Consider the following 72,089-nt stretch of genomic DNA (forward strand, 5'->3'; position numbering starts at 1 on the left):
AGAGAGAGAGAGAGAGAGAGAGAGAGAGAGAGAGAGAGAGAGAGAGAGAGAGAGAGAGAGAGAGAGAGAGAGAGACAGACAGACAGACAGACAGACAGACAGACAGACAGACAGACAGACAGAGAGAGAGAGAGAGAGAGGAGTTATTAGAATGAAGTTAAAGCTGCTATATAGGCTACCATGTTATAACATAATAAGTCGAGAGCCCGAGATAATAAGTCAGAGCTCGAGATAATAAGTCAGAGCTCGAGATAATAAGTCGAGAGCCCGAGATAATAAGTCAGAGCTCGAGATAATAAGTCGAGAGCCCGAGATAATAAGTCAGAGCTCGAGATAATAAGTTGAGTTCGAGGTCTTTAAATGTAAGAGAAAAATAAGTGTCTATCCTAAAATATCACCGTGATGTCATTATTATTTTTCAGATTGTAAGAAAAGAATATTTTGACGAAGTCTTGTTGTATTTTAAAGTATGGTTATTTTGGGGTATAACTTAATTATAGTTATTATGACACTTACTTTGTACAGGAAAATTCCTTTTTCTCGCATCTGCCACTACACAAGTTACTCCACACTAGTGCGTAAAACTGGTCTCCCAACAAATAACGTGTAATTCATGTAAACGTATTACACATTAAAAATGAAAACAAGTAGTACCCAAACTAATATCTAGGAAATATGTTCGTCTGCCGTTCGAATGATCGAGTCGCGGCCAAGGGGACCGCCCTATAGTCCGAAGGTTCAATGGTCCGAAGGTTCAACAGTCCGAAACTTCAGTAGTCCGAAGGTTCAGTGATCCGAAACACTGTACTCTGTTTATTGAAATCCAACAGTTAAAGCTGCTATATAGGTTACTATGTTATAACATAGATTACTAAATCAAAATGCAGGCATAACTGCACTTTTATGACTTGTGAATTGAATAGTAGGTTTTTGACGATATCCGTTGAAAGCGAAGACGGATGAGTGTAATGAAGGTGCAGTGTAGTGTCCGCTATTTTGCATTAGTATTCGACATTATAACATGGAAACCGGATATAGGAGCTTTAACTGTTAGATTTCAATAAAGTTATTTAATTAAATACCGACATTTCCTTTTTGTTAATTCATGTATTATACTACTGACCTATCCAGGTGTGGCATGTATTATATTACTGGCCTATCCAGGTGTGGCTTATGTTTTCAAATATTCACTCTTAAAAGAGGCATTCTTTTTGTTATATTATTTATATAATTATTAATTAATAGCATTATCACAAAACGTTTAAATCGTGACCACTGTAGAATGTTCTTGGATAAACAAAGAATACTACATGAATGATCATTACAAAACGTTTTTACTTCCGAGTTGCTTCAAACCGTACCTAAGGCGCCAACATTGGCGTTACCTGGGAGAGGGGAGGGGGACTATGCTCTCTTCATGCACATCTCTTCTTGGTTTTTTAAACCACATTATTTATGTTGTCTCATTCCCTATTAACAAGGGGCCGGGTCATAGCTCAGTGGTACAGCGCTCTCTTGATGCACGGCCGATCCCCGTCGGTGGGCTATTTTCATTCCAGCCAATGCTCGACTACTGGTGTAACAAAGGCCGTGGTATGTAATATCTTGTCTGTGGAATGGTGCATATAAAAACTGATTTGCTGCTAATCGAAAAGAGTAACCCATGAAGTGGCGGCATCGGATTTCCTTTGTCCGCGCCATATAACCGTAAATAAAATGTGTTGAGTGCGTAGTAATATAAAACATTGACTTCCTTCTTTCCCTATTAAGTAAAGTTTGTTTTATTTAACGACGCCACTAGAGCACATTGATTTTTTGTATCTTATAATCGGCTATTGGACGTCAAACATATTGTCATTCTGACACTGTTTTTTTTTTTAGAGGAAACTCGCTGTCGCCACATAGGCTACTCTTTTACGACAGGCAGCAAGGGATCTTTTATTTGTGCTTCCCACAGGCAGGATAGCACAAACCAAGGCCTTTGTTGAACCAGTTATGGATCACTGGTCGGTGCAAGTGGTTTACACCTACCCATTAAGCCTTGCGGAGTACTCACTCAGGGCTTGGTGTCGGTATCTGGATTAAAAATCCCATGCCTCGACTGGGATCCGAACCCAGTACCTACCAGCCTGTAGACCGATGGCCTAACCACGACGCCTATCCCCTATTAAGAGTCTCAAAAACAACGTCACTGTAGGCCTATTTTGGATGACACTATTCTGTACTGGTCGCGAGATCGCTATTACGCTAATTGAATATTTCGTATTATTATGTTTGAGGTGTCTGGAAGATTTTGTAAACATCTGTTCTAATCAAAAGATAGAAAATGGTTTAGCCAAAATTTTAGCCGGTTGCAAATTGTATTAGCCTTTTTTTTTTTTCTTTTTTTTAAATTAGCCATTGGCTAATTTGGTTACCGATAGCTTGAGCTTCAACTTTTTTAACATGCCCATATACCATTAAGGTTTCAGGCATGTCCATCCCGGGTCCTGTCTCTGGATAGTCAGGGACTTGTCTCGGGACAGAAAGTTAAGAGGAGAATTTGGAATATTACTTCAAAAAATGCTACCGACAGCTAGAGCCCAAAATGTGGTTGACCCTCTACAACACTGTGGACCTCCACCAATATAAAATCCTGGTTACGCCAATGGGAACAAACGTGAGGAGAATACAATTTTAAACGAAATGCAAAATAAATGGTATCTAACTAACACGATAGCTGGAGACACGAGTGTAGAATTATTTTTCTTACATATCTTTATCTTTAAAATACAGGTTTAAAAGAAATTTAAAAAAAGTTTTGTTTAACGACACCACAAGAGCACATTGATTAATTAATCATCGGCTATTGGATGTCAAACATTTGGTAATCAGAGGAAACCCGCTACATTGTTCTTAGTGCAGCAAGGAATATTTTTATGCACTCTCCCACAGAGAGGAAAGCACATACCACTGCTTTTGACCAGTTGTAGTGCACTGACTGGAACGGAAAAAACCCCAATCAGATGATGTGATCCATCGAGGTGCTTCGATCATGCGACGTAAAAACCTTAGCTGAGCACTCAACAAGATAAATTAAAGTGACAGACCCTAGTTTTTAAACACTACGACGCAATTTTCACTATTAAAGCCATTTTTGATAATTTAAATTACATTTTATTGATTTGATTGATTTCAAGTTATTTTCGTGCTTATATCCAATTAAGGTTCAAACACGCTGTCCTGGGCACACACCTGAGCTATCTGGGCTGCCTGTCCAGGACAGTGGGTTAGTTGTTAGTTTGTTAGTGGTTAGTGAGAGAGAAGAGGGTGTAGTGGCCTTACACCTACCCAATGGGCCCTTAAGAACTCGCTCTGGGTTTGAGCCGGTACCGGGCTGCGAACCCTGTACCTACCAGCCTGTAATCCGATGGCTTAACCACTGCGCCACCGAGGCCGGTTACATTTTATTATTTAGAATATTCACTTTTGTATACCTAAAGTGGTTGTTGTCATATGGGATGTGGTCATGCAGGTATTAGTAAAACCCCAAAATACATTTTTCATAATTCTAAAAACGCACGTCTGAGAAATAATGGTTATCGAGACAATCTCTATTTATTTTTTGACGGTATTTCCATTTTTAAACATCATAGACTTTAGCTTCTCTCTATTATAACCGTATTCAAATGTGTTGCAGGTTTGCAGATTAACTAAACTTAGTGTTCATTTATACGGGCTGAAACTAGGGTCTGCGCCTTTAAAACGTATTTTGAACCAAATCATATAGGGCGCTCGCGTTATCGTAATATACACTGTTGACTTACAAGTACGTCATCTGACAAATTATATACGGCGCTCGCGTTTACGTAATATACACTGTTGACTTACAAGTACGTCATCTGACAAATTATATACGGCGCTCGCGTTTACGTAATATACACTGTTGACTTACAAGTACGCGTTTACGTAATATACAATGTTGAGTTACAAGTACGTCATCTGACAAATTATATATGGCGCTCGCGTTTACGTAATATACACTGTTGACTTACAAGTACGTCATCTGACAAGACATCGACGTGTGTAGCATTAATCTCAGACAATGGTTGGTTTGGATTGATATTTAAGAAGCCAATCAGATGTCATTAATTTGATATCCAACATATCGTCGTGTGATAACATCTTATGCTGTTGCCTAAAACATTTTACACAAAGGTACGCTTGGTGATTACTGTAAATAATTCACATTTGTTTAGTGCATTTGGCACTGTTCTTTTGCCATTCTTCGTGATTATAGTTAGGTCTCTAAACCTTCGGACTACTGAACCTTCGGACTATTGGACCTTCGGACCATTGAACCTTCGGACTATAGAGCTGTAACCGCGGTCAAAGGCTTGTATTTTAATGAACCGGTCAGAGTACAAATGATTTGCTCAAAAGACTATAAAGTTATTTTTTACTCTTTTCACCTACATTTTTTTTTTTTTAAATTCGAAAATACATTGAAAACCCCCCATTAGGGTCGGCCTTTATTTCTAAGGCCCCAAACACACCGAAGCTGGGTATGGGTCTGTCGAATATGGCCTGGTGTATTTTGACGTCTGGGTATGTAGCAGTAACGTGTTATCAATATATATTAATGAGTTCATATCTTTAGATAAAATTTAAAAATACGTATGAGAAAACAACATTGATTCATAAATACCTTTCCCGTTGTTTATTTGAAAAATTAAAGAGTAAGATTCTAATACAGTGTTAGTTGCCAGTCTGGCACTTTTAAGACATAGCGCATGTTCTATGTCGTCTGTTGCCGGATCTGTAGTTCGCGCTAGTACAGACGCGGTGTCATTTGTAACATTTGATTTAGTGCGTTTCATTTTCGATTGGTACCATACTCGCCAGAGCCAGACTCTGACCCAGACCCGGTTTGTTTTTGTTCTAATTAGAGTCGATTCAAACATTTTTTTTTTAAAATGCTTTGCTTTCCCATCATGGTTTGCCTATCTAAGTTTGTATTTTACAGATGCAGCTTTTGTGTGTGGCTTTGGTAGTTACACTCTCGATCATTGTAAATGTCAATGGACGGAAACAACATAAGTAAGTTGCAATTGCATAAAACCCTTTATTCCTACATTGTAAAACATTTACTGCAGACGTCACATTAAAGGCACATACCCTAGTTTCAACCCGTGGAAATGGACACTTACGTTTTGTTAAAGGGACATTCCTGAGTTTGCTGCAATGTTTAAGGTGTTATCGACTAACAGATACTTTTTAACGATTGTAATTACATATCAAATGTATTTTTCTGCATAAAATATTAGTGGCTGTATATTAAACATGTTTCTGATCGTTCTCATATTTGTACTAGGTTAAATTACATTTTATTTCCTAAAATATTATTTTTCGTACGTACGAAATTATTTGAAGACAAAATCCAGTCTGGGTTTCTTACAAATATTAAGACGACCAGAAACACATTGAATATACAAACACTGACATTCTAAACAAGAACATATATTTAATATGTACGTTTAATCGTAGCAATATTTTATTAGTCGAAAACATCTTACAATGCAGCAAACTCAGGAATGTCCCTTTAATCTACAAACCTGCAACACATTTGGATAAGATCATAAGAGAGAGAATCTAAACTCTGTGATATTTAAACGAAGAAATACCGTAAAAAAATTTAAAAAAATAACTGGAGCTGGTCTCGATAACAATTATTTCACAGACGAACGTGTGTATTTTAGAATGATGGAAAATGCATTTGGGTGTATTACTAAAACCTGGTTGACCGGAACCACTTCAGGTGTACGAAAATGAATATTCTAAATAATAAAATGTAAGGACGTCTAATTTAAATGATAAAAACGGCTTTGATAGTGAAAAATACGTTATAGTGTTTAAAAACTAGGGTCTGTCACTTTAAGAAGAAAGCAGTTCCATTTTGAGGACCACGCTGCACAGATTTCAACCTCCTATGTATATTGCATAACTATTGTATAACAAATAAAAGTTTAAAGGGACATTCCTGAGTTTTCTGCAATTTTTAAGATGTTATCGACTAACAGATTTTTTTAGCGATTGTAGTTACATATCAAATATATTTTTTCTGCATAAAATATTAGTGACTGTATATTAAACGTGTTTCTGATCGCGTTAATATTTGTACTATGTTAAATTTCATTTTATTTCCTAAAATATATTGTTTTTCGTACATTACGAAATTATTTGAAGACAAAATCCAGTTTGGGCTCCTTACAAATATTAACACGACCAAAAACACATTGAATATACAGACACTGATATTCTAAACAAGAAAATGTATTTGATATGTAACTTTAATCGTAAAATATTTTATTAGTCGGAAACATCTTACAATGCAGAAAAGTCAGGAATGTCCCTTTAAATAAAACCATTACTTCTCAGACGAACGTGTTTTTAGAATTATGAAATATGTTGGTATTCGTAAGGTAAAAATGTAGATGAGTAGGTTCTCATTGGTGTATTTTTTTTTTTACATTAAAGGAACATTCCATTCGACTTTTTAACGATTGTAATTACATATCAAATATATATTTTTTCTGTATAAAATATTAGTGTACATTAAACGTGTTTCTGATATTTGTACTAGGTTAAATTTCATCTTATTTCCTAGAATATTGTTTTTTCATAGATACGAAATTATTTGAAGACAAAATCCAGTTTGGGCTTCTTAGAAATATTAAGACGAAACACATTGCATATACAGACACTGATAATCTAAACAAGAAAATATATTTAATATGCAAGTTTAATCGTAGAAATATTTTATTAGTCGGAAACATCTTAAAGTGCAGAAAACTCAGGAATGTCCCTTTAACGTTCTGCAATGTGCACTATTTTAAAAGTAAACAAGGCATCAAAATTAAAATTTCAGCATCAAAAAAAATAAAAAAAAACAAAAAATAAATAAACTGTTTTGTTCAAAATATCAATATTCTATTTTGCATACTTTTTTCGCCATTCAATTTTAAAAAGTAGGATTTGTTTTTTTGAATCACCCGATATATACAACAACATAATATTTCAGTCAATAATTCATATATAATACTATTATATTAGTATTATTAATACAATACAGATTCATAATTCAGAAATACGGTTAACTAAGTTCTTACACATTATACCTTTCGACTCGGCCGTGTATTATGTATTGTTCACGTGTTTTATATCGCATAGGTCGTCTTATTGCTTGGCTGACTGGGAAAATGAAGATGAGTGCTCTGTGCTCTGCGGAACAGGTGTCATGCTACAGATTCAGCGGGTGAAATGCGGCGGTAATTCAAAATGCCGTCACGTTCCACCTCCTAACAGGAGAAGCGTGGCATGTAACACCCAACCGTGCGGAGGTACGTAAATTATCTGAGAGAGGAGCGAGACGTAGTTTGATGCACTGTCGGTTTGGGATCGATCCCCATCAGTGGGCCCATTGGGCTATTTCTCGCTCCAGCCAATGCACCACGACTGGTACATCAAAGGCCGTGGTATGTGCTATCCTGTCAAGGAGATGGTGCGCATAAAAGATCCCTTGCTGGTAATCGAAAAGAGTAGCCCATGAAGTGGCGACAGCGAGTTTCCTCCCTCAATATTTGTGTGGTCATTATCATATGTCCGACGCCATACAACCGTAAATAAAATGCGCTGAGTGCTTCGTTAAATAAACTATTTCTTTCATTTCCTTCCTTTATCTGTGAGTGACGGTTAACTTAAAGTTAAAAGTCAACGTTTCTGTTGTTTAACGACACCACTAGAGCACATTGGTTTATTAATCATCGGCTATTGGATGTCCTAACATATGGTATTTTTGATATATATGGAAATGGAAATCATTTATTTAACGATGCACTCAACAGATTTTATTTACAGTTATATGGCGTCGGACATATGGTAAAGGACCAGACAGATATTAAAAGAGGAAACCTGCTGTCGCTACTTCATGAGCTACTATTTTCGATTAGAAGCAAGGGGTCTTTTATATGCACCATCCCATAGACAGGATAGCACATACCACGGCCTTTGATGTACCAGTAGTGATACACTGGCTGGAGCGAGAAATAGCCCAATGGGCCCACCGACGGGGATTGATCGCAGACGGACAGCGCACCAAGCGGGCGATTAACCACTGGGCTACGTCGCACCCCTGTGAGTGACGGAGAAAGGTTATCATTCAAATGCATCAAAACCCCCACAAAAAACCCCACATTTATCAAACGACTCTTCAGTCTAGTTTAAGCTCGGACTGTTTGATTTGTGCTATTTTCAAAGGGGTAGTACATGCAAGGTGGTTGCAATTCGGAGGTGGGTGTTGGTAAGCCGATATATAGGCGGATTTGTCATTTCAGGGGCTAGGCCTCCCATTTTCAGCTTTCTACATGGGCGGGACGTAGCGCAGTGGTAAAGCCCTCGCTTGATACGCTGTCAGTCTGGATCAATCTAATTAAAATTAGCTCCACTATTACATGTAATAGTGGAGCTAATTTTAATTAGATTGGTCTGGGATCGATCCCAAATGGTGGGCCCATCGGGCTATTTATCGTGCCAGTGCACCACGACTAGTAAATCAAAGGCCGTGGTATGTGTTTTCCTGTCTGTGGAATGGTGTATATAAAAGATCCCATGCTACTAAGGGAAAAATGTAGCGGTTTTCTCTCTAACTCTCTATAAGAGTATGTCCCAATTACCAAATGTCTGATATCCACAAACCGATTATGAATAAACCAATATGATCTAGTTGTGCCATTAAACAAAACAAACTAACTTTTTTATATATACTTTTTAAATGTAGATTAGACGATTTAAAATGTCAGTGTCAGTACATATGTAAATTACCTAAAGGTTGTTTTCTAATTTAATCGTTGAGATTTTGGGATTGGCAGTCCTCCTAAAGGCGGTGCAGGAATGATAAAATAGTCTTGTGTCGTGCTCGCATCGGTCATACAATACTTAACCCATTCATTTATTGTGAAGAATTCTCGAACGCAGTGCGTGCACTATCAGTTGAGTGCAATCTTCTGAAGTCTACCATTTAAAATCTATATTTACCAAAACGTAGAGTCAGGAAAGAGAAAGCATACCCACCTGAAACAATTCTTCCACCTGTCTCTCAATATACTCCATGACCCTGCAAGTGCTGCCCTTTTGAACACGTGCAATGGCACAAATCATACACGCAGTGGACTGGCTAAAGCTTATGGTATCTATGCCGAATAAATATGTAAAAATAATATATTCCGAACAGACGTAAAAATAATATTACATTATAGCATTGATTTTCTGTTTGTTTTCAGACACCTGCCCTCCTGGAGCGGACACTTTTTTACCACACCCCTCGAACCCAAATCGCTTCTACCGGTGCGGAAGTGAGATAGCCTATCTTTTTCGTTGCCCAGCGCCGCTTGTCTGGGTGCAGAAGCTAGAAGTATGTTCATAGGAAGTCGAACCTATGTTTGTTAAACTCATTACTACTTCCTAGCATCTGTCGCTAATATTATACAAGGCAATTAACTGCTAAGCCCTTCCTCTGAAAGTGATGTTTAACTGAATAAAAAATGATTGCACGTAACTGTTTTACTTTGTTGTATTTTTAAAGGGACATTCCCGAGTTTGCTGCATTGTAAGATGTTTCCGAATAATAAAATATTTCTACGATTAAACTTACATATTGAATATATTTTCTTGTTTTGAATATCAGTGTCTGTATATTCAATGTGTTTCTGTTTTTCTAAATATTTGTAACAAGCCCAAACTGGATTTTGTCTTCAAATTATTTTGTACGTACGAAACAATAATATTTGAGGAAATAAGATTAAATTGAACCTAGTACAAATATTAGAACGATAATATACCGCCACTAATATTTTATGCAGAAACACATTGAATATACAGACACTGATATTCTAAACAAGAAAAATATATTTAATATGCAAGTTTAATCGTAGACATATTTTATTAGTCGGAAACATCTTACAATGCAGCAAACTCAGGAATGTCCCTCCAATCAACGACTATTAGATGTCAAACATTTGGTAATTCTGACTCGGTAGTCATCAGAGGAAACCCGTTACATTTTTCCAAACGCAGCATGGATCTTTTATATGCACTTTTCCACAGACAGGATAGCACATACCACGGCCTTTGACCAGATGTGGTGCACTGGTTGGAACGAGAAAAATCCAATCTGTTGAATGGATCCTCCGAGGTGGTTCGATCCTGCGACGCAAGCACCTCAAGCGAGCACTCAACCGACAGTTGCAATAATGATCTTATCAGTATAATGAACTTTATCTAAATTCAAGTTCAATGATTCATTATAATTAAGAGAATTTCACATAATGGCAACGAATACAAACCAAACAGTAATGCATTTGATCTATTTATATAATTGTATATAAAAGTAGATTCAGAAATAAGGTAACATCATGTCTATGAAAATCAAGTAATATTATCTGAACGAGTTATTAACATAAGGTAACATCTTTTCTGCGTTACTTAATCTATAGTTTTATTCATGTACATTGTATAATAATTTAAGAATCAAATACACACACACACACACACACACACACACACACACACACACGCGCGCGTACGTCAAGATTGCAAATGTTTGACATCCAATAGCCGATGATTAATAAATCAATATGCTCAAATGGAATGAATGAAGGTTTAACGACACCCCAGCATGAAAAATACATCGGCTATTGGGTGTCAAACTATGGTAATTAAAACATGAAGTGATGAATGCTCAAATGGTGTCGTTAAACAAAACTTTTGCTCAAATAATTCGCCTATTGCAATCCAAGCCTGTTGTGTTCTTCCATAGTCCCCATACACTGATAAGCTGGTACTGTAGAGATTTCGATACTTCAGAACCTCTTCAAATTTTCAACTTCTAAAGGAGACAAGTTTTGTCTTTAAAAAACCCCAACAAAAATACCCCACCATTTGTCATGCTGTTTAATTCACAGATGTGTGATTTGACCCCAACACAAAGACACTCATTGTGGTGAAGTTCAATTTCATTGAAAGGGATGGTAGACGGATTGAGCGTCCGCACGTGCTAAAGGTTACACATCACCATTAATTACTCCATGCAGTTCAATACAATTTTATCTCAGAATATATTCGGTGAAAAAAAACACAGCACTCATTACTCTAGATCCAAATAAGTTGAAGACATCGAGTTTGAACTCTTTTTGTTTTGTTTTGTTTTGTTTACCTAACTGCTTTATTTTGAGAAACAACCCCATAGCAAAACAGAAAAGTTGCCAAATTATTAATGTCATAATGTGTATAATTCAAGGTGGTCGCTAGATGTAAAGACATACACGATCGACATTTTAATAACATTTAAGTGATACGTCATGCAGTGACATTCGACAGTAGGCTTATCATGTAGGTATTTGTAAAGGTCAAACCATTTGAATGGTAGATGTCTCTATATGTATTCAGAGAAAGTTAATTTTATGATCTTCTAACAATTATATGGGTGGAACGTAAAAAAGGCAGGATGACCTTCAGCCCACACATCTGATCCACCAGTCCGTTACTGCAGATTGGAGTTTTAATGGGTGTCAGAGTATAGAGAGTGGCTACACGTGTTGCAGACTTTTAACGTTTACAGTCACAAGTACTAAGTGACGTTGGCACCTCATCCACAACTAATCATGAAAGGTGTTTGTTTTGTGTAATATATTTTCTTGTTTTGAATATCAGTGTCTGTATATTCAATGTGTTTCTGTTTTTCTTAATATTTGTAACAAGCCCAAACTGGATTTTGTCTTCAAATTATTTTGTACGTACGAAACAATAATATTTTAGGAAATAAGATGAAAGTGATATTTTATGCAGAAACACATTCAATATACAGACACTGATATTCTAAACAAGAAAAATATATTTAATATGCAAGTTTAATCGTAGAAATATTTTATTAGTTGGAAACATCTTACAATGCAGCAAACTCAGGAATGTCCCTCTAATCAACGACTATTAGATGTCAAACATTTGGTAATTCTGACTCGGTAGTCATCAGAGGAAACCCGTTACATTTTTCCAAACGCAGCATGGGATCTTTTATATGCACTTTTCCACAGACAGGATAGCACATACCACGGCCTTTGACCAGATGTGGTGCACTGGTTGGAACGAGAAAAAAATCCAATCTGTTGAATGGATCCTCCGAGGTGGTTCGATCCTGCGACGCAAGCACCTCAAGCGAGCACTCAACCGACAGTTGCAATAATGATCTTATCAGTATAATGAACTTTATCTAAATTCGAGTTCAATGATTGAGTATAATTAAGAGAATTTCACATAATGGCAACGAATACAAACCAAACAGTTTGGGGTTGATGCACCGGTAATCAAAATGTAATGCATTTGATCAATTTATATAATTGTATATAAAACTAGATTCAGAAATAAGGTAACATCATGTCTATGAAAATCAAGTAATATTATCTGAACGAGTTATTAACATAAGGTAACATCTTGTCTGCGTTATTTAATCTATAGTTTTATTTATGTACATTGTATAATAATTTAAGAATCAAATATATATATATACACACACACACACACACACACACACGTACGTCAAGATTGCAAATGTTTGACATCCAATAGCCGATGATTAATAAATCAATATGCTCAAATGGAATGAATGAAGGTTTAACGACACCCCAGCATGAAAAATACATCGGCTATTGGGTGTCAAACTATGGTAATTAAAACATGAAGTGATGAATGCTCAAATGGTGTCGTTAAACAAAACGTTTGCTCAAATAATTCGCCTATTGCAATCCAAGCCTGTTGTGTTCTTCCATAGTCCCCATACACTGATAAGCTGGTACTGTAGAGATTTCGATACTTCAGAACCTCTTCAAATTTTCAACTTCTAAAGGAGACAAATTTTGTCTTTAAAAAAACCCAACAAAAATACCCCACCATTTGTCATGCTGTTTAATTCACAGATGTGTGATTTGACCCCAACACAAAGACACTCATTGTGGTGAAGTTCAATTTCATTGAAAGGGATGGTAGACGGATTGAGCGTCCGCACGTGCTAGAGGTTACACATCACCATTAATTACTCCATGCAGTTCAATACAATTTTATATCAGAATATATTCGGTGAAAAAAACACAGCACTCATTACTCTAGATCCAAATAAGTTGAAGACATCGAGTTTGAACTCTTTTTGTTTTGTTTTGTTTTGTTTACCTAACTGCTTTATTTTGAGAAACAACCCCATAGCAAAACAGAAAAGTTGCCAAATTATTAATGTCATAATGTGCATAATTCAAGGTGGTCGCTAGATGTAAAGACATACACGATCGACATTTTAATAACATTTAAGTGATACGTCTTGCAGTGACATTCGACAGTAGGCTTATCATGTAGGTATTTGTAAAGGTCAAACCATTTGAATGGTAGATGTCTCTATATGTATTCAGAGAAAGTTAATTTTATGATCTTCTAACAATTATATGGGTGGAACGTAAAAAAGGCAGGATGACCTTCAGCCCACACATCTGATCCACCAGTCCGTTACTGCAGATTGGAGTTTTAGTGGGTGTCAGAGTATAGAGAGTGGCTACACGTGTTGCAGACTTTTAACGTTTACAGTCACAAGTACTAAGTGACGTTGGCACCTCGTCCACAACTAATCATGAAAGGTGTTTGTTTTGTGTTTTCAACATCTATATTGAACACCTATAAAACACCTGTTTCTACACTAATGATGCAGACGGGCAATATAAATATAAGCACAATTGTGCATGTTTCACATCTCTACAAATACGAATCTCGAACGACGTTAGAGCTGGTTTGTATTCAAGGTAAAGTACTTATATAATTCTTTAAAGTAATATATATACAGTCAAACTTCGATCACTCCACCTTCGATCTCTCGAAAACTAATAACGACCTTCGAAAACTCGATAACCTCGATCTCTCGACCTAATTCTTTGGTCCCGCCATAAAGATTTAATAGAGTATGCACCTCTAAAACTCGATAACCTCAATCTCTCGACCTAATTCTTTGGTCCCGCCATAAAGATTTAATAGAGTATGCACCTCTAAAACTCGATAACCTGGATCTCTCGACCTAATTCTTTGGTCCCGCCATAAAGATTTAATAGAGTATGCACCTCTAAAACTCGATAACCTCGATCTCTCGACCTAATTCTTTGGTCCCGCCATAAAGATTTAATAGAGTATGCACCTCTAAAACTCGATGCGTGTAGGTTTATCCAACTCTCGTAGCTGATAGTATTTTAAAGACGAATGTATTGTCAATCGTGTCAAACAAACGAAACGCGTCTCCCTCGCGTGGTCTTGGCTGATGAGGATTAGGGTGATAATGGAAGTTTTGTGTAAATACATCAAAGAGTAAAATAATGATATTTTGTAAACGAAAAAGTAAAAGGATACCCAGAATTGTATTGTGTGATGAATCCGTTGACATTGTTGATAGCTATACATACCTTGGTATTACATTTACATATAATTGTAGATGTTTTACAGCAAAGAAACATTTAATAGAATAAGGTACTAAAGCTATGTATGGTGTATTTAGAAAAGCAAGACGACATAACTTACCTTTAGATTTACAACTGAAATTATTCAATAGTCTTGTGTTACCGATTTTACTGTATTGTTGTGATGTGTGGGGTTTGGAGAAGTTAGACGATATAGAAAGAGTTCATTTATCATTTTGTAAACGCATTCTTAGTGTTAAAAACAGTACCCCAAGCTTTATGATATATGGTGAGCTCGGGAGATTTCCCGTAAAATATACAATATATAGTAGAATTATTAGCTATTGGAAACGGAATATCGACTGCAAAGAGCAGAAAATGTCTGCCATTATATACAAATTTATGTTCAGTTTGTACCAAAATCTAGATGGTTGTGTAAAGTGAACAATATTTTAGATCTAGCTGGTCTAAACTATATTTGGTTAAACCAATTTTATATTAATGTCAATAGAAAATGTTTAGCACAAAAAATTAAAAGAATTTATCGCGATATGTATATACAGGAATGGAACAGTTCTCTAGAAAACTCACCAAAAGGTATCATTTATAGATTATTTAAAAATGAACATTCATATGAACCATATCTAGACATACTCCCTTTGAAACGAAGAATTATATTTACCAGATGTAGACCTGCTAACCACAGACTATCCGTTGAAATAGGAATATGGACTCATTTACCAAAGGAAGAAAGATTATGTAATATATGTAATAGTGGTTGTATTGGTGACGAATTTCACTTTTTATTTGAATGTGAAGCACTAAATGATATTAGAATACCATATTTATCTAATTATTATTATATACAGCCAAATGTTAAAAAAATGAATATACTTTTTAATAAGCAGAGTAAACATGTATTAATAAAACTATGTGATTACATTAAACAAGGTTTAACAAGAATGCATTTACTATATTATTTATTTATTATACTTTGTTCTCCAAATGTTATGTGTATATGTTTGTAACTTGCTCACTTTGTAAATATTATATTATTATATTACCTCATGTACCACGTATATGGTCTGAGCGAATAAAGAATTGAATTGAGAGTCTCGCTACGTAATACTTAATTACAGAGCATTGTAATAATTGTTAGCGCTGTTTGTTTTTGCTCTCAAAGGCGTGAATTGTGTCAAACTTTAGCTTTTCTGTTTATGTATCAGTTAATGTTTATCAATTACCAGTGATTTAGTTATGTTAAAAATTGATACATCACAGATCGATCAATCTGGGGTTTGCCAGATCGGTTTTAAAAAGTTCTGCTTTTTTGTCATCCAAGCAATCTTGTGTAGGCTCCAGAAATGGGGGTGGGTGGCGAAAGTAGTGGTGCGAAGCGTAAATAATTTTGTGTAAAACATATGTACTTCTAGTGTTATTCGGCATTCAGTGTTTTATTTGTTTGTTACGTTCCGCCATATTTTGACATCTGTAAAATACGTCAACGTTATTTTTTGTTTTATATATATATATATATATATATATATATATATATATATATAGATACCTGGTATATATATATATCCAAATGCCTTCTTTTTTCGCTTTCTTTTCTGTCAATAAATAGATGTAGCCTATATTCCCAAGCATATATTTCAAATTCATCTGGATGATCCTTTTTGTTTTATTTACTTACTTTTACAATATACACAAAATGAATGTACGACAGGCGTCGAAGATGCCAACAGCTGGGGTGGGGTGGGATGAGATTCTTGCTGGGGTGTCGTTAAACATTCATTCATTCATTCCCAAATTGCTAAAATACCTGTATTCAACGGCCACGGTACATGTTTACTATTATATAAAAGGGATATTTTAACAATAGAGATAAAAAGAAAGAAAGACATGTTTTAGTTAACGACGCACTCAACCCATTTTATTTACGGTTATATGGCGTCAGACATATGGTTAAGGATCACACAAATATTGAGAGAGGAAACCCGCTGTCGCCACTTCATGGGCTACTCTTTCCGATTAGCAGCAATGGATCTTTTATATGCACCATCCCACAGACAGGGAAATACATACCACGGCCTTTGATATACCAGTCATGGTGCACTGGCTGAAACGAGAAATAGCTTCTATGTCGTCTGTTTCCAGATCTGTAGTTCGAGCCAATACAGACGCGATGTGTTTTGTTATATTCGACTTAAGCTATGTTTCCATTAATGCGGTTGCGGTGCGGGTGCGGTCCGGGTACGGGTGCGTCAAATATCGCATAACATTGTTTTGATAGTTAGTGTTTCCATTAATGCGATTTCCGTCCGGCGCCCGCACGGGAACGCATGCGATTTTTTTCTATCGGATCATGGAGCGATTCCAGCTAGCCCGCATAAGAAATGCACAGAGGATTCCCCTAGAACGCAGGGCTTGCCCCCCAAATTCTAACTAAGTCTCGTGTACGTTCAATGACACTTAATGTTGAAAAACTTATCGAACTTATACTAGACCAAATTTAAAGCGCGTGCATGACTGTACAGATCCCCATCCTCGAGCTTTACAATATATATATATATATATATATATATATATATATATACTTATGTACATGAACAAATATGTCTTTATTGTCTTCACTTAGAGCACTTTTACCATTTAAAACCGGTTGTAAATCTATTGGCTGAAATCTTTGCAATGAATTCTTCAGCGTGCGTCTTTGCATTTCATATAAAATGTAATCACAGAAAAATATTAAAATTGTACTCGAAATTATATCAACAACTACAGGAAGAATCGGTGCTAAGGCCAACTCTGCTTTTAAATAACTATACCCGTGTTTTAACTTGGTATGCAATACATTTTCTCTTCTATTAGAAAATGAATAATTGTGGTGCAACGCATGGGACATCGGGTTTTATTTCTTTTTTTTTAAATGAAATTATGTTTTGACAATTTCGAATTAGAGCTCATATGTTGTTCCAAAGTTTTATGGTCGAATGAATAAATAATGATTGGAGTAAATTAGTTCTAGAAAGGGGTTAAACAGTATCATTTCGATTTCTCAGCATATAAGGGACTTTGTTCAACTGTTTGTGGGATACTGTGTATCATAAAATCAGGAGCCATACCTTTCATTGTTTTAAATATTGTGCACAGCTTTTTGAATTTACGCCTGGAAATAAGTGTTGCTATCCAGTTTTGTAGTACAAAGAATTTATGGATGCAAATTTAGGCAAACTCGTGATTAACTAGCGGCTTTTAATTGTACCTTTTCAACAATGTGTTCCTCGACTAAAGAACAGCCATCCCATATTTCCGATGCATATTCTAATACCGGCCGGATAAAAGTTACATATATTTTCATTAAAGTTTGTCGATCTAATAAATATTTGTATTTCCTAAGTACAAAAATATTTACCGAAGTCAATAAAAATATTATTAATATATGAAAACATGAAAATGCATAGACCTATATGGTTCTGGTATACTCCTTGTTTGTTCTAATTTTTAACAATGGCGCATCCTTTTGTTTGTTTGTTTGTTATTTGTTGTTTTGTTTTTTAAAATCTTTTTCTGTATCAAATTGTACGTTGCGACTATCATAATAAGCTATTTTTCAAATAATAAGTGATGTTGCAGTGTTTGCATCTTGAATGTAATTACTGGAGTAATCGCAGTCAGTAGCCGCATTAATGGAAACGCAACAAACGCAAGCACCCGCACCGCAATCGGACGCACCCGGGTCGCAGCCGCATTAATGGAAACATAGCTTTAGTGTATTTCATTTTGGACTGATACCATTCTTGCCAGACCCAGATCCGGTGTGTTTTTAGTCCTACTTAGAGTCGGCTTCCCGTAAACTTTTTTTCAACGCCTAAACAAATATTTATTTCCTTTCCCATCATGGCTTGCCTATCTGACTTTGTATTTTACAGATGCTGCTTTTGTGTGTTGCTTTGGTAGTTACACTCTCGGCCACTGTAAATGTCAATGGTCAGCATCATTCCCAGTAAGTTGCAATTGCATAAAACCCTTTATTCTTACATTGTAAAACATTTACTGCAGACGTGACATTAAGGAACAGACCCTAGTTTCAACCCGTGGAAATGGACACTAAGTTTTGTTAATCTACAAACCTGCAACACATTTGGATAAGATCATAACAGAGAGAAGTCTTTGATGTTTAAACGGAGAAATACCGTAAAAAATAACTAGAGCTGGTCTCGATAACAATTATTGCACAGACGAACGTGTGTATTTTAGAATTATGAAAAATGCATTTGGGGGTATTACCAAACCCGGATGACCAGAACCACTTCAGGTGTACGAAAATTAATATTCTAAATAATAAAATGTAAGGACGTCTAATTTAAATGAAAAAACCCCTGCTTTGATAGTGAAAAATACGTTATAGTGTTTAAAAACTAGGGTCTGTCACTTTAAGAAGAAAACAGTTCCATTTTGGGGGCCACGCTGCACATATTTCAACCTCCTATGTATATTGCGTAACAATTGTATAATAAATAAAAGTGTTAAATAAAACCATTACTTCTCAGACGAACGTGCGTTTTTAGAATTATGAAAAATGTTGTTGCAATGCGCACTATTTCAAAAGTAAACCTGGCATCAAAATGAAAATTTCACCATCAAAACAAAAAATATAATAAATTAGGCATTTGTTCAAAATATCAATATTCTATGGTTCGCATACTTTTTTTCGCTATTAAACTTTAAAAAGTAGGATTTGTTTTTGGGAATCACCCGATATATATGCAATAACATATGTTTCAGTCAATAATTCATATATAATACTTTTATATTAGTATTATTAATATAATACAGATTCATAATTCAGAAATACGGGTAACTACACATGATACCTTTCGACTCGGCCGTGTATTATGTATTGTTCAAGTGTTTTATATCGCATAGGATGGGGCCGCCTTCTTATTACGTGGCTGACTGGGAAAATGAAGAGGAGTGCTCTGTGCTCTGCGGAACAGGTCTCATGCCACAGATTCAGCGGGTGAAATGCGTCGAATATTTTACATGCAGTAGTGTTCCACCTCCTAATAGAAGAAACGTAACATGTAACACCCAACCGTGCGGAGGTACGTAACTTATCTGAGAGAGGGGCGAGACGTAGCCCAGTGGTAAAGCGCTTGCTTGGTGCGCTGCCTGTTTGGGATCGATCTCCGTCAGTGGGCCCATTGGGCTATTTCTCGCTCCAGCCAGTGCACCACGACTGGTACATCAAAGGCCGTGGTAAATGCTATCCTGTCAATGAGATGGTGCATATAAAAGATCCTTTGCTGGTAATCGTAAAGAGTAGCCCATAAAGTGGCGATAGCGGGTTTCCTCCCTCAATATCTGTGTGTCCTTAACCATATATCCGAGGCCATATAACCGTAAATAAAATGTGGTGAGTGCGTCGTTAAATAAACTATTTCCTTCATTTTCTTCCTTTATCTGTAAGTGACGGTTAAGTTAAAGTTAAAAGTAAACGTTTCTTTTGTTTAACGACACCACTAGAGCACATTGATTTATTAATCATCGGCTATTGGATGTCCTAATTTATGGTAATTTTGACACATATAGTCTTAAAGAGGAAACCCTCTACATTTTCCTATTGGTAGCAAGGGATCTTTTATATGCACCATCACATAGACAGGCAAGCACATACCATGGCATTTGATATACCAGTCGTGGTGCATTGGCTGGAGCGAGAAATAGTCCAGTGGGCACACCGACGGGGATTGATCCCAGACCGACCGCGCATCAAGCGACCGCTTTAACACTGGGCTACGTCCCACCCCCGAGGTGATCATTCAATTGCACCAAAAAGGAAAAAAAGAAAAGAAGAAAACATATTTATCTAACGACCTTTCAGTCCAGTTTAAGCTCGGACTGTTTGATTTGTGCTATTTTCAAAGGGGCAGTACATGCAAGGTGGTTGCAATTCGGAGGTGGGTGTTGGTAAGCCGATATATAGGCGGATTTGTCATTTCAGGGGCTAGGCCTCCCATTTTCAGCTTTCTACATTTTTATATATGGGGCGGGACGTAGCGCAGTGGTAAAGCGCTCACTTGATGCGCTGTCAGTCTGGGATCGATCCCAAATGGTGGGCCCATCGGGCTATTTATCGTTCCATGATACTAATGGAAAAATGTAGCGGGTTTCCTCTCTAAGACTATATATCGCAATTACCAAATGTTTGACATCCACAAGCGATGATGAAGAAACCAATATGCTCTAGTGGTGTCGTTAAACAAAACAAACTAACCTTTTTATATGTACTTTTTAAATGGTAGATTAGGCACTTTAAAATGTCAATATCAGTACATATAGGTAAATCACCGGAAGATTGTTTTCTAATTTGATGAATGAATGAATGAATGACTGTTTAACAACACCCCAGCACGAAAAATACATCGGCTATTAGGTGTCAAACTATGGTAATGCAAACAAATAAAGTGATGATCAACATCAATATAAAAATTCTAAATTTAAATAAAAACAATGTAAAGAACTGTGCAAAAATACAAATATCACAGATAGATACTGACTTTTACTCAAAATTTAAATTATATCTCGAAAAAACCCCAAAGGGATTTGTGCTGTATTGGCCATTCTCAAAGAGAATGTTACACCCCTGCACCACGGTGAGGTTACAGCACGCGCTGGGGTCTAATTTGATGAATAACATCGTTTGCTTCTATTTTGGGAGTGGCAGTCTTCCTATAGGCGGTGCAGGAATGGTGAAATAGTCTTATGTCGTGCTCGCATCGGTCATACATACTTGACCCATTCATTTATTCTGTAGAAGGATCCTCGAACACAGTGTGTGCACTGTAAGTGGAGTGCAATCATCTGAATGAATGAATGAATGTTTAACGACACCCCAGCAAGAAAAATACATCGGCTATTGGATGATCAATATCAATACAAAAATTCAAGATTTAAATAAAAACAGTGTAAAGAACTGTGCACAAATACAAATATCACAGATAGATACTGACTTTTACTCAAAATTTCAATTTGTGCTGTATTGGCCATTCTCAAAAATAATGTTACACCCCTGCACCACGGTGAGGTTACAGCACGCGTAGGGGCAATCATCTGAAGTCTACCATTTAAAATCTGTATTTACCAAAACGTAGAGTCGGGAAAGAGAAAGCATAGCCACCTAAAACAATTCTTCCACCTGTCTCTCAATATACCCTCATGACCCTGCAAGTGCTGCCCTTTTGAACACATACAATGGCACTATCAATGCCAAATAAATATGTAAAAATAATATATTCCGAACATACGTAAAAATAATATTACATTATAGCATTGATTTTCTGTTTGTTTTCAGACACCTGTCCGCCTGGAGCGGACAATTTTGTACCACATCCCTCGAACCCAAGTCGCTTCTACCGGTGCGCAAATGAGAAAGCCTTTCTTTTTCGTTGCCCAGCGCCGCTTGTCTGGGGGCAGAAGCAAAGAAGATGTTCATGGACATGGGAAGTGGAACCATAGCTATGTTTGTTAAACTCATTATTACTTCCTAACATCTGTCACGTAATATTATACAAGGCAGTTAACTGCTAAGCCCTTTTTCTCAAATTGATGTTTAACTGAATAAAGATGATTGCACGTAACTGTTTTACTTTGTTGTATTTTTAATTTAGTAAGTTTGTTCACTGCAGGTCTAATATGTTGTCCGGGTGATCCACGACTAATCACAGATCATAGCTGTTGATATAAGAAATAATCTGAAATTCACTAGCAAAAAACAAGAGTTTGTTTTGTTTAACGACACCACTAGAGCACATTGATTAATTAATCAACGACTATTAGATGTCAAACATTTGGTAATTCTGACTCAGTAGTCATCAGAGGAAACCCGTTACATTTTTCCTAAGGCAACAAGGGATCTTTTATATGCACTTTTCCGCAGACAGGAAAGCACATACCACGGCCTTTGGCCAGCTGTGGTGCACTGGTTGGAACGAGAAAAAATCCAGTCAGTTGAATGGATCCTCCGATCCGAGGTGATTCGATCCTGCGACGCAAGCACCTCAAGCGAGCACTCAACCGACAGTTGCAATACTGATCTTATCAGTATAATGAACTTTATCTAAATTCGAGTTCAATGATTTAGTATAATTAAGAGAATTTCACATAATGGCAACGAATACAAACCAAACAGTTTGGGTTGATGCACCGGTAATCAAAATGTAATGCATTTCATCTATTCATATCAGTGTATACAAAACAAGATTGAGAAATAAGGTAACATCTTGTCTATGAAAATCAAGTAATATTATCTGAACGAGTTATTGACGTTACTTAATCTATGGTTTTATTTATGTACATTGTATAATGATTTAAGAATCAAATGTCTGCCAAACAAATACAGATGTGAACCTAACAGACTTAAAATGAAAAATGTTCTGAATACAAAAATTAATGTTTATAATAAATTTGTTTGTGGTGCTTTGGGAGCTCGAAAGGTATTCTGTAATAATATCCCCCTGCAGAAAGACTGAATTGAACTATATTAGTAAACAGCTAAATTGGATAATAAACAGAAAATTCAAGCACTTGGTAACATTTTACGGACTTTTGCTGTTTTTTGACCCTATTGGTGCATTGATAAATGTTTTTGGATAAGGGCAGTACATTTCTTGCCGTCCTAATACAGACCTTGCTTTTTAAGGTGCGCGGGTGCGATCGCGCTCATACAGCGAACATAATTTCAATCTGGCGAGTGTGAAAAATAACGCACGTTACACTTAACAAACAGCGCACGTAAAATAATTTTGTATATTTGTCACGAGGATTCTATAATACCCGTAACTGAATAAAACACGATTGTCCAAATATCTCTCCTAACTGTATATCTATTAGATCTCTCTGTAACGGGTGGTTATACCCTAATGTGGCTCGTCTAGGTACGATCAGAGATAAGATCTTATATAAGGTATATATTATTATAGCACGTTTAGTTCACTAGAAAACACAACAAAAACACAATACACTTTGGAATCTGTATTAACCTACGCTGACAAATGTACTGCCGCAGTAGTTAATTAATAACAACAATAATAACAACCCAGAACTGATCACTTAATTAGTTAATATCTAGGTGTCTAGTTTACACAATATGCTAATCACTTCACCGTGACACCACACCCACACGTGTGATAATTGAGAAATGCTAACACACACACGTGCGATAATGGAGAAACGCTTCCAGGGGAACTTAATTAATAAAGGAATTACAACACTATTCCTAACTGGTTAATTTTTAATTAACCCTAACTACTCATTCAATAACCTTATAATACAGAATTAATACTGGTACCTATCACAATAAAGACAATAACCTACAGTTTACCTAGGTCCTTTAGGATGACTGGCTAAGCTTTATATATATATATCAGAACGGTGAGCCTACAGAATACTGCGTCAGATGACCGGCAGCACCGTCTAAATAATATTGGTATAATACAGTATTAAAATATTTAAAGTCACATCAATCACATCAAGGTTATACACAGAGCAGAAAATATATATTTACCAAAGTCCCGTCTGAACTAATATAGATCGTTCAGTGGACGGACAGCGATCCCCTGGAGCCTTCCTATCGTTCTCCTCGATATCTCTAAAACTCTAGCTATTTATTCAAAACTCTCAGAGACAGCGAATATCGCCTGGGGGTACAAGGCGGTACCTCACGTATCATGTGGATTTTCCACAGCCACCATATTTTTCTCTGATCGTCAGACTGGCTGTCGCCATACCGCGAGCAATCCCCTGGCCATAAACAGCACTACCGGAGATATTACGTTACTACTAGCCACATGGCTCCGCACCTCGGCTGGGTGTGTATTAGAAGTACAGCTCGATGACCGTCGCGCAAAGGTATCACGTAACAAGTTGCCCACCTGGGCTAAGTGCATTTGGAACTGCACACGGCCTTCTAAAACAATTAATATCGCCACAGGCGAAAAGAAATTAAGAGCATGTACCGTCACACACCCCCACCTCAAAAAGGATATTTCCTCTACTCTAGGAATAGGGAAATATACTGCATTAAAACAAAAAGGTGCGTTAACCGACGCATACGGACATTTATAACACATGTAATAATAAGGTGACTACCAGTAATCACACTGAGTCTCTGAGTCCCTGGTATACAAATAAAATATATAAAAACAAAACAGAAATCAAGAATGTCAACACATTATCATAACGTTCAACTTCGGGACAGGGCATCAGCGATTACATTGGATGTGCCCTTGATATGTTCAATGGTAATTGGGTATTCTTGCAGAAGAAGACTCCACCTCAAAACTCTCTGGTTGGTGGCTTTCATTCTGTGAATGAAAGTAAGCGGATTATGATCAGTAAAGACCACCACTTGATGCACTGCCGATTTCACGTAGATCTGAAAATGCTTCAGAGCTTGTACCATGGCCAAAGCTTCCTTCTCTATAGTGGAATAGTTCACCTGGTGTTTGTCAAACTTTTTGGAGAAGAAACTTACAGGATGGTCCAGTCCATTTTCGTCTTCCTGGAACAGCACAGCTCCAGCTCCCACGTCACTGGCATCCACAGCTAGCTTGAAAGGCATTCGGTAGTCTGGTGCTGCCATCACGGGAGACGAGTAGCGCATCTGCTTGAGACGGTTGAATGACTTCTCGCATTCATCTGACCACTGGGACTTCGTTTCCTTCTTTTTCAGTGGCGCACGTTTTCCAGGTTTTCTCCGATAGGCATGCTGTCGAATCGGGGTAGCGTTGGGTTCCAAGCGCACATCCTGGCTAGAGGTGTTGGTAATCGTTGGAAGGTTCTGACAAATGGAAACATTGTCTGGTATCAATGTAGTCAGCTTTTCTCGCTGGGGGTTCAAGTCTGCTAGAATCTGGCTGTTGGTTAATTTGATCTCTGCAGTCTTGACGTCATCACAGGAAATTGAGTGACTCTCAGTTTGGACGGGTAGCACTGAAACTATCGGCAGTCTGTCAAAATAACCTTTTAGCAAATTGATGTGACAATACCTACTTTTCCTAACCCTATCAGGAGTGTTTATCACATACCCTGTCTCATTAATCCGTTTGTGCACAACATAGGGCCCGAAATACCTGTTCTGCACAGAACCCCGTTTAATGGGAAGGTACAGCAGCACCTTATCCCCTGGTGTAAATTCCCGACTCCTAGTCTTCCTATCAAACACTGATTTTATTTTGCTCTGAGCATGGCTCAGTTGCTTCCTGGCCTTCCTATCTCTAACTCTCTTATTCATTAATACTCCCTTGTCCATATCATAACCTGACTTCTGATCCTCCATCTCACCCTCTGTTAACAATGTAGTGCGAGCTGCCAACAATTTTGGATCAGCCCCCTGCTCTAGAATTAACTCTTGTCTATTACAAGGTGAGTCCCCTCTATCAAACACAACTGGTTCAATTCCCCTCTGCGGGAGATCAACAGGTTCCACCACATTTAATTCCTCAGTTGACTTATCTACCATTTTACTGATAACCTCGTCCACTCCAAGTTCATGGCTCACACACGTATCAGACAAATCACAAATATCCTCTGCGTCTTGTGTTACCTTTCTGGCCATAGCCCTAGTCTTTACACACGCAGGATATCTAATCTCACCAACCGCACTCTCTTCTGTTGGTAAAGGGCTGTCTTCAATTAACAATTGGTCACATTTCGGCTGACAACACTGACTAGTCAAATCATTACCCAACAAAACTCCTATGTTTTCAACAGGCAAGTCCTTCACAACACCCATAACGACTGGTCCCGTCACAAACTTCGAACACAAGAAAACCTTATGTAACCGGACAACCATTTTTTCTCCAGTAACTGAGGTTAAAGCCAAACTACGTCCTGTATCTGAATTCTTAATACCAGCTAAACACTCCGACGTGATCAGCGACTGCCTACAGCCTGTATCTCGATAGATTGATATTGCCTTAGGACTCAATTCTTGTTTCACATCACAAACCATACCAGTGGACACATACGGGTTTACTTTCTCTGCCATGGGACTAACCATTAACTCTCTCGCTAACGGAGCTGACCTCACTAAACCGACCACTTGCGCATTATCGCGTTTCCTTTTAAAACAGTCCCCGATAAGATGGTTATCCTTTTTACAGTAACTGCAATGTGGACGAAAAGTTCGTGCATTGGCTGATAATGCAGGTTTATCCTTACTTTGCACACCAGGTGCATTCCTTGCCTGACTAGCTGACCAACTAGATGACTCTCCCCGATAGTTACTTTCCCGGGAAAAACCTGGCTGAAATTTCTTATTATCACCCTGTTGTATAGAGCTACCCTATACTGCCTGAGCCTTGTGTATTAACACGTAGTCATCTGCCACTATGCCTGCCTCCTCTATCTTTTTGACATCACGATCCTCTAAATGAATACGTAAGCTAACTGGTAATCCATTTTTAATGTCCTGTAAGATCAACAACTCCCGTAACTCGGTATATGACTCTACCTGATGATACACCACCCATTTATCAAACATCCCTGCCTTCTTAGCCACAAACTCACTATAAGACTGACCCTGCGTTTTTCTCAACTCGCTATACCGTAAACGATAATCCTCAGGTCGTAATTCATACGCCCTCAACACTGCCGCCTTAACTAGGTCGTACTGACTTGCTCGCTCATCACTCATTGAATTATAAGCTACACTAGCCTTCCCCTTAAACGTAGACACGGCTAACAATGTCCACTTAGACTGCGGCCAATTTAGCTGCTTAGCGGCCCGTTCAAAAAGTTGGAAGAACATATCTACCTCCTGGTCATCAAATACCGGCACTGATCTATACGCCTCCGACATTTCCGGCTTCCCGTCTAACTTCTTCAGTATTCATCTTTAACTCATGTTCCACTTTTAATTTTGCTAACTGGAATTCTCTATCCCTATCTCTCTCTCTCCTCTTCTCTCGCTTCTCTCTCTCTCTCTCTCTCTCTCTCTCTCTCTTCTCTCTCTCTTCTCTATCTTCTCTATCCCTTTCTTCTCTTTCTCTCTCTCTCTCTCTCTCTCTCTCTCTCTCTCTCTCTCTCTCTCTCTCTCTCTCTCTCTCTCTCTCTCTCTCTCTCTCTCTCTATCTCTCTCTCTCTCTCTCTCTCTCTCTCTCTCTCTCTCTCTCTCTCTCTCTCTCTCTCTCTCTCTCTCTCTCTCTCTCTCTATCTAATGCACATTCTTCTCTTTCGTACTCAAGCTTTTTAAAAGCTAATTGTTGTCCACACTTAACTCATTTATCTCTATCTCTGGAACAATCTCACTGTCTTCCATAACAGGACTATCACCAAAAACTTCCTGAATAATAATTGTCCTTATATCTCCTAAGGTTTTAGCTGATGTTAAATCAATTTCTCGCTCACCCGCGATTTCAGCTAACTCGGCCTTACGTGCTCGCTTAATCTCCACTACACTGAGCGTAGGCCTATCCAGCAAATTTTTATCCATGTTTAGATATGTGAACAACGTTGCTACTTCAAGTTATTTGTAAAACTAATTTATAAAGCCCCCATTTACAAACAATACTTTTTTAAATATGCATGTCCCGTTTCAGATCCGGGACGAGCGCCCCAATTTTCTACTCCTGTCACGGGGATTCTATAATACCCGTAACTGAATAAAACACGATTGTCCAAATATCTCTCCTAACTGTATATCTATTAGATCTCTCTGTAACGGGCGGTTATACCCTAATGTGGCTCGTCTAGGTACGATCAGAGATAAGATCTTATATAAGGTATATATTATTATAGCACGTTTAGTTCTCTAGAAAACACAACAAAAACACAATACACTTTGGAATCTGTATTAACCTACGCTGACAAATGTACTGCCGCAGTAGTTAATTAATAACAACAATAATAACAACCCAGAACTGATCACTTAATTAGTTAATATCTAGGTGTCTAGTTTACACAATATGCTAATCACTTCACCGTGACACAACACCCACACGTGTGATAATTGAGAAATGCTAACACACACACGTGCGATAATGGAGAAACGCTTCCAGGGGAACTTAATTAATAAAGGAATTACAACACTATTCCTAACTGGTTAATTTTTAATTAACCCTAACTACTCATTCAATAACCTTGTAATACAGAATTAATACTGGTACCTATCACAATAAAGACAATAACCTACAGTTTACCTAGGTCCTTTAGGATGACTGGCTAAGCTATATATATATATATATATCAGAACGGTGAGCCTACAGAATACTGCGTCAGATGACCGGCAGCACCGTCTAAATAATATTGGTATAATACAGTATTAAAATATTTAAAGTCACATCAATCACATCAAGGTTATACACAGAGCAGAAAATATATATTTACCAAAGTCCCGTCTGAACTAATATAGATCGTTCAGTGGACGGACAGCGATCCCCTGGAGCCTTCCTATCGTTCTCCTCGATATCTCTAAAACCCTAGCTATTTATTCAAAACTCTCAGAGACAGCGAATATCGCCTGGGGGTACAAGGCGGTACCTCATGTATCATGTGGATTTTCCACAGCCACCATGCCGGCATATTTTTCTCTGATCGTCAGACTGGCTGTCGCCATACCGCGAGCAATCCCCTGGCCATAAACAGCACTACCGGAGATATTACGTAACAACTAGCCACATGGCTCCGCACCTGGGCTAGGTGTGTATTAGAAGTACAGCTCGATGACCGTCGCGCAAAGGTATCACGTAACAAGTTGCCCACCTGGGCTAAGTGCATTTGGAACTGCACACGGCCTTCTAAAACAATTAATATCGCCACAGGCGAAAAGAAATTAAGGACATGTACCGTCACAATATTGATTCCTACTATTTATCTTATGTAGCTGATAGAAAGATCCGTTTAATAATACCAGGAAAAAAGTTACGAGAACGGTAGCATCCATGCAAGATTTTAATATATGACTGGCACTTATCTTTCTATACAAATCGGAAAACACGGTTTTAATAGACATCTTCGAAGACGTACCAGTCCGATCAAAACTTCTTTGCCTGTTTAATTTATTATTAATTAGAAACAGTCCACTTTTGTAAGGTAATCGATCACACCGTCTGATAAGGTCAGGTCACGTCATAGGGCTTTACGTGCACATTCAGAACAAGCTGTTGTAGCGCACGCCTGTCCTGGGCGCAAGAGCCGGTCTCGGCCGGCTCCTCCGTCCAGGACAGGAAAGGTGGGGGTGGGGAGAGGAGGGACCGCCTGCACTGGCAGGGGGTGGGGGTGGGGGTGATGGTGCTATGGAATTTTGAATGGCGCAAAGTATTATGCCAAAGAGAAAAAGTGCGCAAATTTGGTTGAGGTAATTGGGCGCAATTTTGAACGGTCTGTCAAAAAGAAAATTCCAGAGCTAGTATAGGCTTTGACATTAGTGAATCGAGAGTAGCGCGTTAATTAGACCTCTATGATGCTGTCTCCCTAGGTTGCCTATAGGGCCCTTAAAAGGGCCTGACCGCTTCTGGTCGTGGCACGACAACCCAGGTGAGACCCGTGCAATTGTGTAGATTGGGGGTGGGATAGGGTAAGCTGGTATTCTTTTGTCCAACTTCCCCTAGGTGCAGTGCAATTGTGTACTCGGAGCCGGTATTCTTTTGCCCAGCTCCTTATTAGAGTACGTGCTGGACCATTAAATGGGGGCGGGTGTATTGTTATCATTAGTCAATGCACCCTATGTACTGTTGCGGTTGTGCATGCTATCTGTATGTGAACCCTACTTTGGTGTTAAGGTTGTTCTATTTGTCCTAAGTCCCTATTCTAGTGTTTCACAACGGTCTTTCAAGAGCCACCTCTCCCCCATCTCGTTGGATTATAATGAAATACAAAGATGGGGAGGGGGAGGGAGAGTTGTACTAGCCTAGCTATCTAATTTGAAGGGTTTTACCCTTGTAGTATGAGTATTGGTTAAAAAAGTCTAGTGCTCTAGCATGTTTAATTTTGCTTCCAATAAACTTGTCATTAAAGGTAAGACAGACAGACGGACTAATTGGTAACAATCGTATACATGTCAGGTAGGTTGATGTACACCAGGAACACGTGTGGTTGATAACTTGTTTAATTTTGATTCCCGCCCCCGAAAGGTTATAGCTATTACTTAATAAGATAAATGATGTCTAATTAAGGAACCTTTCTTGTTTTCTATCTGGTTATTTGTGAAGCTGGTACCGGAAATCTGGTTTCTTGTCTGTTTCTCCATCTGGGGACCTAAGTGACTATAATAAACTGGTTTATTGGCAATACATTGTGCAAGTGCAAGCGTAATTCGTGCAGGACATAATGTACAGGTGACGCTCCTTGTCCGTGATTGGCTGGATTGGACCAGTGAGGGCGCTGTAAAAGAAGGCTGATAGTTAGTAATGTCCTATCGTGGTTGATTGCCCAACGGTGGTGATTGACTGGTTGACTGACCACTAAAACACTGTTATCTACCAATTGCCAATCACGAGTTCATGGAGTTATATTTCCAAATAAACATTTTATGTATAATAATTATCATGGTAAGGAATTCTTGTTGGTACCCCTCACCGTTGACTCCCCAGCTGGGAATGCATGTTCAGGTCGAGTGCTTTAGGGTCGCTGTTCAATCCGGGGGGGGGGGGGGGGGGGCACAGGTGCGGGGTATTGTTCCAACTAAGTATAAGACCCGTTTCATCATTTCACCGTTCTCTCCCCGGGTTGGAGTGCATAGTTTGGTCGAATGCGTAAGGTCGCTCTCCCACCAAGGGAGTCACAGGTGCAACGAGTTAAAGCAGTGTCTTAATCTAACGGTTATCGTAAAATTATTCGCTACCATCCCACCGTTGATCCCCGGGTTGGAGTGCATATCTGGTCGAGTGCTTAAGGTCGCTCTTCCATCCAAGGGATGTACAGGCGGGTGGTTTTGAATGATTGCTAATTTTAATGATTAATGATTATGCTTTGCTTAGGCATTTTACTGCTTAGGTTGGAGTGCATAGGCTTGGTCGAGTGTGTAAGGTCGCTCGTCCTCCCGGGGAGTCACAGGTGCAACGAGTTAAGCAGCATACTAGTTGAGAGTATCTTAGTTATAGATCGCTACCATCTCACCGTTGGTCCCCCGGGTTGGAATGCATGGTCTGGTCGAGTGCGTAAGGTCGCTCTTCGTACAGGCGGGCGGTTTTGATCATTTTTCTAATTTTAATGATTAAAAACTATGTGTATCAGGAGCCCAGTAGGTGTGTTACGGCTTCCCGTCCTACCCGCGATCAATCGGCTGGGGGTCCGCGTCAGTTGAACGCTAGCAAGGCGGGCAGCACGTGGCACTTATAACTTTGGTTTGGTTGACTGGACGAATTGATATACATCTTTGAAAGTTTTGTGTTTGTGGAGTTTAGCTGGGTTGAGTAATACGTTAGGCGTAATTATTCTGTTATGGTTGGCTTCGGTTATTGATTCTATCATTAATTTTCTATGACTGTTGTGTTGCGTGCAATCCAGGAGATAGTGTTTCATATCTTCCCGGGTGCCACACGCACAGTCGGGTTTTTTAGTAGAGCCTATACGTAGTTTGGTGATGATTTATCCACATAAGTGTTTGAGTGTTTAGGTCTGATTGAATTAACTATTGGTTTAATGTTATAGTGTCATGTATTGGGTGTCTGATCCCAGCTTGCTTGCCATTGATTAATGTAGTGTTTTCTTGCTTTTGACATAAGTTCTGTAAATCCTAAAGGTAGTGTTGTAATTTTACTAGTGATTGATAGTGCAGTTTTGGCTCCATAGTCAGCTATTTCATTGCCAATTATACCCACGTGAGCTGGGACCCATTCGAATACTACTGTTAGATTGAGCTGGTTTAGTTCATGCAGTTTATTGTGGATAGCTGCGAGCTGGTGGATGTATTAGTTTGAAGTGATTGGATAGAGCTGAGACTGTCTGAAAAGATAACGCTTTTTGAGTATTTTTGAGTTTTAATCCAAATGAGAACTTCATGTATGGCTGTCAGGTCTGCTGTATAAACTGATAAGTTATCTGACAGCCTGGAGTATTTAACTTGTTTAGAATGTTTAGATATTTTTTCTTCAACTACTGCGAAGCCAAACTTACCGTTATCTGGATTTTTAGAGCCATCTCTATAGAGATGGATGTGGTCAGGGTAATTTTCATTAGCTGCGGCTTCGAACAGGATTTTCTTAAATGGTGGAAATGGAGTTGAATCCGTAGCTTTTTTAATTAGATATGGTGTGTGGCACTCGACTGGCTGATTGATATGGTATAGTGCCACTGGCATGTTATCTATACCTACTTATATTTCTATTTTACTAGCTTTAGTGGCGAAAGAATCATTAAGATGTTGATTGGTTTTGAATACTAGTCCTGGTTTGGCTATGATAGGAGTGAGTTCCTGCATGGGCGTACGACCCGGGGGGGGGGGGGGGGGGGGGGGGGGTGTGGGGGGCAAAACAGTGGGAAAAATTCGGGCAAATTTTATCTGGGTAAAATTTCGGGCAAATCAACCCCTCCAGCCCCCCTAAATCTAGTACCGCAGTGTCAAGTAGCCTTGTGCTTGAAACCTGTACAGCTGACGTCAAGTATTTCAACTGCCGTTTGACGTGTGAAGTACAGGTGACGTCAAGTATTTCAACTGCCGTTTGACGTATGAAGTACAGCTGACGTCAAGTATTTCAGCTGCCGTTTGACGTGTGAAGTACAGGTGACGTCAAGTATTTCAACTGCCGTTTGACGTGTGAAGTACAGCTGACGTCAAGTATTTCAACTGCCATTTGACGTGTGAAGTACAGGTGACGTCACGTATTTCAACTGCCGTTTGTCGTGTTAAGTATAGCTGACGTCAAGTATTTCAACTTCCGTTTGACGTGTGAAGTACAGCTGACGTCAAATATTTCAACTGCCGTTTGACGTGTGAAGTACAGCTGACGTCAATTATTTCAAAATACCGTTTGACGTGTGAAGTACAGCTGACGTCACGTATTTCAACTGCCATTTGACGTATGAAGTACAGGTGACGTCACATATTTTAAATCCGTTTAACGTGTGAAGTACAGGTGACGTCACGTATTTCAACTGCCGTTTGACGTGTTAAGTATAGCTGACTTCAAGTATTTCAACTTCCGTTTGACGTGTGAAGTACAGCTGACGTCAATTATTTCAAAATACCGTTTGACGTGTGAAGTACAGCTGACGTCACGTATTTCAACTGCCATTTGACGTATGAAGTACAGGTGACGTCACATATTTTAAATCCGTTTGACGTGTGAAGTACAGGTGACGTCACGTATTTCAACTGCCGTTTGACGTGTTAAGTATAGCTGACGTCAAGTATTTCAACTTCCGTTTGACGTGTGAAGTACAGCTGACGTCAAGTATTTCAACTGCCGTTTGACGTGTGAAGTACAGCTGACGTCAATTATTTCAAAATACCGTTTGACGTGTGAAGTACAGCTGACGTCACGTATTTCAACTGCCATTTGATGTATGAAGTACAGGTGACGTCACATATTTTAAATCCGTTTCACGTGTGAAGTACAGGTGACGACACATATTTCAACTGTCGTTTGTCGTGTTAAGTATAGCTGACGTCAAGTATTTCGTGTTAAGTATAGCTGTTTATTTCAACTTCCGTTTGTGTGAAGTACAGCTGAAGTATTTCAACTGACAGCATCATTTCCGTTTGACGTGTGAAGTACAGCTGACGACACATATTTCAACTGTCGTTTGTCGTGTGAAGTACGGATGACGTCACGTATTCCACTGCAGCGGGTGTCTGTCACCTGGATATTAACAGAAACACGTTTTCACACTTCGACTACACAATGTTTCATGTAGCCCACACAATTGCCCGGTGTGGAGTAGGTGTTACTCAGGAGCTATCATCACAGTAACGAATACATCCCATATCTGAAACAGCTTTCTCGCGACTATATCCATTCAAGGTTCAGGCCTGCTTGTCCTGGACACCAATTCTGACACTGCCACATTCCGGTTATATAGACGACAGATCTGGCAATTCCTTACAGATTCCATTGCACCAAATCAATTCATATTGTCAATAATGTTAACGTTTTATCAATAGAACTGACATAATGATAGTACACCAATAAAAGTGTACACTTAATCTTACCTGCAAGAAAATATAGGACTACACAGATTTGATGAATGTTTTTATTAGCAGTCCTCATATGTGCTAAAAAATCGCAGTTTATTTTTTGGTAGGTACTGGTTTGAACCTCCTGTGTATACTGCATAACAATTGTATAACAAATGAAAGTGTATTTATTTATTTATTTATTTATTGATTTATTGATTTATTGATTGATTGATTGATTTATTTATTGGCAATCATGAATAGATACTAGTATTTGCACAAATAAGCAATGTCACATATTACTACCAGTCAGAACCGAAGCTCTTTTTACTCCGTAAATATTTAAAACAATGCAACCTACAGGTTTGGTAATCCTGGCCAGGGCAAGAGAGACAAGGGATTCGATTTCTTGAGGGGAAAAAAAAGAAATGTTTTATTTAACAACGCACTCAACACATTTTATTTACGGTTATATGGCGTCAAATATATGGTTAAGGACCACACAGATAATAAGAGAGGAGACCCGCTGTCGCCACTTCATGGACTACTCTTCTCGTTTAGCAGCAAGGGATCTTTTATATGCACCATCCCACAGACAGGGTAGTACATACCACGGCCTTTGATAAACCAGTCGTGGTACACTGGCTGGAACGAGAAATAGCCCAATGGGCCCACCGACGGGGATCGATACCAGACCGACCGCACAGCGAGCGAGCGCTGTACCACTGGGCTACGTCCCGCCCCGATTTCTTGAGGGATTAAAGGGACATTCCTGAGTTTGCTGCAATTTTAAAGATGTTATCAAATAATAAAATGTTTCTACGATTAAATGTACATATTCAATATATTATCTTGTTTAGAATATTAGTGGCTGTATATTAAATGTGTTTCTGATCGTTCTAATATATGTACTAGGTTAATTTTCATTTTATTTCCTAAAATATATTTTTTCGTACGTACGAAATTATTTGAAGACAAAATCCAGTCTGGGCTTCTTACAAATATTAAGACGACGAGAAACGCATTGAATATACAGACAATGATATTCTAAACAAGAAAATATATTCAATACGTAACTTTAATCGTAGACATATTTTATTAGTCGGAAACATCTTACAATGCAGCAAACTCAGGAATGTCCCTTTAATGTTTATCGACAACTAAGCACAAAAATCCCCGCATCGGCTATTGGGTGTCAAACTAAGTTATATGATGATCAAAATCAATGTAAAATTCTAAAATTACTAACAAAAATAGTGTAGATATCAATCAAAGAATCACATTTGCGAAGGACACAAAAAGTTAAAGTTTGTTTTGTTTAACAACACCACTAGAGCTCATTGACTTATTAGAGCTATTGTATGTCAAACATTAGGTAATTTGGACATATAGTCTTAGAAAGAAACCCGCAGTAGCAAAGGATATTTTATATGCACCAACCCACAGACAAGATAGCACATGCCACGGTCTTTGATATACCAGTCTATATGTCAAAACTATCAAATGTGACAAGCAATAACCGATGATTAATAAACTAATTTTGTCTATTGGTGTCGTTAAAAAAAAAAAAACTTTAACTTTGGTGTCTAATAAGCACGTATAATGACTATTTAGACATTTAGTGAAGATTATGAAGAAAGGAACCTCGCATTTGTTTCTATCGATCATCCTTTTCCAATACATTCCTTTCTGATAGTGAACAAAATTATTTCCAAGTATCTGTTTATGGACATGTAGCACAGTGTATAGTTGTTATACTTTAAACCAAAAATTAATTAATATATTTATCAGATTTCTATTTCTTGTAATATTGATAGATCTTCTTCAAAATACGAGTTGACAGGTTCACGTTGTATGGGATGTTAAACCACACTCGGGGCAGGACTTAGATCAGACAGTTGAGTGCTCGCTTGAGGTGCGTGCGTCGCAGGATCGAACCACCTCGGTGGATCCATTCAACTGATTGGGTTTTTCTCGTTTCAACCAGTGCACCACAACTGGTAAAAGGTCGTGGTATGTATTTTCCTGTCTGTGGGAAAGTGCATATAAAAGATCCTTTGTTGCAATAAGAAAAATGTAGCGGGTTTCCTCTGATGACTACGAGTCAAAATTGATGATTAAATAATCAATGTGCTCTAGTGGTGTCGTTAAACAAAACAAACTGTTTTAAACCACACTGTTGAAGACTACAAACACACGTCACATTGAAACCACGTTGACTCCAATCCCCCCACCCCACCTATACCGCCGGTGTAACGTGGTAGTTTAACTCCCGTAGAAAACTGACCCCCGGACACTTTTCTACGGCAAAAGAATACCACGTTACACCTGCCAATACCATACACAAAAACTCTTTCTGTTTCCTTTTTTTTTCTATTTTATTTTACGTGACAGGTGTTCCAAACGGCTAAAATTCACATCTTCCTACAATGGCAAACGACTATCAGTTTCTGCATGTTGGCACCTCGTCTGTCACTGTTTAAGAAGTGTTGTTTCTCTCAACTCTACGTTTAACACCACTGACATTTCATATGTCAGCAATATTGAGTTTCGTGCAGCTGACACATGCATGCAATATATATATATATTATAAGCGCACGACTGAGTGTCACGTAACTGAATATCCAGATTCATCTAAATTACACGTGATTTTCACTCCGTACAAGGTGAGGTACTTGTTTAACAACACCACTGGAGCACATTGATTAATTAATCATTGGCTATTGGATGTCAAACATCTCACAACTCGTTGTTTAAAAACGTATTAAACTCGCTTTTGCTCGTTAGATACATTTTGAAACAACTCGATGTAAGATAAATGGACACGAATGCATTATTCTATTTCTTACATATCCTCAAAAACCAGGTATAACGCAAATTTTAACATCTTTTTTTTGGACCACTCATGTAGTATTCTCTATTTAAATATCCTAATATGTTAATGTTAAAAATATGTCAATATGTCCTACTTTTTGTGAGCAGTATACTTGCATATATACATGTACAATAATCCGAGTAGTAATATCACTGTACATTGTAGATGCTGCTGGCGTGCGTGGTTCTGGTGATGATGTTGTCGATGTCTGTAACAGAAGGGTGTACCGAAGTGTGAGTTGCTGCCAATACTATATTCAAATAGTTACTACGAATTAATACTTTGATGGGTTTAAATTTAGGCGTTTCAGCAAACGTTTAATGCGAAACCTGTTTTTTGTGTATACAATCTAGGACCTAACCTGTAGAAACAAAATCATTTCACTGAAGGTTTCTTAAGGACAAATTCAACCATTAAAAATTAATTAAAAACTAAAAGCTAAAACTAAAAAAAACCTTAACTTAACTTATCTTAACTTCTTAACTTAACTTAAATTATAATGACGATGATGGTGATGATAACGACGGCGACGATGACAACAACGATATGTATACTGTTCAAAACAAGCATTCTGCGAGTACTTCTAAAACAATACATGTCCCCTACTACTACAAGGTCTAACAACTTTTTGTATCTCCTCAAGGGCCATGAAAATCAAACTTGGTAAAGCTATACACAAAATTCAATAACGTTCCCGGTAACTACGAAGGTGCTGACGGGTTTCTTCCTGTAGTATATGTATTAGTGGTTACCATGTGAAATATTTGTTATCGTCGAATTCGAAAATGATCAATGTAAAGGTATTTAGTGTCAAACCTAGGATTATTGTTGTATTAGAGTGGGAATCTTTGCCTACCGTGTGGTAAGCAGCATTCCGTGTTTTTTCTATAGAGATATCTCTGGTTGAGAGCGATTATAACTGTCGAAATGTCCGTCTAGCTCTCGGACGGCAGAGTACTCGGGCGACATGTACACCAGAAATTAATGCTAAAAATATTTATTTTTTTGTCACAGGGGGCGGGCCTTTTATTGGTCTCGATGGGACCCGATGGGGTATTTTGATTGTTCATTGCTCTGTGGCGGAGAGGGTTTTATCAAACAGCATCGAGTGCGTGCGAGATGTCTGAGTAATGTTGGATCACCGATCGACGAGTATGAACACAGGAATATCACATGCGACAGACCACCATGTGGAGGTGAGTGACTCGACTTAAAATATAGTTCGTACAATTACCTCACTTAAGGCAACACAGCACCATTTGTCGTGTCGTTACTTGTTGCAGCAGGTTAATACATTTCGGTTTAGGAAATAGTTCCTCATAAACAAAACAATATTACAAAATTCTGATATGCTTCTTTGATGATTACACGTAGGTTGACCCCTGTAGTATTTAAACAACCCATTGGTTTGAAGTTACTTGTTATATGTAGTACTAACTGATAACAACTTTGCAAGTGGTATAGTGCCATTTGTATAACAACACGAGGCGGTGTTCAGGCATGAGGGCTTTTACCCAAAAAAGTTCGTGGTCGACCTATGTTGATTTTTTACACGGTACTTGTCAGTTGAGAGCACTCCATAAATTTAGTAGCCACATGACCCTCTCGATAGTTTTGTTTGTTTTACAGAATATATTCCGACATAGAAATTGTATTGAACTGTATGGATTAAATAATGGTGGTGTGTAACCTTAACTGGTAGTTTAGTGGTTAAGTAATAGGACAGAAGGTTGGTAGGTACCAGCTCTCACTCAGAGCCAGTTTAAAGACTCCCTGGGTAGGTCTAAGACCGCTGGACTGACTTCTCTCTGTCAACTAACCAAATAACCCATTGTCCTGGACAGACAGTCCAGATAACCGTTTTCCTTATTTTTGGCAATTTAAAATATAATTATACCGTTTCAACATGTGGTCCTTAACTTTTTTTCTTTCTTTTTTTTTGGGGGGGGGGGGGGGGGGGGGGGAAGCGGGATTTAGCTCAGTCGGTTGAGTGCTCGCTCGAGGTGCTTGCGTCGCAGGATCGAACCACCTCGGTGGATCCATTCAACTAATTTTTTTTTCTCGTTACAACCAGTGCACCACAACTGGTCAAAGACCGTGGTATGTGTTTTCCTGTCTGTGGGAAAGTGCAAATAAAAGATCCCTTGCTGCATTAGGAAAAATATAGCGGGTTTCCTCGGATGACTACGAGTCAGTATTGCCAAATGTTTGACATCCAATAGCTGATGATTAATTAATCACTGTGCTCCAGTAGTGTTGTTAAACAAAACAAACAAACAAACTTAACTTATTTTGAAGAGCAACACCCATAATTTGTAGCAAACAAGTGTTCCTGAAAGATTTTCAGTAAAAAATTCTTCATAGAATAACGCCAACAAATGACAATTCGTATAAAATTGGATTACGCGATGACGCATTATGTACTTTTTGTACAGTCGATGAGAACATTTATTCGTAAAATGTCCAAGTTTAAAACTGATAGGGAAGGACTGGGAACATTTTATTATTATTATTATTATTATTTATTTATTTTATTATTATTATTATTATTATTATTTTATTTTTTGAGGGGGTGGGGAGGGGGTGGGGGGAGGGGAGACGCAGCCCAGTAAGTAAACGCCCATTGGGCTATTTCTCTTTCCAGCCAGTGCACCACGACCGGTATATCAAAGACCGGGGTATGCGCTATACAGTATTTGGGATAGTGTATGTAACATATTCCTTGCTACTAATCATGTAGCGGGTTTCCTTTCTAAGACTATTTTTATCACTACAGGATTCTGCGTATCTTTCCACAATCGAATGATAACGTTTGGTACAGTTAAAGTTTGTTTTATTTAACGACACCACTATCATTTTAAATAGATTAATGTACTCTAGTGGTGTTGTTAAATAAAACAAACTTTAATTTTTTTCTTGTAATCTTCGCAATCATCACTTTTGCCTTTGATTTTCATTTTGGTTTCAGATTTGTGCCCACCTGGTGTGAATAAGTTTCTTCCAAATAGATGGCACTCACAACGCTTCTACCAGTGCGCCAATGAGAAAGCGTATCTTATGAGTTGCCCACGAAAGACTGTCTGGGCACAGAAGCTGCAGAGATGTGCATGGCCATGGGAAGTCCAACAATAACTCAGTGATCTTAATGATTTACCTCACGGTCGTAATATTAAGTATTTCGCTACATTTTTAAATTATAATTCTATAGGTGCCTAAATTATTCGGTAACTCTGAATACAATAATCGTTGCAGTACATTGCTTGACTTTGTTGTTTATTTTTGTTTTACGTGTATCATGGTTGTGTGATATTGTTTTTAAAATCTGATTCTTCACTTAAGTTTTTGGGGAGGAACGTAGCCCAGTGGTAAAGCGCTCGCCTGATGCGGAGTCTGTTGGGGATCGATGCCCGTCGGTGGGCTCATTAGGCTATTTCTTGTTCCAACCAGTGCACCACGACTGGCATATCAAAGTTCGTGGCATGGGGCATGTAACTGAAAGTTAATGTTTGTTTTGTTTAACAACACCACAAGAGCACTTTGATTTATTAATAATCGGTTATTGAATGTCATATACAAATACCATGCTACTAATGGAAAATTGCAGTGGAATGAATGAATGAATGAATGAATGAATGTTTAACGACACCCCAGCACGAAAAATACATCGGCTATTGGGTGTCAAACTATGGTAATGCAAATAAAGAAAGTGATGATCAATATCAATATAAAAATTCAACAGTTAAATTAAAACACAGTGTAAAAAAACTGTGCACAAAATACAAATATCACAGACAGATAATTTTTAAAATTTGGAATAAACGTCAGTGTCACGTAAAAATTGTATAAACAAATTCTGGATGGAATCGAAATGATTCCATCACCTTTCTCTGACCACATATGATCTTTTCGAGATGCTTACACTCCACCAAAATGTGGCGCACATTCAGAGTACACTGACAGTGCTCACATTGAGGTGGCGGATCTTTCTTGTGATTCCACATGACCCTATTATTTAAAATTTCTGTTTGGCAATTAGGATTTAAAAAAAAAATGAAATTACTTAATAAAATCAGTAGTGAGCTTACTACTAACAAACCTATGTGGGTCATTAACTGCAGTAGGTACAACCCTATGTAGTTCATCGCTAGATTTCTCCTGGGAAGTTGGTTCACACTCTTGTGGTAGTGGCGTTTCCATCACTTGAAGTCGGATGTTAACCAAAGCGTAGTTTCCACATCCTGCCATTACCGATGATGATCACCTTTCTCTGACCACATATGATCTTTTCGAGATGCTTACACTCCACCAAAATGTGGCGCACATTCAGAGTACACTGACAGTGCTCACATTGAGGTGGCGGATCTTTCTTGTGATTCCACATGACCCTATTATTTAAAATTTCTGTTTGGCAATTAGGATTTAAAAAAAAAATGAAATTACTTAATAAAATCAGTAGTGAGCTTACTACTAACAAACCTATGTGGGTCATTAACTGCAGTAGGTACAACCCTATGTAGTTCATCGCTAGATTTCTCCTGGGAAGTTGGTTCACACTCTTGTGGTAGTGGCGTTTCCATCACTTGAAGTCGGATGTTAACCAAAGCGTAGTTTCCACATCCTGCCATTACCGATGATGACTATCCTTTTTATCTCAGTCGGTTGAGTGCCCGCTTGAGACTCTTGTGTCGCAGGGTCGAACCACCTCTGTGGATCCATTCAACTGATTAGAAGAGCTAGGCGGTATACCGTATACACCGTTTGGTATCAGTATCATGTCAATACAGGTTTACCGTACCGAAAAGAAAAGAAGAGGGAGAGTCGAGAGCCTTGTTTATGGAAATTAGTTTTATTTAAATGAATTAGCGGGTGAGACTTAACTCGGGTATGCATTTAAAGCAGAGTATACCGAAAGTACGCTCGATATCGGTATCGGTATCGGTATCGTATCAATACCGAATACCGTACCGATACCGCGGTAAATCACCCCAAAAATACCGATACCTGAAATTTCAATACCGCTGAGCTCTACTGATTGGGGTTTTCTTCGTTCCAACCAGTGCACCACAACTAGTCAAAGGCCGTGGTATGTGCTTTCCTGCCTGTGGGAAAATGCATATAAAAGATCCCTTGCTGCATTAAGAAGAATGTTGCGGGTTTCCTATGATTACTACATGTCAGAATTACCAAATGTTTGACATTCAATATAGCCGATTATTAATATATCAATGTGCTTCAGTGGTGTCGCGAAACAAACTTTAACTTTGTTCAATTCCTGTGTACATAAAACAGTTCCTAAGATATCGTGGCCAAATGAGGCAATGGCATGAATAAGAATGACAGTTAAAGTTTGTGTTGTTTACCGACACCACCAGAGCACATTATTTTAGTCGGACTACATTGTTTTTCATTAGAAAAAGGGATAATTAATGTACTTTCCCCACAGACAGTACATCACATACCACGTGCTTTTATATACCAGGAATGGGTAAAACGCAATAAGAGAATGGTCCACCGTGGAGGTTCGATTCTGCGACCAAAATCACCTCAGGCGAGTACTCTATCGATTGAACGATATCCGCTCAATGAATATGAACACCACTATTATCATAATCAATATCGTATCTTTGTACAAAACAGAGTCAAAAGAACGAATTGACAAGGTCGTGACTTCTGCCACAAAGCACTTTCATATGTTTTATCTGTAGGAGGACTGGTACTCGTCAGGACAATATGTACACTCTTCCTGACCTCTGCAAGAGGTCTACCACTTAATTTCAAAATGGTTTACATCCGAGTAGTAAAGAGGCCTGTTGAGCCTCATACTTTCCATGACGCACTGCAGAAAACCCCCATTGTTATAACCTGAGAATGACTTAATCTTTTACGCCAGCATAAACATTCACATTGGCTATTGGGTGTCAAACAATGGTAAGTATATACATAGTCCAAGAAGAATCTAGTAGATGATCATGGTTGAGATTGGTACACCAACACAACTAGTCACTAAACTGTACTCGACACTGAGATTGGTACACCAACACAACTAGTCTACTAAACTGGAGTACATGGTTAACTACAGTACTCGACACTGAGACTGGTACACCAACACAACTAGTCTACTAAACTGGAGTACATGGTCAACTAAAGTACTCGACACTGAGATTGGTATACAAACACATCTACTCTACTAAACTGGAGTACATGGTTAACTAGAGTACTCGACACTGAGATTGGTACACCAACACAACTAGTCTACTAAATTGGGGTACATGGTTAACTAGAGTACTCGACACTGAGACTGGTACACAAACACAACTAGTCTACTAAACTGGAGTACATGGTTAACTAGAGTACTCGACACTGAGATTGGTACACCAACACAACTAGTCTACTAAATTGGGGTACATGGTTAACTAGAGTACTCGACACTGAGATTGGTACACCAACACATCTACTCTACTAAATTGGAGTAGATGGTTAACTACAGTACACGACACTAAGATTTGGCTACTAAACTGGAATAGATGGTTAACTACAGTACACGACACTGGGATTGGTACACCAACACAACTAGTCTATTAAACTGAAGTATGTGGTTAGCTACAGTAAACTTGATAGTATGTTCAAACATAATGCACTGTATTTTAAAACCCGTTTCATTATCTATTGGTTAATATTTGTTTTACTGAAATAAAAAAAACGAACAGTAGTAAAACGTGTAACATACAACCTTCGCTCACTACTACAACTACCGTCTGTCGTGTGAAGCACAAGTGACGTCACGTATTTCAACAGCTTGTCACAAGACTGATTTTTACGCCACACAGTAAACCGAATTACCACTTCTGGAACCAATGAAATAGCGAAACGTTTGCTGGCTGAACTTGGGCCTGCCGTTTGACGTGTGAAGTACAGGTGATATCACGTATTTCAACTGCCGTTTGACGTGTGAAGTACATGTGACGCCACGTATTTCACTACAGCGTGCGTCTGTCGCCTGGATATTAACAGAAACACGTTTTCACACTTCCACTACGCAATGCTTCATGCAGCCCACACAACTGTCGAGTGTGGTAAAGGTGTATCATTTTACTCGAGAGCTATTATCGCGGGTAACGATTACATGCCACATCTGAAACAGCTTTCTCGCGACTATATCCATTCAAGGTTCAGGCACGTCTGTCCTGGACACCAGGGTTGAAAATTAACATAAAAACCATTGTCGCCAGCAGTGCCAATTGAAGAAAAATCTTACTGGCCCTTCTCAAATTAAACTAATCCTCCAATTAACTCATTGAAATTTAACTGCAAAGCCAAACTCTTTGTTGAATATCCGACACAGATTCTGACATTGCTAGATATTATGTCCAGACTAAATACCACATCATCATACATTCTGTATATCGCGTGCCCCCCCCCCCCCCCCCCCCCCCCAAAAAAAAAACAAAAAAAAAAAACAAACAAAACAACAACAACACCCCCAAAAAACAAAAACAAAAACAAAGAAAAAACCCCAACAGGTTATCGTTTTGTTTTTTGGGCCGATATATAGACAACGAAAGATTTGGCAATTTTCTACAGGTTGCATTGTAGCAAATCAATTCAGATTGTCGATAATGCCAATGTTTACTAATAAAACTAATATAATGATAGTACACCAATCAAAAGTGTCACCCTTTACATTGAATCCATCTGCAATATAATAGGGAACCACATACTATACACGCGATTCAATGAAGTTTCTTTTTTTATTAGCAACCCTAATTTGTGCTAAAAAAAAATTGCGATTCTGTTTTTGGAGTGTACGCTACACTGGTTTCAACCTCATGTACATACTGCACAACAACTGTAGAACAAACAAAGGTTTATTTATTTATCTATTGGTAATGGATATTAATATTTGTAAAACTAATTAATGTAAGGTACTACTACCATCAAAGCCGCAGCTGTTTTTACAATACAAACTACAGGTTTTTATAGTCCTGGCCAGGGCAAGAGGGTAAAAGGATTCGATTTCTTAAAGAATTAATGTTTAACGACACCCCAGCACACAAAAAGCCCACATTAGCTATTGGGTGTCAAACTAAGTTACATGTTGATCAACATCAATGTAAACTTCTTAATTACTAACCAAAATAGTGTTGACATCAATGAAAATCATTTGTGAAAAACACAATGAAGCATATTAACATTAATTACTAAACAAATAAAATCTTCAAAAAGACAAAAATAAAAGCTGTGTTCAGATCATTAAAACAGTGTATGGTAAACAAGCCAATAATGAACCGAATGATCAAGACAATTTAAAAATAAAAATAATAATAAACAAAATTTAAAAAATAAAAATACTCCCCACCATAATAAATAATAATAATAAATAAAACAGAAAAAAAACCTCACAACAAAACAAAACAAAACAAACAACAAAAAACCCACAAGAGAAAAGAAAAAAAAAGAAGAAAAAAAGAGAGAAAACCCCCCCCCCAAACAAAAACACTGACAAGCAAACAGATTTAAAAGTAAACAGCTGCTAACGACCAACACACACACACACAAAACAAAGCCGTGGTGAGACTATGGAAAAAAAGTTTGTTTTTGTCTAATGACACCACTAGAGCACATCGATTTATTAATCATTGGCTACTGGATGTCAAATATTTGGTAATTTTGACATAGTCTTAGAGAGGAAACCCGCTACATTTATTTCATTAGCTGCAAGGGATCGTTTATATGCACCATCCATGGAAACAGTATGTAGTTGTGGTAAACAAACCAATATTGCACCATCCATGGAAACAGTATGTAGTTGTGGTAAACAAACCAATATTGCACCATCCATGGAAACAGTATGTAGTTGTGGTAAACAAACCAATATTGCACCATCCATGGAAACAGTATGTAGTTGTGGTAAACAAACCAATATTGCACCATCCATGGAAACAGTATGTAGTTGTGGTAAACAAACCAATATTGCACCATGCGAAAACATCTTTGAAAACATTATCACAGATGATTGTAGAACTTGTTGTTATAATTCCTAAGAGATACCGAATATGCACTGTATTCGCCACTCTCTACTAAAGTTTGTTTTGTTTAACGACACCACTATAGCACATTGATTTATTAATCATCGCCTACTGCATGTCAAACATTTTGTCATTCTGACATATATTCTTAGAGAGGAAAGCCGCTACATTTTCCCATTAGTACAAAGGGATGTTTTATAAATTATATGCACCATCCCACAGACAGGATAACACATACCAGAGCCTTTGATATGCAAGTCGTGGTGCACTGGCTGGAACGAGAAATAGCTCAATGGGTCCACTGACAGAGATCGATCCCAACCGACCGCGCCACTATCAAATAAACCCACGAGGAGGAACAGCACACACAGAGGATTCCTTAAGGCGACGCCACACGATACGAGTGCTACGTACGAAAGTAACCGCTTGCATAATTGTAACCGTATTTCTCATCCCAGCCAGTGCACCACGACTGGTATATCAAAGGCCGTGGTATGAGCTATCCTGTCTGTGGGATGGTGCATATAAAATATCCCTTGGTGTTAATGGGGAAATGTAGCGGGTTTCCTCTAACTTTAAGATTCTATGTTGAAATTACCAAATGTTTGCCTTCCAATAGCCGATGATTAATACATCAATTTGCTCTAGTTTTGTCGGTGAACAAAACAAATTTTTTTTTTTCGTAAAAATTGCAACCGATGATTCGAAACTCAAAGTAAAAAATACTAACTTTTGTTTTACTAAAATATATTCTATATTTTGGGGTCTGACAGACATATAGACGACATATATATTATTGTCACTCTACCTATAAGATAAAAGCCGTTACAAGAATAAAAACATCAACGTGTGCACGTGTCACTCCAGTCGTTAATCCAAGTGTTGCTATTACTGGTTGTAATCGGCTAGCGATCGTTGTTACAACATGTGTAGCAAATGCAGTGCAGTTCTACTGTAATCGACTTTTATAATTCATTATTTTAATCGCAAAACTTCCTTCACTGACTCATTACATTTTATGTTTCTAAAATAATTAAGCCACATTTTATGCTTTGGTGATATTACTATAATATTTTGATATATACAAATGTTAATTAACGTATACGTTGCAAATGTAATGCAGTCGCAATCTCTTTTGGACAATTATTTTTTCAATTAATTATTTTTATTCACAAAACTGACTTAAAATCATTACAAGTGATATTTATAAGATGATATTACCAGGCCGTGAAATGTTGAGGCTAAGGGTGTGTGTGTGTGTGTGTGTGTGTGTGTGTGTGTGTGTGTGTGTGTGTGTGTGTGGAATTAAAAAAAGGTTTGCAAAAGCTCTCCTCTAGGACTGCCACTAACAAATCATTGTTTGATTGTTTGTTTGTTTGACACTCCTAGAACATATTGATTGATTGGCTATAGGATGCCAAACATTGGGTTATTTTGACATATAGTCTTATACAGGAAACCCGTTACATTTGTCCATTAGTAGCAAGGGGTCTTTTATATGCACCACCCCACAGACAGGATAGCACATACCACGACATTTGATACACAAATCATGGTGCACTGGCTCGAACGAGAAGTGGCCCAATGGTCCCACCGACGGGGATGTCCCAGACCGACCGCGCATCAAGCGAGCGTTTAACCACTGGGCTACGACCCGCCCCGATCATTGTTTGATGCGTGTGCGCATAATATCAACCAGAAGGGAAAGGAAAGCAGTATTTGCTCAACTACGGCTGTTTGGTGTCTAGTAGATGCGGGACGTAGCCCAGTGGCAAAACGCTCGCTTGTCGGTCTAGGATCGATCCCCGTCGGTGGACCCATTGGGATATTTCTTATTCCAGCCAGTGCACAACAACTGGTATATCAAAGGCCGTAGTATGTGCAATCCTGTATGTAGGATGGTGCATATAAAAGATCCCTTCCTACTAATGGAACAATGTAGCGGGTTTCCTCTCTGAGACTATATGTCAAAATTATCAAATGTTTGACATCCAATAGCCGATGATTAATAAATCAATATGCTCAGGTGGTATCGTTAAACTAAAGTTTAACTTTGGTGTCCAAATGCGCGTATAATGGTTATTTCGATACTTAGTTTTTGTCGGTCATCCTTTTTCAATACATTACTTTCTGCTAGTAAACAAAATTATTTTCATGTAATTGTTTATACCAATTATGTTTAAACCAAAACATAATTAATATATTTATCAGATAGTTGCTATTGTTTGTAACTTCTGACTGGTAGTCATGAAAGGAAATCCGCTACCTTTTTTCTAATGCAGCAAGGGATCTTTTATATGCACTTTCCCACAGACAGGAAAGAACATACAGTTGTACAGTTGTGGTGCACTGGTTGGAACGAGAAAAAAACACAATTATTTGAATGGGTGGTTCGATCCTGCGACGCAAGCACTTCAAGCAAGCACTCAACCGACAGGTTCACGTTGTGTGGGATCTTAAACCACACTAGTGAAGACTACAAACACACGTCACAGTAAAACCAGAAGATGGATGTCTTACAGAAGGTAATTAGTATATTATGGGGGTCAAGACGTTTGAATCATAAATAATGGTAAATTCACCACTTTCAAAGTGTATGGAGCTGGGCGGTATTGAAATTTGAGGTTCGGTATCGATATCGGTAATGTTTTGGGTGATTTACCTCGATATCGGTACGGTATTCGATATTGCTAAAAAACCAATACCGATACCGATATGGAGCGGTATTTTTGGTATAGTCGGCTTTAAATGCATGCCTGAGTTTTAGCTCACCCGGTAATTTTATCTGAATAAAATTAAATTCCATCCGATTTCGCGTTCGTCAGATATATTGTTAGTGCTTTTTCAAATTTTTCAAATTTGCTCGATACGGTAAATCAGTATTGACATGATTCCGATACCGAACGGTATATACGGTATACTGCCAAGCTCTAGTAGTTTAGTACCACCCACCCACATACCGCCTGTTTGAATTGAAGTGAACTTTTTTTCTCTATTTTGTATTTTATTTCACGTGACATGTTCCAAATGGTTACAATTCACATCATCCTACACTGGCAAACAACTATCAGTTTCTGAATATGTGCACCTCGATAGGCAGGTGCCATTTTATCATCTCTGTGTTTAACAACAGTGACATTTAATATGCCACAACTAATTGCTTTGTACAGCTGACACTTACAGAAAACAAATAAAAACACGACTGAATGTCCAAATAGAATATTAACGAGATTTTCACTCTATAGAAAATTCACGAGAGTTTCACTCAATACAAGGTGAGTTCCTTCTTTGTTTTAGCATTGATCACAAAATAATTTTTAGACAATCACATGTAGGCTATAGAGAAACAATCTTTATTTTACAGGGCTTCTATAATTTAAATAAAATCCACTAGCCATGGGATCAGTGATTTTTTAAATTTACTAGCCACGATTAAAAATTAACTAGCCTAACTTTACTTTAAGTTAATACAATTTTACTAAATAATAGTAATAATTGGATATTTCACCTAAAGAGGGAAATAGAGCTTGAAAACACTAACATTGGGTGGTGGTGGTGGGTGGCAGGATATTCATATTTACAAAATAAGACATAACTGCAACATTTGACAATTTTTGTTTCCACTAGCCGTCAGGTATGGCAATAGTAGTTATTTACTAGTCCAACATTGAATATCACTAGCCATGGGGGTGGGGCTACCATGATCTAGAAGCCCTGTTATATTATTCCAATCTGTAACACTGTAAGTGATTGGTGCACTTCAAATGATATCTTTTGAGGATTTTCTGTTATTTCTTGTACGTTCATCGGGATATGGACAAAAATCATCCGCAAACTGTGAATCGGAGAAGCCACTGACAAATAAGTTTGCGAATGATTTGTTTTGTTCATACCCAGATGAACGTATTTAAGAAATAACATAGTTTGTAATAATAACACTAAAAGTTCAAATTTTATTTTGAATTATTTTTTTGGTCCTAAATAATAACGCCCAGTAAGGTCTCACTACACAGTTGACTTCCGGGTGAAAGTTCATTAATCACGGTAGAATTTGCATCCGCCATTAATAATATGTGGATCGTCATGCTGAAATATGCAGAAAAAAACAGGATTTCAACACTTCACTATGAAATGGCTGTTGCCCATAGCAACGATTGATGAAAACTAATATTTTTAATGACCTAACTAGATAATTAGCTTCTGTGTATATTCCTTTTATTAGAACTACCAAAAAGGTCATACATTACCATGTGTGGCTGTTTGATGGCCATCTATTGTGTGGATGACCAAGGAGTAACAATGTGATATGAAATTGTATTGGATGGCATGTTGCATATATCTTTTGGTGTATTGATTACAGTTCATAAGTTACACTGGTCTAGTATGGCTTTTCATGATGTAAATGACCCAAATTATCAAAATGACTTCAAACTAAGTTTGACAAAATCTATTTATAGACTTTAAGGTCTCACTACACAGTTCACTTCCGGGTGAGAGTTCATTCATCACGGTCCACTATAGTTCCTAAATGTGGCATGCAGTGATTCACATATTCACTTCTAGGAATTGGGGAAGAATTAAAGCAATTTGTATGTTTAATGGTAAGCCTTTTAGCTGGATTTTGCCCATGCTATTTTGTAATATTGTGCATTGACGTTTTGGGACATGAGTGTATAGCGGAAGAGACAGCCGGAGTGAAACGGTTAATGAACCACCTGTTCGAACCGGTACTACAGCCAAATGCAGTCATATATCAAAACACTGAGAAAGAAATGTTCTCAGTTTTGGAGTGAAAATAAATGCTTATATAATGTGTGTTCGCAATGGTATATGTTGTTAGTGCAAACGAGAACCCGTTCGACTGGCAATCTTCATTTGAAGTTGGGCAATTTAACATGGGTTTCAATGGTAGATGACATCTGTGTAGTGAGACCTAAGACAAAATACCAATAGCGACGACGATATATAAACAAACTCGCGTTGCTACGGCTGGACTAATAAGCTGACGTTATGTTGTAATGAATGTAAAGGGAATCTATTTATTCTGTAATAATAGTTTGTTATAATTGCTTGGTCTAGTTCATGTGACAAAAACTCGGCAATGCTTAGAAAACGAAATAAAAAACGAAATAAAAAACAAAATAGATCGTTTCAGCTATTCTTTATTTCAAATTAATAAAATAGCTGTGTACGCTATTACTTAATGTTGAATTTGTGAATATTATTAATTGCGTAAAACTGAGAGTGAGAGAGAGAGAGAGAGAGAGAGAGAGAGAGAGAGAGAGAGAGAGAGAGAGAGAGAGAGAGAGAGAGAGAGAGAGAGAGAGAGGTATGGGGTAGTTAACAAAATATGTCTTTCCTTTCTCGTCATGGTTTGCTTATGTACACTTATAAATTACAGATGCTGCTTTCATATGTGGCTTTAATGGTGATGTTAGCGATCGCCGTAAATGGCAATGGTCAAAATCAATGGTGAGTCGAATTTTGTTCGTATATTGTGAAATAATTACTTCAGAAATTATATTACACTAAAGTAATGCCAAACGTTTAAATACTCGACTTTATTCATTTAATCAAATTATATAGTTTTGGATAACTCCTATTACATGCGTATTATCCTAAGCAAATTACAAGGAAAAGAAGAACTGCGATATAGTGGACTACATTTTGATTAGAGTAATGCCAGTGTCAGACTAGCAACTGCCAACACAAAGTTGGCCAACTTTCTACTGTCACGGCTTCTGGACAGCTGCTAGTCTGAGCGCTCTTACAACTCGATTCTTGTGGAATAACCCATTAGTTGTTAGTCTGAGCGCACCCGTCGTAAGTCGGGAGTTGGGGGAAAATTACAACACCGACTTTATGCTGGTAGTTGACAGTCTGAGGCTAGCATTACACAGAATGTTACTGTACGCCAAGAACACAGTTATTTAAGCCTAAAAATATGTGTTTCCGGGAATGTACAGAAAACAACTCTCCTCTTTTTTACATATCATTATTTTATTTTAATTAAAAAAACGTAATAATACACCGAAACAGTTTTAGGGTCTGCACATTTTTCTAGAAGGTTCCGGTTGCAGGAATACAATTATCCTAACTGTAATTTGAAACTATCCTGTACCGTTCTATAAACATTTTACAATAAGAGGCGCGGTTGTTCTACGATCTAGGTTGTTTCTCATTCCGACCAGTGCACCACGACTGGTATATCAAAGGTTGTGGTATGTGCTATCCTGCCTGTGAGATGTTGTAAATAAAAGATCCCTTGCTACTAATGGAAAAAATATAGCGGGTTGTATAATACACTACACGAATATATTTTGACAATTTAAGTATTTTGAATCAATAGATCCTTAATTTGTCTATGTTCCCCATGACTTCTATCTTCGAGTTACATAAAAGGTCAGTTACTTAAAATTACAGGGGCAGGGTTGGAGAGGCGGGAGATAACAGTATTATATTTGTCAACTTTGTTCGAATCGAACCAACGATATGTCCGCATTTCAAGAGCAAGTGTTCTTTGAGTAGGAGCTAAATCCATATTAATGGGAACCTAGCTTATTATGTATTTTTTTTCGCATAGGATGGGTCCTCGTTATTACTGGCCTGACTGGGAAAATGAAGAGGAGTGTTCCGTGCTCTGCGGATCAGGTCTCAGACCACAGATTCAGCGTGCGACATGCTACAAACGTTTAACCTGCTACCCCGAGTACATGCCATCGCCTCACAGGAGAAACGTAACGTGTAACACCCAACCGTGCGGAGGTAAGTAGCCTACCTCATCTGTGATCAGTTAAACGTACCCTGACAGTTCAGGTCATTGTAATCCTTGGAAACGACAGAGAGAGAGAGAGAGAGAGAGAGAGAGAGAGAGAGAGAGAGAGAGAGAGAGAGAGAGAGAGAGAGAGAGAGAGAGAGAGAGAGAGAGAGAGAGAGAGAGAGAGAGAGAGAGATGAGAGAGGACAGAGAGAGAGAGAGAGAGAGAGAGAGAGGGAGAGAGAGAGAGAGAGAGAGGAGGAGAGAGAGAGAGAGAGAGAGAGAGAGAGAGAGAGAGAGAGAGAGAGAGAGAGAGAGAGAGAGAGAGAGAGGAGAGAGAGAGAGAGGAGAGAGGTGCAGAGCTATATATATTTATTTATTTAGAGAGAGAGTACTTAGAGCAGAGGCGAGGGTGCAGGCTATATATATTTATTTATTTATTGTACTTACGCATGGCGATCGCACACCGGTCAGTCTGTTTCATTCCGCCTTTTTTCAGCTAGCTATTCAAGATATCATGAATATAAATAACAATTCTTGATATATCGATGTTGCTGCTGACGGCGTTCTCTCTAAGTTGGGACGAGAAGTTATCACTGCAATAGATAACACTAATCGTGCATTATAACATTGGTTTTCTGTTTGTTTTCAGACACCTGCCCGCCTGGAGTGGACCAGTTTTTACCACATCCCACGAACACACATCGCTTCTACCAGTGCGCATTTGAGAGAGCCGTTCTTCATCATTGTCCAGCGCCGCTTGTCTGGGGACAGGACCTTGGAAGATGTGCATGGACATGGGAAGTCTAGTCATAGCCGTGGTGATTAAAGTCATGACTTCCTAGCATCTCACGCATAATATTAAGCAAGTCAATTAACTGCTATTCCATCTTTTGAAACTAATGCTTAACTGAATAAAGATGATGGCACGTAAACTGCTTGATTTTGTTGTAGTAGGTTAAAGGGACATTCCCGAGTTTGCTAAAATATTAAAATATTTCTACAATTAAATATAGTTTCTTGTTTAGAATATCATAGTCTGTATATTCAATGTGTTTCTGGTCGTCTTAATATTTGTAAGAAGCCCAAACTGAATCTTTTTTAGGAAATAAAATTAAATTTAACCTAGTACAAATATTAGAACGACCAGGAACACGTTTAATATACAGCCACTAATGTTTTATGCAGAACAAGTATCTGTTAGTCGATAACATCTTCAAAATTGCAGCAAACTCAGGAATGTCTCTTTAAAGGTGTCTGTTTTGTCTTTCAAGTTTGTTCGCCTTATCTTTAATGGGTTGTTCGAGTTCCCCACGACTAATCACAGATCATGGTATGTGAAGCTGAAATAATTAGATCTGAATGACAAAACCGTGATCAGTGATCAAGACTGTATCTCTGCTCAGTGAACTCTAATGGGGTTTACCGGCCTCGGTGGCGTCGTGGTTAGGCCATCGGTCTACAGGCTGGTAGGTAATGGGTTCGGATCCCAGTCGAGGCATGGGATTTTTAATCCAGATACCGACTCCAAACCCTCAGTGAATGCTCCGCAAGGCTCAATGGGTAGGTGTAAACCGCTTGCACCGACCAGTGATCCATAACTGGTTCAACAAAGGCCATGGTTTGTGCTATCCTGCCTGTGGGAAGCGCAAATAAAAGATCGGAAAGAGTAGCCCATGTAGTGGCGACAGCGGGTTTCCTCTCAAAATCGGTGTGGTCCTTAACCATATGTCTGACGCCATATAACCGTAAATAAAATTTGTTGAGTGCGTCGTTAAATAAAACATTTCTTTCTTTCTTTCTAATGGGGTTTTGGCAAAATAGTGGTTGACTTCACGAATATCTATCTAGTGCCTCGTCTATAGGATGGCAGCCACTCCTGAGGAGATCCTTTACTGGGCCCCTTTCTACAAAGCGATTTTAGCTCTAAGGTCACATTAAATACAAAACTACCTTATACACTTAAGATGATGTTAATACTAAGATCGCTTTAAAAAACGGGGGCCTCGAACTGTACAACCTTCTTGAACCGCTACAAAGAGGACTGCCACTCCCAGACCACTTTACAAAATCGAATCTAGCACAGGACAGAGCTAATTGGAATAAATAAAGCTGTGATGACATGCACTCATGAATCACTGTCGAAACTACTAATCCGAGATTCATTTGCAATAATGATCAAATAACTGTGTTGAAGTGTGTATCTTTATTCCAGTTCAACCTAATTAAGAGAATTTTACTTGTGACCAACGGCATGGCCATGGGAGGTCCAGTAATAATGAATATTTATGTTTAACCGCACGACATTCTATGCGTTGTTTAAGCATTTGACGCATTATATTGAGCAAGACATTTAGCTGATAACCCCTAGTCTAAAACTTGTATAACTGAACACATCTACTGAAACACAAAGTAGATGGTTTTATGTATTTATTAGGCGAGACGTAGCCCAGTGGTAAAGCGCTCGCTTGATGAGCGGTCGGTTTGGGATCGATCCCCGTCACTGGGCCCATACGGGCTATTTCTCGCTCCAGCCAGTGCACCAAGACTGGTACATCAAAGGCCGTGGTATGTGCTGTCCTGTCTATGGGATTGTACATATGAAAGATCCCTTGCTGCTAGTCGAAAAGAATAGCCCATGAAGTGGCGACAGCAGGTTTCCGTCCTCAGTATCTGTGTAGTCCTTAACCATATGTCCGACGCCATATAACCGTAACTACAATGTGTTGAGTGCATCAGTAAACAAAACATTCCCTTCCTTCCTTATGTATTTATATTTCCGTTGTGATTATGCTTTGGTTTACGAGTTTATTCCACTAAGATACAATCGAAATGATGATATCAAATTTAGAATCGGGCATGGTATGGTATGGCATACATACAGATAATATAATAAAAGTTAATTAATATTCTATTAATTGTAAATAAAGAGATATTCTTAAAATATGTCTAGCCATAGCTCGGCGACTTGTTATAAAATACACTATAGTGTCTATTATACCGAAAGGTTAAGTAAAAGGTAATTCCATTATTAGTCAAGATTTGCATCCAGAGTTTATATCCAAAACGCGTAACTGTACGAGTAATATATATTTCTAGTTGAGTCAGTCACCCCCACGTGGTGGCATGTCGCAGGTGCCATTCCTGTATTCAGTATCCAGAGGCGGATCTAGGTGGGGGGGGGGGGGATTTTGCGATAGTTATAATTTCATTATATTTTAATTTTCATTTTTTTTTACGATCCCCATCCAAACCTCCCTCAAAGTTCTCTTGGCATTCCACCTCAAGTTACTGAGGCCCCCCCCCCCCCCCCCAAATGGATTTTCTGGAGCCGCCACAGGTATCAGAAACAGAGTGACCGATATTATCTACACATTTCGAGCACTCCGCCATAGAACAGTGAACTGTGGCCAGTTGCCGTCTTAAACCGCTTAGACCAAGAAAAGGACGGGCTCCTGTTACAATATGTACCTAATATCTTTCAATTCATTATTTTTTTTACATCTAAAATATCAAAATTAATGGATGGTTCACTTTATATTTAATTTATATTTAAAGGAAGCATAATAAATTGTTTTACCTCGAAGTTTTAAAAGAAGAGTTTTCAGAAATAGTTGACCACTACCTTTAAACAGTATTTCAGCAGGAGTGTCTTTAAGAATACTACTTTTATATCCAGCAAGGGCATATATGCTAGTAATTTTTAATAGAAGTGATTTTATAATTTATTTTTAATTTAATTTTTAAAGTCTTATTTTTTGTTTAGTACCATTCAATAACGTGATTATGTTTGTTTTATAAACTTTTAACTTTATATTTCATTTTAATATTTTTCGTTTATCCGATGGAATCTCAACCACAGGATCATATTTTGATATAAAAAAATCGTATCTGCACAAGACAGAGTCGAAATGACGTTAGGCAAAGTCGTGATTGTGCTTCCATGATCCATTATCCTCATGAGGAGTGCCACTCTACTAGGAAATACGAAAGAGGATGTTTCATCATTCTTGCACCATCTATAATAGGACTGCCACTACTTAGAAAGCTTAGAAAACACAAACGTGCACATAATAGAGCTCAATGGACTATATACAGCTGTGATGACATGCACCCATGAATCACTGTAAACACAGTGATGATATCAGGTGTTCGCGAAAGTTAAGCATATCCTGCCCCACCGGTGACATCCGTCGTGAGTAATGCCACCACAGTTGTCAAGTCTGTTACTTTATGTTATTGTATAACTATTTTGTTATTGATATTTATGTAATATCTTTCGTTTATGCAATCGAAAACAGGTAATGTCATCGTATAATTAAGCAATATTTCAGTAGAACGCGTGGGGAATGTACTTGTCCACGAACTTTAAAAAAAAACTTTCGATCAAAATTTGCGTTTATTTACTGACAGTTAAATTAAAGTTATTTGGTAATACGTGAAAACGTACTTGACAAAGCGATTTGTTCTAATAAACAACAATACAAAAAGATGAATCGAAGTTAAAGTCAACGATAGGACATCGTGTCACCATTATTTGGCTTCGAACACAATCAGTTTTATATATGTTTATCGTCATTACATTTCATATTGTAACCATTTCGTTTTCTCAACACGTGCCACTAATTGACCGGTGTTGGAATAGATAGCAATACAATCTTCTTAATGTGACTATCCGGGTCCGGCTACCCCTTTCGATCGTAGACTTCAAAAATCAAATTACCAAATAGAAGTTAACGACACCACTAGAGCACATTGATTTATTTATCATCGCCTATTCGATGTCAAACACATGATCATTTTGACAGTCATAGAGAGGAAACCCGCTACATTTGTTTTCATTAGTAGCAAGGGATCTTTTATATGCACCATCCCATAGGCAGGACAGCACATACCACGGCATTTCATATACCAGTCGTGGTGCACTAGCTGGGACGAGAAATAACCTAATGGGCCCACCGACAGGGATCGATCCTAGACCAACCACACATCAAGCGAGCGCTTTACCACTGGGCTACGTCCCGCCCCGATAAATTACCAAAGAGAAACGAAGAGTTAAACTTCCTAACTAGCAACTAAATTATTACATAAGTCAGTCTGTTTCACAATGTTTATTTAGATATTACAGCTCTGGTCGAAATTTAAATACAGTTACAAAGCTAATAGATTAAATAATTCAATAAGGTTTATAATTATTGACACTGAGAGGTCCATTATATTTGCTAGTTATCAACACTTTCCAACACCCCGCCGTCATTCAATGAAACAATAAGAATCCCAATCACAGAATTACTTATCTATGTATGCTTAGAGACTGAATTTCAATCGCACTCACGAATACCTTTTCTAAATATTTCTTTCTACTCGTGAAACAGTATGATTCCCAAACACAGAATGCTTATAACTAAGTAGAAATAATGTTTCCGTTGCTCGACATTTCTCCCTGAAAGAATAATAATGAACTTGTAAACATATTTTAGAATCCTCTCAATTGTCAATGCAAAATAAGGCTAACAATATTATTAGGTTTTACGGTAACGCAAAACATGACGGTGACATTTTTGTCCACTACATAAAATACAAATGTACCATTTAACCAGTAAGTTACATACTAAATTAATATCTTACAGTTGCCGGTTCTCATATAATAAGTCTAAGATCAATTAGGAAGAGAGCCATTCCAAAAACATATACAATGTAAACACAATATATATATATTTTTTTTAAGTTCAAGTTCCTTTTATTGCCTTAAGTTTTACAACTCATCAGCATCATACAAACAATATAGCATATATTATACAGATATGTACACAATAATGTACAGGATAATGGTGGAGAGTGATTTAACATTATAGACATATATAATACAAAGTATCACAGTACTGCTGACTTATATCACAAAAAGATATAGGTCGTTATTACATAAGAGAAAATGTTAAATACTTGAGGTGCTACCGGGATACACATGTATGATGCACTACATTGTACATCACTATTAGCATTACGTCTTTATTCCACTAGTTCATTTCTTACCTTATTTGCCCGTTGTAAATATTTCCCAAGGTTATTAAGATCTTTATTATTGTCAGTTCTTAAAAGTTGTATAAGCTTGAAAACACTTGGACGTTTATAATAATATTGTTTTATAAATTGTGTTCTTATATCATTGTATCTTGGACATTGTAGAATGAAATGGTACTCATCTTCTACTTCATTTGTATTACATACTGTACATAATCTTTCTGATCTTTCAATGTTTCTGTATCTACCAAATTCTATATTTAATTTATGGGCGCAGAGTCTAAATTTTGTAATTTCTTTCAATTGTGTAACGTCCAACGGTTTTGTAAGATAACTTTGCAATTTAAATTCAGTTAATAAATATTTATACAAATTACCTTTTGACGTTGCTGTTATTCTATTGTAAGATTGTTGCTTGAACACATCACACAATCTTTGCTTAATTACACTGTAAGTATTATTATCAACTTCCGTTAGACTCCATATATAATTTAAACCAAGTGCATTTAGTTCCTGTTTAACATCCATTAACCAATTGTTATCAAGCTGATCCATTTCCTCATATATAGCCATTAATATGCAGTTATTAGTATTACGTAGTTTGATCCAGTATTTAAAAATTCTTAGTTTTCTAATAATATACAATGGAAATCTTCCTAATTCACTATATACAAAATCATTACATGTCCCTTTCCGTACACCCAGTAACTTTTTACAAAATTGTAAATGAATCTTTTCAACGTCTTGGCCAGGGTGGAAACCCCATACTTCCGATCCATAACTAAGAACACTGTTGACATAGGTATCAAATACAGATAGCATTGTTTCAATATTAAAATAATTATTTTTACATACGTTATGAATTGAGAATAAAGCTTTACGACCTTGTTCCGCTGCTCTTTTTTGTGTCCTACTAAATTTTCCATTATAATAAAATAAAATACCAAGGTAATTAAATTCATTGACAACCTCTAGTTGACAACCATTATAAAACCACTTCTCATTATCTCGAAGTTTGCCTCCATTTCTAAAAACAATAATTTGGGTCTTAGTTGTATTTACTGTTAAATCCCATTTACTTGTATAATTAGATATTGAATGAAGCATTTTTTGCAATCCTTCGGGTGTTTCAGCTAGAAGCCCCATATCATCGGCATACATTATTAGAAATATATTTAACATTTGTATATCAACATATGGACAATTATCTGATAGTAGGTGCATTTCGCAATCGTTAACATACATAGAAAATAATATTGGTGACAAAACCTCACCCTGAAATAAACCGTTCTTGCACATAAAAAAATCAGAAAGTTCATTATTGTATTTTACACAACATTTAACATCATTATATAAAGACCGTATAATAGCTAACATTCTTCCTTCGATACCTTGTTGAATTAGTTTGAACCACAAGTTTTGTCTGTTAATAAAATCAAAAGCTTTTTTGTAATCTACAAAGCAACAATATAAACGTGTTCGATTCTTTAGTGTTCTATGTATTAAATGTTGTAAGATAAAAATAGCATCTATAGTAGACATTTGGTTTCTGAATCCTAGTTGGGCGTCAGTAATGATATCATTATCTAAGTCGTAATCTAGCAATCTTTTGTTTAAAATAGAAGTAAACAGTTTACCCAAACAACTGACTAATGTAATGCCCCTGTAATTGTCAGTATCATTTGTATTTCCTTTTTTAAAAACAGGAACAATACAACCAACTGACCAAGACTGAGGATAGTGACCAGATTTAAAAACATTATTAAACAATAAAAGTAGACCACATCTACCACATTCGGTTGGAAATACAGAAGTAGTGTATTCGTATTACAAATGCTTGCTGCGTGCACGGAAATGCACCCATTGGTAAAAAAAATAATGACCAAGTATAAAAAAGTTTAAACGATGATTTGACATTCCTTCGTGAAAAATAACGAAGATAAACGACTTCACTCATTTTCACTTAACCATAGCCGAAGATTGCCGAAGGTTTGACTTGCTATAGCGTATTTTAACGTAAACAATTTTAGATTAATTACCATTCCAAACGGTTCCCTCAAATTCAATATAACATTTAATAACTTCTAACAACTCTCACAACTTACAAAACTTGTTATTAATTGTAAGTTCCAAATAAAAACATTACAAAAATACAACACTTTTAATAATGGAAGAAGTTAAATGATCTTTTCAGCATCTTTTCCGAGATAACACTGATTAAAAGGACTGTGAATTAAAATGCTAATTAGGTGATAAAAGACGTTGGTTTCAGAAATGCTGAATAGAATCAAGAAACAAAACAAAATCAGAAAAGGAACAGCAAACGCATCGGATTATGCAGGTGAAATAATACCGGAAATATACAGATTTATTACAATAGCCATTTATGATAGGATCAAATGTTTAAATTACATCCCCAATTGTTTTTATACGGTCAGCAACCTTAATAATTAGATCTGCTTAACTTGTAATGAAGGTAATACCGGCCTCGATGTCGTCGTGGTTAAGCCATCGGCCATAAGGCTGGCAGGTACAGGGTTCGCAGCCCGGTACCGGCTCCCACCAAGAGTGAGTTTTAACGACCCAATGGGTATGTGTAAGACCACAACACCCTCTTCTCTCTCACTAACCACTAACCCATTGTCCTGATGTGTGTGCCCAGGGCAGCGTGCTTGAACCTTAATTGTCATTCGGTATTTTCACTCTACAGTTCCGACAGTTATAGAAATGTCATTTCCGTATTTCCACTCTACAGTTCCGACAGTTCTAACATAGAAATGTCATTTCCGTATTTTCACTCTACAGTTCCGACAGTTATAGAAATGTAATTTCGGTATTTTCACTCTACAGTTCCGACAGTTATAGCAATGTCATTTCGGTATTTTCACTCAACAGTTCCGACAGTCATAACATAGAAATGTCATTTCGGTATTTTCACTCTACAGTTCCGACAATTCTAACATAGAAATGTCATTTCGGTATTTTCACTCAACAGTTCCGACAGTCATACCAATGAAATGTCATTTCGGTATTTTCACTCTACAGTTCCGACAGTTATAGAAATGTCATTTCGGTATTTTCACTCAACAGTTCCGACAGTTATAACATAGAAATGTCATTTCGGTATTTTCACTCTACAGTTCCGACAGTTCTAACATAGAAATGTCATTTCGGTATTTTCACTCAACAGTTCCGACAGTTCTAACATAGAAATGTCATTTCGGTATTTTCACTCTACAGTTCCGACAGTTATAGAAATGTAATTTCGGTATTTTCACTCTACAGTTCCGACAGTTATAGCAATGTCATTTCGGTATTTTCACTCAACAGTTCCGACAGTCATAACATAGAAATGTCATTTCGGTATTTTCACTCTACAGTTCCGACAATTCTAACATAGAAATGTCATTTCGGTATTTTCACTCAACAGTTCCGACAGTCATACCAATGAAATGTCATTTCGGTATTTTCACTCTACAGTTCCGACAGTTATAGAAATGTCATTTCGGTATTTTCACTCAACAGTTCCGACAGTTATAACATAGAAATGTCATTTCGGTATTTTCACTCTACAGTTCCGACAGTTCTAACATAGAAATGTCATTTCGGTATTTTCACTCAACAGTTCCGACAGTTCTAACATAGAAATGTCATTTCGGTATTTTCACTCTACAGTTCCGACTGTTATAGAAATGTCATTTCGGTATTTTCACTCAACAGTTCCGACAGTTCTAACATAGAAATGTCATTTCGGTATTTTCACTCTACAGTTCCGACTGTTATAGAAATGTCATTTCGGTATTTTCACTCTACAGTTCCGACAGTTATAACATAGAAATGTCATTTCGGTATTTTCACTCTACAGTTCCGACAGTTATAACATAGAAATGTCATTTCAGTATTTTCACTCTACAGTTCCGACAGTTCTAACATAGAAATGTCATTTCGGTATTTTCACTCTACAGTTCCGACAGTTATAGCAATGTCATTTCGGTATTTTCACTCTACAGTTCCGACAGTTCTAACATAGAAATGTCATTTCGGTATTTTCACTCTACAGTTCCGACAGTTATAACATAGAAATGTCATTCGGTATTTTCACTCTACAGTTCCGACAGTTTTGACATAGAAATGTCATTTCGGTATTTTCACTCTACAGTTCCGACAGTTATAACATAGAAATGTCATTTCGGTATTTTCACTCTACAGTTCCGACAGTTATAACATAGAAATGTCATTCGGTATTTTCACTCTACAGTTCCGACAGTTTTGACATAGAAATGTCATTTCGGTATTTTCACTCTACAGTTCCGACAGTTATAACATAGAAATGTCATTTCGGTATTTTCACTCTACAGTTCCGACAGTTCTAACATAGAAATGTCATTTCGGTATTTTCACTCTACAGTTCCGACAATTCTAACATAGAAATGTCATTTCGGTATTTTCACTCTACAGTTCCGACAATTCTAACATAGAAATGTCATTTCGGTATTTTCACTCAACAGTTCCGACAGTCATAACATAGAAATGTCATTTCGGTATTTTCACTCTACAGTTCCGACAGTTATAGAAATGTCATTTCGGTATTTTCACTCTACATTTCCGACAGTTATAGCAATGTCATTTCGGTATTTTCACTCTACAGTTCCGACAGTTCTAACATAGAAATGTAATTTCGGTATTTTCACTCTACAGTTCCGACAGTTATAACATAGAAATGTCATTTCGGTATTTTCACTCTACAGTTTCGACAGTTCTAACATAGAAATGTCATTTCGGTATTTTCACTCTACAGTTCCGACAATTCTAACATAGAAATGTCATTTCGGTATTTTCACTCAACAGTTCCGACAGTCATAACATAGAAATGTCATTTCGGTATTTTCACTCTACAGTTCCGACAATTCTAACATAGAAATGTCATTTCGGTATTTTCACTCAACAGTTCCGACAGTCATAACAATGAAATGTCATTTCGGTATTTTCACTCTACAGTTCCGACAGTTATAGAAATGTCATTTCGGTATTTTCACTCAACAGTTCCGACAGTTATAACATAGAAATGTCATTTCGGTATTTTCACTCTACAGTTCCGACAGTTCTAACATAGAAATGTCATTTCGGTATTTTCACTCAACAGTTCCGACAGTTCTAACATAGAAATGTCATTTCGGTATTTTCACTCTACAGTTCCGACTGTTATAGAAATGTCATTTCGGTATTTTCACTCTACAGTTCCGACAGTTATAACATAGAAATGTCATTTCGGTATTTTCACTCTACAGTTCCGACAATTCTAACATAGAAATGTCATTTCGGTATTTTCACTCAACAGTTCCGACAGTCATAACATAGAAATGTCATTTCGGTATTTTCACTCTACTCTACAGTTCCGACAATTCTAACATAGAAATGTCATTTCGGTATTTTCACTCAACAGTTCCGACAGTCATAACAATGAAATGTCATTTCGGTATTTTCACTCTACAGTTCCGACAGTTATAGAAATGTCATTTCGGTATTTTCACTCAACAGTTCCGACAGTTATAACATAGAAATGTCATTTCGGTATTTTCACTCTACAGTTCCGACAGTTCTAACATAGAAATGTCATTTCGGTATTTTCACTCAACAGTTCCGACAGTTCTAACATAGAAATGTCTTTTCGGTATTTTCACTCTACAGTTCCGACTGTTATAGAAATGTCATTTCGGTATTTTCACTCTACAGTTTCGACAGTTATAACATAGAAATGTCATTTCGGTATTTTCACTCTACAGTTCCGACAGTTATAACATAGAAATGTCATTTCAGTATTTTCACTCTACAGTTCCGACAGTTCTAACATAGAAATGTCATTTCGGTATTTTCACTCTACAGTTCCGACAGTTATGTCATTTCGGTATTTTCACTCTACAGTTCCGACAGTTATCACATAGAAATGTCATTTCGGTATTTTCACTCTACAGTTCCGACAGTTCTAACATAGAAATGTCATTTCGGTATTTTCACTCTACAGTTCTGACAGTTATAGAAATGTCATTTCGGTATTTTCACTCTACAGTTCCGACAGTTATAGAAATGTCATTTCGGTATTTTCACTCTTAACTAAATTACAGTAAATATATGACTTTCACCGAATATCACTTTTATGGTTTCTGTAGATCTATGTTTTTCATATCTATGTATATAATCAAGTAAATTATTTATTAATAATGATTAGCAGTAGTAGATTAATAATAATAATAATAATAATAATAATAATAATAATAATAATAATAATAATAATACAAACAATATTTAAAGAATTAACTAAAGGACTGAGTGATAAATAATTTTTGAAATAATAATACAAGAAAATACAAAGTATGATTTAATAAGAGCTAAAGTCGAATGCTCAATATACATTATACACAGATTAATGCAATAATGGAAATAATAATACAAGAAAATACAAAGTATGATTTAATAAGAGCTAAAGTCGAATGCTCAGTATACATTATACACAGGTTAATGCAATAATGGAAATAATAATACAAGAAAATACAAAGTATGATTTAATAAGAGCTAAAGTCGAATGCTCAATATACATTATACACAGGTTAATGCAATAATGGAAATAATAATACAAGAAAATACAAAGTATGATTTAATAAGAGCTAAAGTCGAATGCTCAATATACATTATACACAGGTTAATGCAATAATGGAAATAATAATACAAGAAAATACAAAGTATAATTTAATAAGAGCTAAAGTCGAATGCTCAATATACATTATACACAGGTTAATGCAATAATGGAAATAATAATACAAGAAAATACAAAGTATGATTTAATAAGAGCTAAAGTCGAATGCTCAGTATACATTATACACAGGGTAATGCAATAATGGAAATAATAATACAAGAAAATACAAAGTATGATTTAATAAGAGCTAAAGTCGAATGCTCAATATACATTATACACAGATTAATGCAATAATGGAAATAATAATACAAGAAAATACAAAGTATGATTTAATAAGAGCTAAAGTCGAATGCTCAATATACATTATACACAGGGTAATGCAATAATGGAAATGATGTAAACAAAACGACTGAAACGTACTAAAACGAAAAAAAAAAAATGTTTTGTTTTTAACACAAGCAGCGAAAACGCTAAAGTAAACAATGGAAAGTAAGACAGAATTTAATTTGTTTTAAAATAATAATTCACATAAACAATGGAAAGTAATAAACATATATATTTAAAATAATAACAATAGAAGCAAATAAAATATGCACATCAATAAGTACTAATGTAACATGTTGAGCTTACACTATGCACGGTGGCGGATCCAGAAAATCCATTTGGGAGGGGGGGGGGGGCAGTGATATGGGGTGAAATGCCAAGGGAACTTTGGGGGAGATTTAGAGGGGGATCGTAAAAAAATAAAAAAATAATATATAATAAAATTATAACTATAAAAAAATTTAGGGAAGGGGGCGGGCCCCTGCCCCCCAAGATCCGCCTGTGATTAAAATATAATAAAATAAAATAATAAATTAATAAATAAATAAAATAAATAAATCACACCATAAATTAAGTGGTCCTGTAAACGAGAAAAGAACTATGACAGATATCCTGTATTTTATAGAGTTGTATACCAACAGCAGCCACAAGCAACGCGTATCCATGCAGGTGCATCACACACTGGGGAAATACATATCTATTTGTCGTGTGCTTTGACTTGCCTGCATCCATATAAACATTAAAAAACAAAACAAAAAACAACAACAAAAAAACATCCACCCAACAAAAAACCCCACACAAATCATACACAATATAATTTTATATAAATATAGTACCTTAGTTCAAATATTGTATACACAGGTAGGCTAGGACACCATATTAACGTGCCTAAATCCAATTAAGGTTCAGACACAACCCATTCTGCCAAAACACCCTTTGTGACATAGCAAAAATATTCCATTATTCGTTTGAAGTCATAGGCTTTTTCTCGTTCCAACCAGTGCACCATAACTGGCCAAAGGCCGTGATATTGGATTTCCTGTCTGTGGGAAAGTGCATATAAAAGGTTCGTTGCTGCTAATGGAAAAAATGTAGTCAGAATTATCAAATATTTGTCATCCAACAGCCGATGATTAATTAATTAATGTGCTTTAGTGGTATCGTTAAACAAAAACAAACTTACTTTTCATACAAAGCTCTATGCTAAAAGGAATGACTTCAGCTTTCCAAGTCAATTTTCCATTCATGTCGAGCAATATTCCTTCTGCCCCAGCGTTTAGTGTCTACATCTCGCAAATTCTGAGATACCTTAGAGCATATGCTGATTTTAAAGACCGACATATCGTTCTGGTTGAGAACTTCTGAAAGCGTTCAAATCTTTTTTATGGTAGACACTAGAGCTGTAACGACACGGGAGGTTGTGATACGATACGTATCTCGATACTTAACTTTTCATATCAATCATCAATAATTAAACTGTTTAGTTCAAATTTATGAAACATGATAACCTAAATGCTCGGAAATTCCACCAACTGAACGGCGAAATTATGTTTCCCTTGCTCTACTATGCATGCTCGTAAGTTCGTAAATGTCTTCTTCAATTGTTTTACCAAATTTTATTAAGACATTGCATCGCGATACAGATGTCCTGATTCGATAAATCGTATCGTGGCCTTCGTATCGCGATACGATACTGTATCGCCGTATCGTTACAGCTCTAGTAGACACTCGAGAGGCCATTTCACTATATGACGCATCACTGACTAAACTGATGTCTGATGCGGTACCCTAGTAAGACTTTAAATGATTTTTTTTTTTTTTGTGGGGAAGAAAAACCTGTACATTTCAAATGTGGACTTGGTAGCTGTAAGCTGTGTCCATGTCGGGTGCCACCGGTGGGACAGGTTATGCTCCACTTTCGTGAACACCTGACATCATCATGTGCATCATTTCAGGTAACTTGTACGTCTTAGAACAATGCAATTTTGATTCTGCTTATTTCATTGAATGGTATGTGTCACTGAACAGATTAGTTTTATATATTGTATGATGTTAGAGGGGGTTTATATCATAAATGTTTCCAATATTTTGTCATATTTGGTAGAGCAAGAGCATACTGGGTACATTGAGAAACCGTTGTGTCATAACTTTTTATTATCAGTATTTTGAATTTCTTTAATAGGAAAGTAAGCTGCAGCTAAAAAGCATGCAGACTGTGGTAAAGGTAAACGTCACCTGTCTGTTCATCAGTGCATTTGCCAAGAAGGTTTTCAGCAGGCAAGTTGGCTGGGAAAACGGCTCTTAGGAGCCTTTGGATTGGAGCTATGTGAGCCAGAACCATGCCCGAATTCTGGAAAGTCGGTTCCAGAATCATCCCTACATACCGTCCATGTCTTCGAGTCGCCCCCCCTTACAGCGCATAATATTTTTAAAGGCCATTTTAAGCTGCTGGTTGAAGATGTAATACAAGAAAGGATTCACCATAGAGTTAACGTAAGCCATCCAGGCGGTCACGATCTTTGCTACTATCGGCAGCTTGTAATCCATAAACGCGTCCATCGTTATAACAGTAAAATATGGCAACCAAAAGATACTGAAGCAGCCAACGATGATGGCCGGAGTCTTGGCGGCCTTGACTGTTTTATTGATCCTCTGGCTGTTGTAATATTCCGCCGTTGTGACAGTGGTGGCGTGTATGGCCTGGGCGTGGTGTCTAGCCGTCTGGAAGATCCTCCAGTAACACAGGATCATCAAAGCCGAAGGTGTCCAGAATGTCCCGACGGTGACCACAATGGTTGTTGAGGTGTTCATGAAAAGCGGACACGCCGATTCGGTCACACACGCCGCCAGGTCTTCTATCCCGATGATGTGGAACTCCGTGAACAGTATGGCTGGCCACAGTACAATGGGAAAGACCCAGCAGAGTGTCAGGATGAGAGCCGTCATCCAGTTGCGTATCTTCATGTGGAGAAAAGGTTGACACACGGCCAGGTAGCGTTCCAGCGCCAGTGTGTACAGATTGCACATGTACGCCATGCAGAATATGCCATCGAAAGCGTTCACTACCAGACAGAACCACTTTCCCAGATCCCAGCCGCCGTTCCACTCTTCGTACAGACGAAAAGGCATCACCAAAACTGCCACGCCGATATCCGCACAGGCCACCGATACGATGAAGGCATTGGTGCGTTTTTGCAAAGCGCGGAATTTTGCAACTGCAGCAATGACCATCGAGTTTCCGATGACAGTGATGAGAGAAAATATCACCATAAACATACAGTAAGCTGATTTATTAGCAGGCGACTTGGGTGGCGGCGGAGGCGGCAAGTCAGCAAATATGATATCACAGTTGAGGGAAATATTGTCCATGTTGAATATTTGTCCCTGAAATAAAAATAAAATATTGTTATTAAATAATAGTAATATTGATTAAAAATTAAATAAGGAAAGTTAAAGTTCAGAACATGGCATTCCACTTTCATTAAATGACTTAAATGAACTATATTTCTGTTAACTGTGTGTGTGTGTGTGTGTGTGTGTGTGTGTGTGTGTGTGTGTTATTAAAAACCTTATAAGCTGTATGACTTAAAGCAATAAAGAACTTGAATAAAGAACGAAATGTCGTCACATCAATTAGTCGCCATATCAATAAATCTTTGCCCAATCATGCACAACGGTTGCCTTGTATGATTGCTCATATGATGTAGCCGGGTTTTGTTTGTTGTATGTGTGTGTGGGGGAGGGGGGAGGGGGGAGAGAGGGGGGTCCTAACCTCCATTTCCAGTGTATTTTGTATATCCTTAAAAATAGCTGAAATTCCATATCCGACAAATGTTCCACCAAACGAAATCGATATTTCGGGTTAAGATTGACGGGTATTGCAGGGAGTAACCATCGAGTCGTGTAAAAGGCACTTATAGCATTGATTGACCACCGTGCCAATTAAATCGTGGCAAAATATCGGACCATATTATTGTAGTTTTTGGCAATAAAATGGACAGTCGCTATAGACAACGCTATATATTCTTTGAGTTTAGCTCTAACAGGTAATAAAAATCGTGCAGAATTGCAAAGCAGATGCTTTGTGAATGTTGTCATCCTTCATTATGTCTTCCATACTCTGCTAATATTTAAACGGGAGAAGCCAGATTTGAACCATTAGAATATGCAATAATTCAAAATACTTAACTGAACACAAACAGAAGCATTGTGCATTACTTTGTGCCCAACTCTTTTCACAGAAATTGTGGAATGATAGTCCAAAGGCGTGTGACGGAGGTACATGCAGAATTAGTTCAAAGCCAGTGTCATCAACATATCAACATATTGTCAAAATACTGTGAATTGTTAGTACTCACATACTTAAAGCCGCACACCCTAGTTCCATCCAGCGAAAATAAATTATAATTTGGTTAATCTACAAACCTGTAACACACTTAGATCACGTTTTTATCAAATGGAGTGAAAAAGCAGGTTTTATATCAATAAATACCATGGGAATCCCCATGTCCCAATTGCTTGAAATAATTTTGAAAGTTAGTATTCTGATGTCACCGGTAGATGTCGCTCGAAGCACAACAATGCCTACGTCACGACAAATTTCACAGACTTGGGGTGCGTTCGTTTCACCTCTCCTGGACATGTTCGAACTGTTCTGTCCTGGTTGTATCCCCTCTCCAGATATCGTAAGACTTAGCAAAATTATTGGTTTTAAGGGTTTGTAACGTTTTGTATTGAGACACTTACTTGTCTGAACTTTATTGTTACTGAAAATGTTCACGAACTGTGAAGAAAAATCTCACAAATGAACAACAACAAATCGGATGTTGATTGCGCGAACCGTGCACGAGAAAACAAACCGAACCAAAATGATAACGGTCACGTGATATACCAACGACTGTCACATTGAAATGGAAATATCCCCTCTAAAAATAGATTGGACCTCACTTGCTTAACGGTTTTTTCTCGACAACACGTCTTGTGCAAAAATGCAAAAAATGCATTTCGTGGTTTTACAAACATCAGGATTACCAAAAAGCACTTCAGGTGAATGGAAATGTGTATTCTAAATAATAAAATGTAAGTAAAGTGCAATTTTATTTGTGAAAAATGGGGTTTAATAGCGAAAAACAACGCCGTAATGGTTAACAAATAAAGGTAACTAGGGTGTGTCCCTTTAATTCCTATTTCTACATCAGGAGAAAATATCACTGCATATTAAAAATTTAATAAAGTAATTGGACCTAACTAATACATGGTAAATAGTGTGACGGACGTACATAAAATATGTGACGGATGTACATGTCCGATTTGAATGAATGAATTTTAACATAAGATCAACACTGGTCTACCCAAAACCCCATAATTAGATTTTAATGATGAAATAGAATAATAATTGAGAAAAAAAAAGAATAACGAAGGTAAAGTTGTTTTTTAAAAAACCCCACCTTTGATTAATAATTAATTATCGGCATTTGGATATCAAACATTTGATAATTCTAACGGAATCTTCAGAGGATATTTGTCACATTTTACCATGCACTTCACACAGACATGACAGCACATGCCATGACTTTTAATATACATCCGATAGTGAAGAATTGGTTGGAATGGGAAAAATAAGGATCCACGGGGGGAGGGGGAGGTGTATTCCAGTTCTGTGACTTCAGAACATCTGCCGAGCGCTCAATTAGATCCCTGTTTTCACCTGTACATTTGTCTATATTTTTTTTATCTGTTTTCTTTAATCCTGTTTTCTTTA

At 37.5% G+C, this 72,089-nt stretch overlaps 4 protein-coding genes across 4 annotated transcripts; 3 read left to right on the forward strand and 1 right to left on the reverse strand.

The window, feature by feature from the left end:
* Positions 1 to 13,782: 13,782 nt before the first annotated feature.
* LOC121372127 lies at positions 13,783 to 22,159 on the forward strand. Its single transcript, XM_041498391.1, has 4 exons — positions 13,783 to 13,871; positions 18,449 to 18,522; positions 19,446 to 19,624; positions 21,874 to 22,159. The coding sequence occupies exons 2-4, from the start codon at positions 18,449 to 18,451 to the stop codon at positions 22,035 to 22,037; spliced, it is 417 nt and encodes a 138-aa protein (XP_041354325.1). The 5' UTR covers positions 13,783 to 13,871; the 3' UTR covers positions 22,038 to 22,159.
* Positions 22,160 to 37,214: 15,055 nt separating this feature from the next.
* On the forward strand, positions 37,215 to 40,766 carry LOC121372240. Its single transcript, XM_041498531.1, has 4 exons — positions 37,215 to 37,301; positions 37,676 to 37,743; positions 38,525 to 38,706; positions 40,479 to 40,766. The coding sequence occupies exons 2-4, from the start codon at positions 37,676 to 37,678 to the stop codon at positions 40,640 to 40,642; spliced, it is 414 nt and encodes a 137-aa protein (XP_041354465.1). The 5' UTR covers positions 37,215 to 37,301; the 3' UTR covers positions 40,643 to 40,766.
* Positions 40,767 to 49,727: 8,961 nt separating this feature from the next.
* Positions 49,728 to 54,227, forward strand: LOC121372099. The gene is made up of 4 exons (XM_041498362.1): positions 49,728 to 49,811; positions 51,938 to 52,008; positions 53,120 to 53,301; positions 53,945 to 54,227. The coding sequence occupies exons 2-4, from the start codon at positions 51,938 to 51,940 to the stop codon at positions 54,100 to 54,102; spliced, it is 411 nt and encodes a 136-aa protein (XP_041354296.1). The 5' UTR covers positions 49,728 to 49,811; the 3' UTR covers positions 54,103 to 54,227.
* Positions 54,228 to 68,704: 14,477 nt separating this feature from the next.
* On the reverse strand, positions 68,705 to 69,697 carry LOC121369742 (dopamine D2-like receptor). The gene has a single exon (XM_041494799.1). The coding sequence runs from the start codon at positions 69,695 to 69,697 to the stop codon at positions 68,705 to 68,707; it is 993 nt and encodes a 330-aa protein (XP_041350733.1).
* Between the last annotated feature and the right edge of the window lie 2,392 nt (positions 69,698 to 72,089).

Source organism: Gigantopelta aegis, chromosome 4 (assembly GCF_016097555.1).
Source record: "Gigantopelta aegis isolate Gae_Host chromosome 4, Gae_host_genome, whole genome shotgun sequence".
In the NCBI taxonomy this organism is placed as follows: Eukaryota; Metazoa; Mollusca; class Gastropoda; order Neomphalida; family Peltospiridae; genus Gigantopelta; species Gigantopelta aegis.

Coding starts and splice junctions, on each gene's coding strand:
- LOC121372127 (XM_041498391.1), top strand. CDS start 18,449: ATGCTGCTTTTGTGTGTTGCTTTGGTAGTTACACTCTCGGCCACTGTA. Junction 18,523..19,445: donor AATGGTCAGCATCATTCCCA/GTAAGTTGCAAT, acceptor TATATCGCATAG/GATGGGGCCGCCTTCTTATT. Junction 19,625..21,873: donor TAACACCCAACCGTGCGGAG/GTACGTAACTTA, acceptor GTTTGTTTTCAG/ACACCTGTCCGCCTGGAGCG.
- LOC121372240 (XM_041498531.1), top strand. CDS start 37,676: ATGCTGCTGGCGTGCGTGGTTCTGGTGATGATGTTGTCGATGTCTGTA. Junction 37,744..38,524: donor ACAGAAGGGTGTACCGAAGT/GTGAGTTGCTGC, acceptor TTTTTGTCACAG/GGGGCGGGCCTTTTATTGGT. Junction 38,707..40,478: donor CGACAGACCACCATGTGGAG/GTGAGTGACTCG, acceptor TTTTGGTTTCAG/ATTTGTGCCCACCTGGTGTG.
- LOC121372099 (XM_041498362.1), top strand. CDS start 51,938: ATGCTGCTTTCATATGTGGCTTTAATGGTGATGTTAGCGATCGCCGTA. Junction 52,009..53,119: donor GGCAATGGTCAAAATCAATG/GTGAGTCGAATT, acceptor TTTTTCGCATAG/GATGGGTCCTCGTTATTACT. Junction 53,302..53,944: donor TAACACCCAACCGTGCGGAG/GTAAGTAGCCTA, acceptor GTTTGTTTTCAG/ACACCTGCCCGCCTGGAGTG.
- LOC121369742 (XM_041494799.1), bottom strand. CDS start 69,697: ATGGACAATATTTCCCTCAACTGTGATATCATATTTGCTGACTTGCCG.